The 52,342-nt window shown below is 35.6% G+C and overlaps 5 protein-coding genes and 2 pseudogenes across 10 annotated transcripts; 3 read left to right on the top strand and 4 right to left on the bottom strand.

The window, feature by feature from the left end:
• The first annotated feature begins 664 nt into the window (after nt 1-664).
• Nucleotides 665-5,399, top strand: LOC109001927 (annotated as a pseudogene).
• A 381-nt stretch (nt 5,400-5,780) lies between these two features.
• Nucleotides 5,781-10,528, bottom strand: LOC109001925 (metal tolerance protein 1-like). 4 transcript variants are annotated; one of them, XM_035694065.1, is made up of 2 exons: nt 10,091-10,528; nt 5,781-7,196 (listed from the first exon to the last, which is right to left on the bottom strand). In XM_035694065.1, exon 2 carries the CDS (start codon nt 7,194-7,196, stop codon nt 5,967-5,969), a length of 1,230 nt encoding a protein of 409 aa, XP_035549958.1. In that variant the 5' UTR covers nt 10,091-10,528; the 3' UTR covers nt 5,781-5,966. The 4 variants fall into 4 exon arrangements, with proteins under 4 accessions (XP_035549958.1, XP_035549960.1, XP_035549959.1 ...); XM_035694067.1 differs by having other exon boundaries at nt 10,312-10,395; XM_035694066.1 differs by having other exon boundaries at nt 10,074-10,392.
• A 1,345-nt stretch (nt 10,529-11,873) lies between these two features.
• Nucleotides 11,874-15,506, bottom strand: LOC109001922. The gene is made up of 4 exons (XM_018979427.2): nt 15,381-15,506; nt 15,009-15,061; nt 14,802-14,890; nt 11,874-12,598 (listed from the first exon to the last, which is right to left on the bottom strand). The coding sequence occupies exons 1-4, from the start codon at nt 15,504-15,506 to the stop codon at nt 11,874-11,876; spliced, it is 993 nt and encodes a 330-aa protein (XP_018834972.2).
• A 1,157-nt stretch (nt 15,507-16,663) lies between these two features.
• Nucleotides 16,664-20,114, bottom strand: LOC109001924 (annotated as a pseudogene).
• A 549-nt stretch (nt 20,115-20,663) lies between these two features.
• On the bottom strand, nt 20,664-24,083 carry LOC109001923 (subtilisin-like protease SBT3.5). 2 transcript variants are annotated; one of them, XM_018979429.2, is made up of 10 exons: nt 23,767-24,083; nt 23,590-23,681; nt 23,388-23,485; nt 23,145-23,300; nt 22,408-23,066; nt 22,232-22,323; nt 21,905-22,147; nt 21,709-21,823; nt 21,435-21,627; nt 20,664-21,340 (listed from the first exon to the last, which is right to left on the bottom strand). In XM_018979429.2, exons 1-10 carry the CDS (start codon nt 23,890-23,892, stop codon nt 20,772-20,774), a joined length of 2,343 nt encoding a protein of 780 aa, XP_018834974.1. In that variant the 5' UTR covers nt 23,893-24,083; the 3' UTR covers nt 20,664-20,771. The 2 variants fall into 2 exon arrangements, with proteins under 2 accessions (XP_018834974.1, XP_018834973.1); XM_018979428.2 differs by having other exon boundaries at nt 22,408-23,078; nt 23,767-24,082.
• A 7,400-nt stretch (nt 24,084-31,483) lies between these two features.
• Nucleotides 31,484-36,727, top strand: LOC108993725 (beta-1,6-galactosyltransferase GALT31A-like). 2 transcript variants are annotated; one of them, XM_018968734.2, is made up of 11 exons: nt 31,484-31,981; nt 33,859-33,961; nt 34,049-34,110; nt 34,262-34,473; nt 34,572-34,635; nt 34,736-34,808; nt 35,423-35,543; nt 35,631-35,718; nt 35,803-35,928; nt 36,007-36,116; nt 36,409-36,727. In XM_018968734.2, exons 1-11 carry the CDS (start codon nt 31,878-31,880, stop codon nt 36,555-36,557), a joined length of 1,212 nt encoding a protein of 403 aa, XP_018824279.2. In that variant the 5' UTR covers nt 31,484-31,877; the 3' UTR covers nt 36,558-36,727. The 2 variants fall into 2 exon arrangements, with proteins under 2 accessions (XP_018824279.2, XP_018824280.2); XM_018968735.2 differs by lacking the exon at nt 31,484-31,981 and adding an exon at nt 32,239-32,348.
• A 7,727-nt stretch (nt 36,728-44,454) lies between these two features.
• Nucleotides 44,455-48,608, top strand: LOC108993769. The gene is made up of 6 exons (XM_018968781.2): nt 44,455-45,485; nt 45,824-45,986; nt 46,224-46,400; nt 46,486-46,569; nt 47,390-47,471; nt 47,790-48,608. Exons 1-6 carry the CDS (start codon nt 45,142-45,144, stop codon nt 48,227-48,229), a joined length of 1,290 nt encoding a protein of 429 aa, XP_018824326.1. The 5' UTR covers nt 44,455-45,141; the 3' UTR covers nt 48,230-48,608.
• Nucleotides 48,609-52,342: the final 3,734 nt, after the last annotated feature.

Raw genomic sequence — 52,342 nt, forward strand, 5'->3', positions numbered from 1 at the left:
ATATTTAAGAATTGTAAAAATAATTACTTATGTATACTATTCTATTCCTATACGTAAGCTTGGAATGGAATACGTTATCCATTTGGAAGGTCGAAAATGTCAGACCCGTGTTTGGAAAAGAAAATCATGCTAGTTGTCAAGTGTCGGCAGTTCCTTCGAAGAAGATCCTTGAGACGAACAAGGGCTTTGAAGGCCTGAAGTCGCTTGTGGATGTGGGCGGTCATGATGGCACCATCCTTAACATTATCATATCCAAGTACCCTTCCATCAAGGGTGTTAACTTTGACATGGCTTCGGTTATAGAAAAGTCACCCCCCTATCCGGGTATGGATTTCAATATTTGGGTTTCATCAACTAGTTATAAGTCCATAGAAACTATTACTTTTCATTCGGGTAGATAACCATCCGGTTTTTAGAATCCGGATCCGATTATGGTCGGATATTCGTGTCAACGTCATGTTTCACACGCTCTTGGGTCTGGCCCTGGCAATTCAGGTCTTCCTAATTGGGTCTCGATCGGTGTTGTGGGGAGCTCCTAGCAGCGGTCTAGTATGGCAGTACGATATCGGTGCATACATCCATGGAGATGAGCAATATTTTAAATGCATAAAATAAAGTGAATGAACACACAAATTTACGTGGTTCGACACTAGCCCTATGTGCAATGGAGAGATTTCACTATAATAAGCTTGTTTACAATCTCTCAAAGCCTCTCACTCACTGTACAATAGAAGCTGCAGATCTATTTGCTGGAGAAGAAGTTCTCTCTGGAGCTCTCTTGCTGAAGAAGAAGTCTCTCCCAGTCTGAAGAAGTCGAAGTCGTCCCAAAGAAGAGTCTGCAATCTGTAGGTTCCTCTCGCCTTTTATCTCTTGTCCCGCCCACTTGCTTTAAGTCAATTCCCTATTTTTTTCTCTCCTAACACCTTGTTTTTCCTTGTTTTATGTCAAATCCCCCATTTTCCTCTCCTGATATTATTTTCTCGTGCCTCATGACACTTTCATGCCTTAGTTTCTTCTTGTCCCCTCTCGTTTCTCTCATATTTTGTCTTCTAATGAGTCCCCCCCCCCTCCCAAATTGGCTGGGCCTAAGAAATTCTATGGACTGGGAAAAAATTCCCTTACAATTCGGATCCGACTGTACACCCGTAGCTTCATCCTAGCTCGATGAAGTCCATGCCCATATATACCTACTGGAAATATCAGTCAATTATATTCATGATCACCACCATCAACGTTACAAATTTCTTGAGGACTCTACTAGTTTTATAAATTATGTATAAAAGCTCTACAAAGTTTAAAGAAAAATCAAACTCTCAAGCATTGCTCAAATTCTATCGCGATTCAAGTCTTTTTAAAGATCTTTTTACCTCATTATTAGTCTTACATGGACAAACCGGATGCTTGGTCCAAATATCACCATATATATTTTTTTTAAGAAGAGGATCATTATCTCTTTTTGTTCAAAAAGAATACACGATCCATTTTTATTGATTACCCTAATTTATAGCCGAAAAATATATTGTTCAGATAATGAAACTTAAGGGTTACCAAGAGAAAAAGTAAAAGCCCAAAACCAATTTAGTGCTAAAAAAATAAAGACTTTATATAAATTTTACAAGAAAATTAAGAAAAACCTAAAAAGTTTAGTCCCTAAAAGTAGGAAGACTTGCACGACCTAGAGAGAACAGAGTAATCATATGCTTAATGATTTGAACGAGATATGAAAAACTTACCATATGTCCCATGTCACCATAATTTGCTAAGTTGTTTGCTAGTGCATTATGACATTAGCTTCTCTAAACATAATTAATACTGAAAGAAAAATCATTTTTGAAATGTAAAATATCATCCCAAATGTCTGAATAAATTCATGGGGAGAAGAGTCATTATTAAGACAACTAACCACAATGAGGGAGTTAATCCCAACAACCATATCAGTGATGCTCAATTCATAATCTAAAGTTAAACCAAATCTTAAAGCTGACAGTTCTGTAAAAATATTAGTACCAACACCCAGAAAACAAGAGAAACTAGTAATGATAGAGCAATTATTGGAACAAGCTAAACATACATGTTATTGCTACCAAGGGTGCACAGTACTATTGTGTAAATTACAACTAATATAAGATTAAAAAAGCAACAACACTACAATTATCTACATCTAATATACAAGCAGCCAGCCCTTTCTAGGTGAGATATATAGCCTTTGATTTCCTTAAAAATAGACATATTATATATATATATATATACATATATATGTATGTATGTATGTATAAGACTGTTGTATAATGCCCCATTTTCCCTTCTTTGCAAAGAACTCAGCTATATATGCAACTAACATGTCTGAAAACCTATGTAAATCTAATGCACAAGCCAGCTGATTTGAGTACTGGAACAACATCTTCATCACATATTTTTTAAAGATCATCTTTTGATCACATAATTAATCTTAGTTATTTGGTAATTAGACCCGCCTGGTCCAAATATTCCCTCGGTCCAACTTTCCTATTTTTTTCATTCCTATTGTTTGTGTACATTTACCTTCCTCGCTCTTACCTTTTTATTTTATTTGTTCCTTAAAAACATTATGGTAAGATTTTGTAAAGATTATAGATAAAAATATTTTATAATCATGTATTGATTATATTTTATTACGTGCCTAATTAATCACTATTACAATTAAACACAAGTACTAATTAATCATCATAGTAATCTTATTAGGATCCTATTTAGTTAGAGCCAAAGCTTATTGCATCAGAAATAATTAGGGGTGTAGAATCGGATTTGGTAATCCGACCATAACCGACTCCAGATTTAGATTTTAAAAACCAGGCAGTTATTTGCTCGGATAATTCTAAAAAAATCCGGGCGATAACCGGATGTAAACCTAGATATTTGGATTTATTAATTTTTTTATTTTTATTTTTAAAAATACTTTTTAAAACTTTTATTTTTTTAAAAATGTTTTTGTAGTACTTTTTTTTTAATTTAGATATCATGTTTAATATCGAGATTTCTTTAAAAAAATATTTTAAACACTTTTTAAAAAGTTTCTTTTTAAAAAAAAAAAATCTTTTTAACAATTCAAAAGACTTTTTTTTAATAGACTTTTATATTTATTATTTTTTATACAAAATAAATAATAATACACGCGTGGATAAACTCGATCGGGGTGCGTCACATCGTGTGATCTAGGAGTTTACGGAGCAGTCCTGTGTTTAACTTGCAAGGAACAACGACACAAAATAATAATTATGACTAAAAACAGAAATTACAATTACAAACTGAAATAATTACACAAATCATATCAATGAGTAATTTTCTAAAAGTAAACTAAACCTTTTAGGTTTCTTTTGTTATATATTTATTTATTATTATATTTTTCTGTTTTTTGATGCACAATCGTGCTTCCACTAATATGAGATGGCGTGGAAGAAGGACTTATAAACGAAATTTTTAATGCACACCCCTAGAAAAAACATCAAAATCGCAGTCAAAAACTCCTTTTTAAAGGGTGACTGCCAAGTGAAGTAATTAAACACCATGGCGATGAGAAGTACAGGTAAATTGATTAGTATGATTAAAAATGATTAAGTTATTTTCTACATGGAGGACATGCGTCGCTGACTACTCCACTAATATAATATATGGAGTCAGATTGGCAAACAAGTCTTCATACGACAGTGAAAATAATATTGTATTGAAGTTTGTGAGAATGAGTATTTAAAGTTAAAATAGTTTTAATATTATTTTAATTTTAATATTTATAAAAATTGTATTGATTTTTATGCTTGAGTAATAATCAGATAAAAGTTTACCATTTCAAATAAAAAATTATTTTGTATTTGTTTAATGTTAGTGAATGAAGTTTTGAGAAGTTTTTGAGAATTTGGATGCTACCCAAACATGCCTTAGTAACTAAATAAAAAGTGCTGATCGCTCAAGTATACATACAAGTCATGCGCATACTCTTTCTAAAAATAAAAATAAACCCAACCAAAAGAAAGTGATTTTTTTTACATTTGTTCACGGTGAGATGCTCCAAATTTGTATATTTAAGAATTGTAAAAATAATTACTTATGTATACTATTCTATTCCTATACGTAAGCTTGGAATGGAATACCTTATCCATTTGGAAGGTCGAAAATGTCAGACCCGTGTTTGGAAAAGAAAATCATGCTAGTTGTCAAGTGTCGGCAGTTCCTTCGAAGAAGATCCTTGAGACGAACAAGGGCTTTGAAGGCCTGAAGTCGCTTGTGGATGTGGGCGGTCATGATGGCACCATCCTTAACATTATCATATCCAAGTACCCTTCCATCAAGGGTGTTAACTTTGACATGGCTTCGGTTATAGAAAAGTCACCCCCCTATCCGGGTATGGATTTCAATATTTGGGTTTCATCAACTAGTTATAAGTCCATAGAAACTATTACTTTTCATTTCTCATCATTGCGGTAGTCTATCTCAATGAGTGGAACACCCTAGCACAGCAATGAGTCACCTGTATATATGGCATCTGATGAATCTTGGGGTAGTCTATCTCAAATAAATCACTTATTTAGCAGGTGTTAACTTTTTGAGAAATCGGTTTAATTTGCAGGTGTTGAGCACGTTGCAGGAGACATGTTTGTAAGCATTCCAAAAGGGGATGCCATTTTCATGAAGGTTAGGTTCAATACTATCAATACCAATTGAAACATTGGCTATGTCCGTCGTAAGACAACTGAAATTCCTCTAAAACTTGCTCTTTGTATCATCCATGGAACTGCAGAAAACAACAAACATAAACTAATATATTCGTTGGTTGTGTATTTAATTGAATCGGTAATTTTTAATTGGTGGCTCATTCTGTACAGTTTCTAACTGACATAATTGCATGGGATGTGAATGAAACAGTGGATAATTCATCATTACAATGACGAAGATAGCTTGAAGGTACCAAAAAATTGTTATGAAGCACTACCAGAACGTGGGAAAGTGATACTAATTGATATGGTGGTTCCAAGAAGTCCCTGAAACTAGTGCTGCTCATAAAAGCTTGTTTCAGTTTTATTTGTTCTTGATGAATGCGAACCCGCAAGGTAAGGAGAGGACAGAAAGAGAACTCGAAACTTTGGCAAAGGCAGCTGGATTTTCTGGTATTCAAGTGGCAGGCTTTGCTTATGGCTTTTCAGTCGTGGAGTTCTACAAGACTAGGACGGGTCGCTATGAGGGTGGCTACCGGCTCTTCGATAAAAAAATAAAAAATAAAGAGTTCTACAAGACTATGTAACATGTTGGTCAGGACATGTTCTAGCTATGATCGTATCAGTAGCCCTATGTAATAACAATGACAAAATCCCCCCAAGCAATGCTATGTTGGAACTCCGGCTTATATCATATAAATTTTAGTTCGTTGACATGGCTGAGCCTCTTCACTGTGTTGTGGTGCGGTAGTCTTTTGGCTCAGTTTTGGTTGTTGCTAGGAGTGCTCCTTGTTGCTGCTGTTGCTTCTCAACTACACTAGTTATCGCCCTTTTGTTAATGCTCCTCGTTGAGCACTGCCAAGGTTTGGTAACTGCTAGTCGCTGCTCTGCACTATAAGCTGTCACTTTTGCACTAGAGTAGATTGCTCTTTGGTGTTCGAGGGTCTTTTAGACTTTTAGTGTGTATACGCTGCAATGTAATTGGTTTGCTTTGGGGTTGATTTTAGAGAGGATTTTAATTTTGTACACTCATTGTAGCAACTGGTTGCAGAGGCGAAGTTAAGAGAGGTCGGAGCTTCAAGAAAGGCTGTTGCATGAAGAACTACACTAAGAATTTTCCTGATTAAAATGCATGCATATACTAAAAAGGACCAGCCAGAGATCTAGGAGACATGATCATGCATATGGAAAATAAGTCAAAACACACAAACCCACCCAATTACCACATTCAAATCCACCCAATTGCAACACCCAACAAATCAGCAATTGCTCTCTCTGGATCTACTGCCGCTCTATCTGAATAGTCACGTGACTGATGTTGTACTCTCTTCTAATGTAGTCTATAACCTTGTTCAGTACCATGTCAGCATCAGCCTCGCGCTTGATTATAACATGGCAAGCCAATAAGACCTTCCCCACGGTTATGGCCCAAATGTGCAGCTCATGGATAGCAACTACCTCATGCATCTCACAGAGTCCTTTTTCAAGCTTTGTGGCATCAATTTCTCTCGGTGTGCTCTCCATCAAAACCTCCAAAATATTCCTTAGCATCCTAATTGTTGTCCCCAGCACGATTGCAGAAAATGCGAGGGTGCATATCAGATCAATAATCTTCCACTCCGGCTTATACCAAATAATTGCCCCACCGATCATAACCCCAACACTTTGAATGGAATCCCCAAGTACATGAAGATAAGCACCCTGTACATTTATGTTCCGTTGCTTCTTCTGTTTAGCTGCATCAATGGACTTCATTTCACCTTCACTACATGTCTTCAGCAGAGGCTCAGTGTGATCTGCTTCGTGGGCATGATAGTGCTCATCATCATGTTTGGCCTCATGATGATGATGATGAGGAAGATGATGTGTGGTAATAGTTATCCCATGGTTATGCATTTCATCATGACCCCCATGGCTATGACCATGATCACCATGGCCATGACCATGCCCACCATGTCCATGATCATGTCCCAACAAGAGAGCCATGGCTATATTAACCACTAAACCAAATGCAGCAACGACAAACATAAGAAAGCCCTGAACCTCACCAGTATCATTAATAATTCTAGCAATGGCTTCATAAACAAGGATCCCAGCAAGAAGCCATATCATCTGAATGGAAACAAGAGCACCTAATATTTCAATTCGGAAGAAACCGTACGATTGATGTGGAGTTGCCTCCCATCCTGATGCCCAAAGTGAGAATAGCGATATTGCAAATGCAGCAACATCAGACAACAGATGAGCTGCATCAGTCAAGATTGCAAGACTGTTGGCTTTGATACCTCCAACAACTTCCACACTCATGAAGATGACACAGAGTATAACAGCGATCAAAAGTTTTCGCATGGACGCTGACCGTTCATTGGCATCTTTGGAACTAGTTTTAGCATCTGAAAATCCACATGCAGCTTCCCCACAGATCCTCCTCCCACCCAGACTCGTCCCCACAGCCGGCACATCTCCACATACTTCAATTATATGACCATGTTTGGAATTTTGCACTTCCATCTGAGAATTTATGAACAATGAAGAACATGAATTCTTTCTCGGATATAGTTAAGTATATGCAAGCATATCATTCTTGTATGCAATAACAAAATGACTTCATAACATGTTGCATCGTTGTAATGCAGAATACATAATGAGCAGGAAACTATCTCAAAAGCAAGCTTATGCACATTGATAGGAATCCAAGACAGTCCAGAAACGTAAACTTCAATGAATAAAAGATAGCGACCTACAAAGAGGAATTGAAGTGCATAAATAAGAATTTGACTACCTTACAAGAGCCTAAGAATGGGCTCTTGGCAACAAACAAAAAATAATGTAAGGGAAAAAAGAAAAAGAAAGCAAGCACTGCACAAGGTCATAAAAGGACAAACTGAGAAAATATTTGTACAAACGTCACCACTACAAGCAAAATCCGATTTCAAAGCCATACAAATAGGTAGGGCCCATAATTCTTCACACACTTGAGAGTCAAAAGGGGCAATCAAGTCAGATTGGAGGCAGTTGTGGTGGCCTCCTTTTTCTCAACATCAATTCACCAAATCTAGCAAGCAGCCAAAGTAAGGTGATACTTCATGGCATTGTCATCAGGCAGCCAAAATCACTGCTAGTATGCTTCATCACATTAACAAATGTAAATCTTAACAAATAGAAAGATCTTAAAGTGATTTGTTATATGGCAATAAAATCACGCAGCCAAAATTTCACTCGGTCAAACTATCCAAATAGAAAGTAATCCACATATCAATTCTCTTCCCTTCCTTTCATAGAATTGGCTATTAAAACATTCTAGTACTAAAAACTCCTGCGCATAGAAAAAATAATCAAAATAAGAATAAGTGAGACTTCAACGTTCAACTCTATTATTGTGTCAGGCATGCTCTGCAACCTCGCAATCATGTTCCTTGACGCACATAATATTAATACAGTCAATCACATAGCTTCCAGAAAATGTATACCGTGTCAACAAACAGACAGAAGAATAGAACAAAAGTATACATGTACACTCCTTAGATTTCCACTCATACAAGTCTTCCAGGCATTTCCAGCAAGGAACAGGATTTTAACCTGCTGTTTTCTTTCTACATTTTGTCCATCATCCTTTCATTCTTTCATTGTTTCATGTCAGTCACTGATTGAACATTTCTGTCTGAACTACCATTGTAATTGAGTCCTGGGAAACATTTTTAACAGCCCTCTTTGTTTTGTTTTTTTTTTTTTTGGTGGGGTTGTTGGTGGCACTTCAAACTAACATATGAGCGAGCAGCAAAATATAAACACTCAATGATTGGAAAATACATACTCAATAAAATGCCATTAAGCCCCTAGAGGTTCGCTCAAGTGATAAGGACCTTGGTCTTGGGGGTATACACCCCCAAGTCTAAGGTTCGAACCGAGTTCAAACAATTTTTAAGGGCCACGTCCCATCAGTGAAAACCCAATGATTTACCTGATCTTTGAGTGTGTGCGCATTACATGGGTCCAGGATTTAACTAAGTAAAAGGCATGTTGCGTTTGTAAAGTCTCCAGAGTTTTTCATCACAAAAACAAATAAATAAATAAAAAACCATTTGTTAACTGTGCACCTTACTATTGGCTATTACCTTCATATTGCCAACACATGCTAAATGGCTTCAATGACAACAGTAATTCTTTTTTGAACCAACAAAGACAAAGATACCCCAATGACCAATTCATGCAACATTGGTTTAATCATACTTGTATTTGCAGAGTTTGTTGAGCCTAAATAAGAGTGTCACTGTTCCCATACATATGTACCAAACTCCACTGTCCTAAGATTGGAAACTTAATCCCAGCTAGTTATTTCTTAAGCAGAACAAACTCTAATAACCAATCCAAAACTGATGTAGCATGATAATAGTGAAGCCTTGATTAAATTGTAAGGAAATGGAATCTCAAATATTTTGCACTCTTAACTTTCACAAAATTTTATTCTTTAAACAGAAAAAAACACCAATGATAGCATACCGACGGGCAGTTTGGAGACAAGGAATAAAATTGATATGGGTCAGTGACTGGGGTATCAAAAACAGAAACAAAAGTTACCTGCAATTTAACGATTCATTTAAGATCCCTAACCATGGCATGCTAATTTCAAATACCAATCAAGCACTCAACATGCATATGCATACCTCAATCAGGGATTAGAAATAAAAAAAATATGACAAATTGAAAACCGTCCAACAAGGCTCATTGTTGCAAAACGAAACCCAGTCATCCACGAAGAACACAATAACGAACTATGTCATCAACCCACACAAGAATCCAAGAATCACGAACATGCATATGCATACCTCAATCAGGGATTAGAAATAAAAAAAAAATGACAAATTGGAAACCGTCCAACAAGACTCATTGTTGCAAAACGAAACCCAGTCATCCACGAAGAACACAATAACGAACTATGTCATCAATCCACACAAGAATCCAAGAATCCAAGAATCACGAACATGCATATGCATACCTCAATCAGGGATTAGAAAGCAAAAAATATGACAAATTGGAAACCGTCCAACAAGACTCATTGTTGCAAAACGAAACCCAGTCATCCATGAAGAACGCAATAACGAACTATGTCATCAATCCACACAAGAATCCAAGAATCACGAAACCCATAAGCAAAAATCCATTAAACGAGCTCAAAACAGGTTAAAAAACAAAAAACAAAAAAACAAAACGAAGAAACGTGTCTTTCTCTACCAATGGATTTGAGAGGGTTTTATATGAACAAAAACAACATAGAAAACATACTGCCTCATGAATCATGATCTGGGAAATCAAAGGGGCATTTGATCCCAATGGATGCTCCAAAAAACAAATGGAAAATAATGGAGAGAGAGAGAGAGAGAGAGAGACAGAGATGCTCCTTGAACCTTCAATTTGACGCGTATGGTTCGGTCGGTAAGGGAAAAGGAAAGGACTAAAGCAGCACAAAAAGGAACTTTTGGGCGTGAATGGAGGTATAGGTGGTACGTGGTCTTCAGATTCTGATAAGTTTCAGGGCTGTGATTCTAAATATTCACGGGACAAGAAATCTAGTACTTAGAACTGGTAATTATCTTGGAAGACAAAAAAATGGTAAATTTATACGTACGAAGGAGCGCAGAAAGGAAGTATTCAGAGAGATTTGGCTCTCAACGAGAAAACCTTTCGTCTCTAATCCATATGAACAAGAATCTGGCCTGTTTTCTGTTTGGTTGTCAATGATGTGCATTAATGCCTTCCCTTTTTTACCTTTCTACCCTTTTTGGGCCGCCACCATAATCATTATTGATTATTGTCACCATGAAAATTTCTTAGTCTGGAATTATATTCATTATGTTCAGGAATATTCATATATACGTTTAACATGTGCACTGTACTCAATTTTTAGATTTTTGTCCCCTTTTCTCTTTTATTTTCTTACAAAAATCTATATATTTACGTGCCACATAATTTTTTTTTTTTACATGCAAGGAGATGAACGCAATGATTTTAGAATATTAACTTTGAGAAATGTTTTAATCAAGAAAGATGAATTTGTAAATTTATTTTTATGAAATTTTTTTTGTAGTTGTAATAATTTTGACTAATTTTTGTTCATAAATAATGTATATATTTAAATACAAAAATCTTTAATCTACAAAAAACTTTTTTACAATCTTTATTTTGTGAGAGAGGGCTTTGTAAATCTAAGTTGATTTGAGGTTTCTTTGTGAAAGATATTGATCATCTATAAAGCTTTGAATTCATGTTGTGGATGTAGACTATTAAAGTCGAACCACGTATATCGATTGTGTTCTTTCTTTACTTTCTTTATTTTCTTGTTTCTTTGATCACTGCTTTATATTCTTGTTATATTTCTAGTTTTATTTTATCCTATTTTTTAATCTGGTTTATTTCTTAAACTCGTTGGTTTTCTAAGTGTATTTGGTATTAAACTTAAGTTCTTGAGTTTCTGTTTATAACAAGAGACTTGTATATGTTTGGATTCTTAATTCCTCTCAATTCATTATTATAATTTTTTAAATTTTAACATAAAATATAATAAATAATTCAATTTTTTTAAATTTTAAAATAATAATAATATTAAAAAATAATATTTTATTATCTCAATTCAAAATTCAAGTCCAAACGCAGCATTAAGATTTTATAACAGTTTGGATAAAAGAATATTTGATGATTAAGCGCTAGTGCTTTGGTCCAGTTGGAATATACCACTTTCGAATTGGCAGAAGAATACATACACTATCTTACAAAGAAATACCAGATTCCGTATTCATGATGTGACTTTCCGCCATTTAAATATATTATTCTCGTGGGAGCTGTGATCACCCAGCTCTGGCCTCTACGTGTTTGATCTTGAACCATCCTTTTCAATACAGAACCCATGTTTTACCTCTTTTGATTTTATTTTTTTTTTTTTTTCCAGGCTCTTTGTAAAAGTAAAAGAAATCGGATGACCTTAGACTGGGTACTGTTCAATGGAATCGAAAGCAAGCTGTTTGGATAAAAAGAAAAACAAAAATATTCCAAGTGAATCAATAACCTGTCCTTATTACACAAATATCATGTGTATAGTGTATATATTGAAGTTTGTGATTAAAATTTAAACTTCCTAAAATGTGTACCAAAAGGCCAAGAAAACGCATGATTAATGTAGCAGCCAGCAGCAGCTCAAATTATAGTGCAGGCCTCACTATTATCATCGCTGAAGTAGTGGAAGATCGAGTTGGAATTTGGTGGATCCCGCTGTTTGTAGTAAGGAGTATAGGCAGGCTGCATGATCAATGCTGCCCCTGCTGGTGGTGGCAGATTAATTTGCCTATAATAATCGTGATAAGCAGGCAGTAGTGGCAGCGGCGGTGGCTGTGGCGGCCCGGAGTACATCATTGTCGGATACCAATCATAGCCTTGATATACATACGACGATCTAGCTGGCGGCAACCCTGCTGGAACATGCCCGTAGCCTCGAGTTGCAGCAGCAGCAGAAGGATTAGCAAAGACCCTACCTCTTATATTAATAGTCTCCGATCCTTTTCCATGCACGTTGTAATGGTGTTGATTGTCATGCCTGTGAGATCCACGACCACGCTTCAATTTATGAATTGTATTGTTATTGGAAAATTCACAACTTTTGTCATGAATATCATTGTTCTCTTCGTTATGATCTTCAGCATCATCAACCACATGAGTATCAGAATCTTTGCAATGGGTGCTACGTATCTTGTTGAACAGGTGGTTTAGCTTTTGTGGGACGAGAGAAGGATCCTTTTCATAGAACAGAACCTCTGCATTTTTTTTCCCAATCCTTTTGATTGCATCTACGAGTTTTGTTGGGTCTATGTTGCCAGAAACTATAACCAAGTCTTTTTCTTTATCTACAAGTATGGAATTCACTCCTAGGCCAAACAAGAAAAAAAAAAACAAGAATAGAGCAGAAATCCGTGTATTAATATAATTAATTCAAAGAAAGTGGGAAATTTTTTTTTTAAAAAAAAAAAAAAAACAAATATTCTAGAAAATAAACAAATGTGTCTAGATCATCACCAGGGCTCTTTTGCAACTTCTTCCTCAGTTTCACAGGACATGCCTTGCAACACTTAATATTTATTTTAAGCACACAAGTCTGCATGAAATACATTGATCAAAGAAAAATATCTCGATAAAGATAAAAATATATGAATAAATGAGAAAGAAAGTGGATGATGGATCGATCGTAGGTAGTACCGGACCAAGAAAGCGGTTGGCTTCCATTGGCAAGAACTCAAAGATGACTCAAAGTCAACCACTCTAATGGAGATTAGATCAGTAGGAGAGATTAGTTTCTGAATGACAAGTTAAAATGCCTTTGCAGTAAATATATATATATATATATCATGGAGATCACATCGACCAGACAGTATATATGCTTACATGCATGAGGCTTGAGCTATTCTAGAAATGGAAATGGTTTTAATTTTATAAGCAAGCCAACAATTACGTGAAGATCGCAGAGCATTGGGAATCTGAGATTTTTTTTTTTTTTTGGGTAAGCGAATTTCTCTTATAAGATTCATCGGCAGATAGCAAGCAAGTTCTTCGTAATCGTGGATATGTATTTAATTTTCTCTTGAAGTATTCGAGAGAGAGTTTGTGTCATCCATGAACTATTTTTAAGGAAGTCCGAATTATAATATATGAGTATGGAAAGAATTCAAAATTCGTTGCAAAATTATGGGAGTACGGCAAGATTGATGGGAAAATAGTCAAGGAAATGTGACATTTATTGTCAGTTGTATGTAATTAGATTACCATTATTTGCGTCATCATCCAATAAGTATAAATTTTAATCGAGAAAATCTCAATGCAGTCTTCCCTGCCCTTGCTGATCTTCTTATATTTGTATCATAGCAGTAGGAAATCTCGCAAAGTTTGCTTAATTTGAGAGAGGAGTCGATAATCATTTATAATTTGAGTAATACTAGATATAATCTTGAAACGTGCAAGTCTTAGACATTTTATTTAAAAATAAATAAATAGGACACACCATTAAAAAATAAAAATATTATATCTATCATCTTCACACACTACACACTATATATAAATATATAATTTTTTTTCTTATCAAATATGTAGTATATGAATGATGAGTAGAATAAGTCGAAAGAATTAAAAAAAAAAGGTGTGGTGTCCACGCGCAGATGAATAGCAAAACTTTTAAAAATGGGTTTCTCAATACACGCCAATGATCACCAGGGATCCAGTACAAAAATGATAAGGACACGACCATGGTTTCCACGTGAGGCCAATATCGATGACTTGAAATGTTGCTATCCATTAGAGCATTGATTTTAGCTAGAAGTTCAAGTTTTGACTATAACTTTAACTTTTGGCTAGGTGAATTTACATTGGACTAGCCATCTTAAAGTTAAAATAATAATATAATATTATATATTTTAATAATATTTTATAATTTTTTTTTTTTTTATTTTACAAATATACTTCATATATTAATTAATAATTTACATTTTACTTAAAATTATTGTTTCCCAACTATTTGTTTCCTCAACCTAATATTAACATTTCATACTAATATTAACCAAGGTATTTAACCACATCCATTAGAATACTATAATGCTAATATACAAATAGATGCACGGCTAAACCACCCATATTACTATATGATATCACTTCCAATAATCAAATCTCACAATAAATCATACAGATATGGACATCAAAATTGTGTGAGAGAGATATAGAGACCTGTTATAAGGCTTTCTCGCTCAAATAAATACAACAAAATAATGAAGATACACAATTTATGGACATCAAATAAATACAAACGACACATTCCTAAAGGGCATCTGGTATTCTTCCAGATAGGAAGTTATTTTTTAATGACATGTTGAAAAAAAGAAATGGACTTTAGGTGAAGAAACAACACTCAAGAAACAAATAAGAGCTCCACTATAATACAATAAGACACTTGATTCACCACTAAACTACATCAAACAACCACCTGAATCAAACAACCACCTGCAGCCACTTTTCTAGGACTATACAATATAAATGGCAGCATATTATACATCAAACAGACACCAATCATTCACGAAAAAAACAAACCCAACAAGAACCAAATCTTGTTGAAGATTCTAGCACTGAAAAAATTGCAGGGTCCAGATTGTGAGATCATTTTGACATACTCAGATAGCCTAATGAGGATTAGATCGTAAAACACATAATATTCTCTATTGGGTTTTTTTAATCGCACAAAACAAGAGAAAAATTCACAAAGAGATCTTAAAATTATCTCCTAGAGTAATAGCATACCATTCTATGCTTGTTACCCGAACATAATCAGTAACATAAATTTGGCCAAATTCCTGCACGAATTCATGAATTTGAGAAACAGAGTGATTTTTAGGGCAAAATCCATATCAAGCCTTTTCTTTTGAGGGAACGAGTAAGACATTTATAGAATAGATTTCCAGTTTTCTAGGGCAAAATCCATATCAAGCATTCTCTCCTCAATACCTATAGATTCCCAAGAAATATCAGGGACAAATTTTGGTAATTACCATTGACACCATTAGGAATTTTTCAGAAATCATCAAATCTAAGGGTATAAAGTTGAGAGGGGATACGTACAGAGAGCATGAGAAGGGAATCGAGGATGGACGAGTGGGGACAGAGGAGGCATACGTATTTGCTGCTAAGCAGCTTCTTGTAGGAAGACGCATCATCGAGTGCTTCAAGGGCCAGATCCTCCACCCTTCGCTTCCTCTGCTGCGCCTCTCTCGCCCAGCTATCTCCTCTGAACATGCTCATCTCTCTCCCCCTCTGTTTTCCAGACGATTCGACTTTTCAATGAAACAATATATGAGTGAAATAACACGGAAAAAATAGAAGAAAAGGACGAAGAATAGAAGGAGCTTCAGGAGAAAAATGGGTTTCAGAATAAAGAAAATGAAGATAGATGAAATGTTGGTTTTGGGATGACGAAGAATAAAACCGAGGGAAAGAAGAGCGGGAGGTAGAAAAATGATAAAAATATACTTTGATCAGTGTACAGTCCCTCGCCAAAGATGGAGAGCTGCTAACATTTACTGTAGATGAAATGTTAAACTTATGAAGTTTAGCTAGTCCAATGCTGGGATTATTTCTCACGTTTCTTTCTAATTTGAACTTGCATTGGCTAATGGCTAGGCCATTGCCAATGCTCTTAGAACTTCTTGCAATACAGTACTCATTCCTTGCTGTTTTTCATCAATAGCAGGTCACGTGCGACTCCGCATGATTGGTAAAGCTGTAGTGATGAAGAAAGAATTGTCTGACAAAAAGCTATATTCGATATTTCGACACATTACTTATCGTGGGATCCCTTATAATTGTAAAATATAAACAATTTTTTATTATTGTGAAACCTAGTTTAATGGTGTTTAGGATTTGTGAAAAAGTACTTACAAATAGATTTTTTTCGTCAAAGTAATTTACGAAATTCAGTTAGTTTTTGTAAATGGAATTTAAGAGGCAAGGCCAATCAGGACTCCAGAAATACAACCTTGTTTGTCATGTCAACTTGGTTTACAGGCTCGCAATTTCATGTGGGCAAGCTCTATTTCAGGTTCTTTATCCCTGCGTGTCTCTAGCATAGAGATATTCTGTCAGTTTTGAAGCATGGCTGATTCTTATGACCAAGTCCAAATGGCATAGAGATTCCACTTAACAAAAACAGTAATGAGGAAAACCAAGTCCAAATGGTAGGTAAATGTTCCATCTAGCTGATGCCGAACCCTGCAAATGCACAAAAGGAACCAATCTCACCTTGTTGCCAAAGGAAAAAAGTAAGATCCATCATAAAGATATAATTTTTTTTTAGATAGATTCCACTTTTTGTTACGGGACTTGCACACCCTAAATACCAACATAAGAGGTAATTGAAGATTCGGTCAATGGATTCAAGAAATCATACTCGCACAAATATAAGACCAAAAATAAAATGCATCATATCAAGAATTAATCGATGCTTTTACACGAATATGATTTCTTAAAAATATTCAAGGGAACAAAGAATGAACAGGTCTAAACAAGTTCCTTCTTTTTCTGTTCAAGAACTGGAGGATCAACATCAATTCCCATATTAGCAGCAGTGCCTGCTATAATTCTCATTGCTGATTCAATACTCGTGCAATTCAAGTCTGGCAGCTTTTCAGCAGCGATTGTGTGCAACTGATTAATGGTGATCTTGCCCACTTTCTCCATCTTTGGGTCTTTAGAACCTTTCTCAACACCTATGGAATTAAAATCAGAGAAAAATAAATCTGTAACCATTTGGACCTATGATAACAAGTCACTATCGATATTTTTACAGATAACACCGTATAACAGGTTACCATAAAGCTTCAATGCATGCCATTAATGAATCACCAAAGTAACGACCTTGAAGCTGAATTATCTATAAGATGAATATTTATCACCATAATTTCTAGAAATAAGGCACATACTGCAGAGACAACCAAAACCAATACATCTTGCAAAATGGAAAACCTGCCGCCTAGCCTAAATTCTCGAGTTGAGTTTTGGTAAAACGCATATAGTCGGTTCAATGAAAAGTTCAATTTAATCAGTTCTTCCATTTACATCATAACTAAAACACACTTGGTGTTATAACTGCTCTTCTCCTTCGACTAAAACCGACTCAACTTGAGTTTCTCTTTTACTAGATCTATGAACCTAGTTTCTACTGATTCAAACCATATTCTGATAAGCAAACTTAGATGGTTATCGTTTAATTCATGGTCAAAAGCCAATAACAGCGTCAAATGTTTCGTTGAACACTTTTTACACCCTAGATTCAGCTCTCATTGCATATACCTGAAACAATTTATTGCACCCTCTCCCCTTTTGATGTTCAGATCTTGGGGATATCAGTGTTGCTCTAGGATTTAAAAATCTTGGAAGTTATGGTATGGGGCCATTGTCAGGTGCTCGTGTATGTGAGCAGGTATTCAGGTTGAGGCCTTTTAAAAGTTCAGAATAATTTCCTTTCAGGTTCCCCATTCTCAGCATTCCAATACACATTTAGCAAGATAAAACCTGTTCATTTTTTATTAAGCACTATCAAAGTCTAATGCCCAAATCGACACTGCAGACCTTCCCAAGTTCTCAAAGAACTGTTGCTAGTCCGCAAATACATTCAAAGAACATAATTTCCACTCAAATTGGTACGTTGAGTGATAGTCTATGTACATTGAGAATCTAATTCGAGACATTTAGCACTGTTTTTTACCCGCCCGCCGGGGGGGGTGTGTGAAATAAGCAGATAAAATAAATAACAATAAAGCAATAAAGAGGTAAAATATCAAACATATAATGGGCATTGTTAAGCAGTATACCTGCTGCCTTAAGGAGCAGAACCGAAACAGGCGGTGTCTTCAGTATGAAAGTAAAGCTTCTATCCTATATGGTTACACCAACCCAAATGCAAGAAAAGGGAAAGAAAACGATTTTAAAGGTATATAATGAAAGAACTGAACTACCATCGTAGACGGGAATAACGTAACCGGCTTTGTCGGCGGTCCGGGCATTGTAATCCTTACAGAAAGCCATGATGTTTACACCCTTGGAACCAAGTGCTGGCCCTACTGGCGGCGCTGGGGCCGCCTTCACTGCCTCCAGCGCCAGCTTTATCAATCCCACCAATGGTTTGTGTGAGGCACAGTGGGGGGTAGAGCTATCAAATTTGCAGTAAGAGAGGTAGGGGGTGGGCTTTGGTAGGACTGATTGAACCGATGGTAGCAAGAGAGGGCTGTATGCCCAGGCTTTTGACAAACTTGACATAATGGGCAACCATCAGATCGATTGGAGAAGTAGTTGAGGCCACGCCCACGGCCCCTACGACCACCTCTTTGCATATTAGTTCTTCCTCTGTTTGGGTAACCAGATGATGATGGTGCCCGTGTGCTGGTCGCATCAGCTGCAAAATTAGTACCTGAAAGCAGTGATTGAGCTTGGTGAGCCAAACGAGATTCATAATTAAGCAGGTAACTATAGATTTGATGAGATGATAAAGGTTCTGGGCGTGTGGTAATGGAAGTCACTATGGGTTCATAATCTGAACCAAGTCCAGCCAAGAGATAGATGGAAAATTGGGAGGTTGATAAGGGGTGGCCGGCGGCTCCAATAGAGGCAGCTAAGGATTGTGCTTTGTGATAGTACTCAGAAATTGACTCAGATCCCTTCTTGAGGGTTGCAAGTTGGTACTGATTTTGGATAAAGTGTGCTGAAGATTGAGCCGAGTGAAGATTTTGGAGAGTAGTCCACACCTCAAGGGAGGTAGTGCATTCAATGACTTGGGCCAAAACAGTGTGAGATAGGGAGGAATTAATGGTGGAGATGATGAGTTGGTCTTGTAAGACCCATCGAGTATAATCAGAATTTATATGGCCATCAGGCGTAGAAGGAGGAGGTGGAAGCACAGTCCCATCCACGAAACCGAAGAGCTGATGTCCCTTTAAGAAAGGAACGATTTGAGCCTTCCATAGAAGGTAATTGTTAATCGTAAGTTTGAGAGTAATGAGGTATGAGGCTGAGTTGAGGATTGAGGAGTTGAGAGTCGTTTCTGGAGATTTTTGAGAAGTTTCCATTTAATCTGCTGGGTAGAAAGAGCTGGCGTGGGCCACGAGTGTTTGAATAAATCCCTTAAAGAAGTTTCCGTTTCTCACAATTGGTATTAATGGTTTTTCTTCTTACATTTACAGTGGCCTTTTACACACCTATATATAAAATCTGCTCAACAGCTACGGTAAGCAATAAATTACATGCTTGGGACCACACATCACCAATTCTGTTATTTGGAATCATTCTAGACTCACTCTTCCAGACTTTGTGGAATATTACAATTCTGTTATTTGTGCTGTAGCCGATTCTTCTTGATTTTGTGCTCTCTCTGGTATGTCAGTAACCATTGCTTTAACACTGCTAAACCATCCCCATCACAGGAAATTACACTACTTTGAATTTCTCAAACTCATACCCAGTTTAGCCAGTTAGAAAAAGATATACGAGATAAACCTTTCGCCACCGGGCTTAGGTGGAGCCATTGCGATTACAGTGAGACGCCTTGGTTTAGGATTAACAAGTCGGGGCCGTTAGTGAGAAAGGAATTGGAGAGAAATATTGCCTGGGCTTTGAAGAAAAACTACTAAGGGCGACAGGTGAAGCGAAAAGAGAAGGAAATTTCAAATTGTCTTTCGAAGAAGAAGTAAGAAGGATGGGGGAGAGAGGGCAATGGTGAAAACCGGAGAGAGAAGACGCCATTGGGGAGCTTAGTTCGCGATTTGAATCTGGCCTGTTTTCTGTTTGGTTGTCAATGATGTCCATTAATGACTTCCCTTTTTGACCTTTTTACCCTTTTTGGGCAGTCACCATTATTGTCACCAAGAATTTCTAATTAGTCTGGAATTATATTCATTATGTTCAGGAATGTTCATTAATTGATATACGTTTAACATGTGCACTGTACTCAATTTTTAGATTTTTGTCCCCTTTTCTCTTTTATTTTCTTACAAAAATCTATATATTTACGCGCCACATAATTTTTTTTTTTTTTTTAACATTCAAGGAGATGAACGCAATGATTTTAGAATATTAACTCTCAGAAATGTTTTAACCACGAAACATCAATTAAAAATAAATTTATAAATTATCATGATTTGATATTATACATTAAATCGTAAAGGAAGTTCGCGATTTGAATGGATTATCAACCACAGAAACTCTAAAGTTGTTTTTGTCTCCTCATGGCACTGATGACTGAGCCGTCCTACAATTGCACAATTGTAAATGATGTTGCTATGGGGGTGCTTGTACTTCAATTTTTTATCATCTGAGATGTTTTCAATTGAAGCTAAGTTTTATGTTCTTTCTTCTAAGTATACATTCACCGACAACGTTCAAACCACACTAGCGACAAGGGAATTGAAATGTAATAACAACCATTCATCAAATGCACGAATAGTTCCCTGCTTGTCGTTTTATTTTTCCCATGTTCCTTTTTGCAATCACTGACTGAACTTTTTTTTTCCGTTCATATCATACATATGCATACGATTCAAACTCGATAACACGTACAGCTATAGGAATCCTAACAAGATGCTTACCATCAGTCCAAGTTAGACTTCCGAATTTGTAGTCTCCATGTAGTTTTTGGGTTGAGAAGAAGGTAACTTTGAAGGAAAGAATTTGGGTGGTTGAATTGAAACTCAAAGTTTGAGGCTTAACAGTCATTTTCATGCCATATGGAGCCTGCACTGCAACTTTATACACCGAAGTAAAGTATCCTACATTTGTCACTGATCTTGTTACTGTTACTGTTCTCTGCAGGTTTGGGATTGTGATAGAAGGGAGGTTGAGATTCAGTCCAAAATGGCTCTCCTCCGCACAATTGATTGTGGTCTTGATTAAACTTGTGATGGAGGCACTGCTGTATCCCATGGAGCAGAGGAACTGAACATAATCATTTGCGCTGATATTGTAAATCAGCCCTGGATCCACTGCTTTGTTGGGATTAATATGCCCACCGCCTATGTCGAAGGGATCGGTTGCCTTTCGATTAGGACCATCTTCAGATATACTTGTTCCATCTGTTCCAATCTGGGAAGCTGCGATTTGCATAAATGTTGATGGTCACTGTTAACAACAAAATGCATCATCTTAAACTTGTAATGGTAGTAACTAGCAAAACAAATGACTTGCCGGTTGTGACCAGAGCTGATCTTATAGCTGCAGGAGACCAATTCCCATGTACTGATTTAAGTAGAGCTGCTATTCCTGCCACATGGGGGCAAGCCATTGAAGTTCCTGATAGAAGTGCAAACCCATCGTTGTGATTTGTTTCAGATGGTCGAAATGCAGCTAAGATGTCAACACCAGGTGCTGCAATGTCAGGCTACATACAGATTCAAAGGTTGCTCTGGTTAAATGGAAATGGTTCAAGCTATAAAATAGGAATGCTGTTTCTTGGATTTACCTTTAGTACTGATGGGGACATGGAACTTGGTCCTCTGGATGAGAAAGATGCAACTCGTGGAGATACCCATTTCCCAATGACAGACCTTGGCATACTTAACTTTACAGTTGGAGACCTTCACTAAGAAGTGGAAAAAGTAAAATATTCATACAATTGCGTGACCATACAATTTGTTACTCATTCCATTTCTCCTTACCTTGCCTTTCTGATGTAGGAAAGTATTTGTGCCCCTACTTCATAATCGACTTTAATACATGGGATTATATTGCATGACTGAAGACCATCATTATCAAAATGTGCAAATATGATTCCAACTCCTCCTGCCTCCAGCACAGAAGTTGAAGCAGAGGCTATATCCTGTTCGTTTGATTTTGAGAAACAAAGTACAATCTTCCCTGCCGCCATCGTTGCATTGAGACTTCCACGTCGACAATCCTTGCTTGAAGTTCAAACAGCATATGAGAAGAAAAAAGAGAGAACAAAAAACAAAAAACCAACGAAGAAAAGACAGAAAAGCTCTCACGCTAAATCGTCCGTGGAATCTATAGCTATGCGTTCTGAATATGTAAGGCTGGTGAAATTGTGATGATGTTTCCCAATATCAATAGATAGACCCTGAATCAACAAAACATTTGCAAAAATCTTAGAAAATGATTACATTATTTGCCTCATAGGATTTGTTGTGGTTAACTACTTTACCCATATGGTGCGGTTATTTCCAAGTGTAATGCCTACTGGAAAGGCCCTGTCTATTGTGGTGGCTGCGGTGGTGATGAGCCAGGGTGCAGTGTTCGATACTGTTTGCGAGATAGGGCCATCATTTCCGGCAGAGCAAACTACGATGATCCCTTTTACGGTTGCATGGAAGGAACCAATTGCAATCGTATCACGTAGATCGACGTAGGAGAACAATGGAATCTCATTGCCAACAGATATGGATAGGATATCCACTCCGTCATGTATGGCTTTATCAAATGCTTTTAGAAGGTCTGCATCTGTGCAGACTTCAGTGTCAAATGACCAACAAGCTTTGTAAATAGCAAGGTGAGCAAGAGGTGCTCCACCTCTGGCTATACCAGAAGCTAGTCCTTTATAGTTTGCATTTTTAACAAAATAGCCGGCTGCTATAGAAGCTGCATGAGTTCCATGTCCAACTCCATCTCGTGGTGATAGAAACTCGATGGTGTCAGTTTCATTACTAGGAATTTTGATTTTATCCCTCACTCCTTTTATAAACCAACGAGCTCCAATAAGTTTCTTGTTGCAATTTGTGGAGTTGAAGCGCTCTCCTTGTTGGCAAATTCCTTTCCAATGTGATGGAACTGGACCCATGTCTTCATCATTGAAACTCTCAGACTCTGGCCAAACTCCTGCAGTTTTCTTTAGCACTCGATTACATTTTTCATGGTACTGTTGTATATTACACTACATATTACCTGTATCTATCACACCAATGATAGTTCCTTCACCCATGTTGCTTTTTGTTAGGAGATTTGTTGGAGAATGATGATTGATCCCAATGAAGTCCCAGCTTCTGGTTGTATGAAGCTTGTGAATGCGATTCGGTATCACTTGGACAACTCCACGAAAGTCTACAATTTTATCGGTGAAATTTACCAAATTTAGGCGCTGCAATGGACTGGCTCATGATGAATTTAGTTTTATCAAGATAAGCATACCTGCAATCGCTTCTGCCTGAGATTCTGTCAATCTTGCAGCAAACCCAGAAAAGCCATGCTTATAGCTATAAAGCATGGAACTTTTTGCAGCTTCTTTGCTTCAATAGACAGAATAAACTTTGATAAATTTTTGCATCTCTTGGTGCTAAACACTAGCCACATTTAGAGTTTTGCAGCAAAAAGTATCGATCTTTAGCCATACCTTCCTAGCAAGCTTGATAGAATTTTATGGTGATATTTTTTGGTTGTTGCTGGATCATCATCCCTATTCCATCCCATATATACAACATGTACCTAGTAATGTTCCCAGATAAGTACCTGTGCCAAAAGAAGGGGGAAAATATGGATCCAAAACTTGAAGTTGCACATATACACTTACACTACTTTTGGCCTGAGCAAATATCACTGAGGCATGGAGATGGTATTGCAGTAAAATGAGAGAGAAGATCGCTAGCAAGTGGTTTTTTCTTGCCCATTTCCAGTTCTGTGAAATGGTATACATCATCTAGACATATAGAGAGATGCAAGAACTCGAAGATTTTGCTTGTGTGTTTTCCTTTTAGACGTTCCCTATGTGTATTTAGTTCCTCTGGTTCAAATTTGCATAGGTGTTACAGTCTTAATAGACATGAGGATAGAGAAACATATTTTCTTGTTGCACTTTTGGTGTCTATTCACAACCAATAGTAAAGCAAGCACAGTACACTGTTACTAGACGGTTTTGAGAACTTTTGTGTACAAAGATTGCTTGAATTGAATTGATTGCTTCGTCTACTTGTCCAAAGACTTTTATTCCATCAACTTGAACAATTGCCAACAAAAGCTCTTTGATGTATAGCTGTCTACCATTATTGTCAAGTACCCTAAGCAGGGAGCATATTGATAATGCTTCTCGTTTATCAACAACATTGTTTTGTGATTTGTCTCAAATCTCACTTGGATTAATAGGAAAATGAGAAATACTTTAGTTACAAAGATATCTCAAGTAAATTTACAAACTGACGTAACTTGATGTTGTACATTAAATTGTAAAACTACTTCTAAGGGGTTTTTTCTCCTATGTCTTAGCAGGCTTGAGAATGGCTACTAAGGGAATGAGAAACGAATGTCTAGCCCAAAACGAATAGACCCTTATGCCCGGCTCACAGGTAGGCCCCCCTGGATGCAACTCCCATAAGGGAGCATACTACAAGGGGATGGGACTCGTCGTTCTGGATATCCCTTGAACAGCGTCTAGCCCTTGAGTACTTGTCCATGTAAACTGCCGAGAAGTAAGGGGGACCCTCGATCCTCTGACAAGCAAACATCGATGGACCATCAAGGATGCCAACAAGGTGAGGCAAATCGGAAAACCACGCCGCATTAATGGTACCACTACCTGAGCTACACGCCACATCAACGAAGTCGTCGCAGAGGCACACCGCATTAAATGACCCTGACAAAATGAACAGTAAAATGACACGGACTCTATTGAGGCAGACACGATCTTTTCCTCCCAAACTCCCGATATAAATAGCAACTTATAGATACGAGAAAAACTCTATGATCCATAGACTCTTTTATTATTTATAAACTTCCAAAAGACAATATTAACTTTGGCATCGAAGACTCTCTTGCCCCAAGGCCACCCTTTCCCAATTGTCTTCTTCTCTATATTCGCAAGCCTAACTCTAAAGACCTGAGTTATTGGAAACTGACCCAAAGACATAATGTTAACACTACTTTTATCGTAAAGTAGATACTGACATATTATATAAAATTATATCAATTGGCATAACTGTTTATACACTATATGTACTTTATTGGCCTGCCCTTGAAATTGAATTATCTATACGAGTGATGGTGATGTTGCACTGTGTTGGTGTAGACCCTTATCCCACATTCGTCAATACCTCTCTTTTTTCATGAAAGCTCAGCAACAAGAATCCCATCCCACAATTTCCGAGTGGTGCTTTTGCTTTTCTTGTTTGTCCATTGTCATCGGTGGGACTATTCTTTTTCAAGGAAAAGTAGGATTGTCTTTGTGAAAAAGTATAGCAGTAGTGGAACCCCATAATGCTTTAGAAAAAGATATCAAAGAGGGATGATGACATCATGCAGCAAATGAGATGATCTCAGGATTAAATAAATAATAATTTTTTTTAAAAGGGATAAATTAAGAGGATGATCATAATTCATTTGAAAGTTGTGGTCTCAATTACTAAGAAGTTGTTAATTATATCAACCATTGTATGCAATTCTCCGACATCCTCTAAACAGTCCATCCATATCAGGAGTGTCCCTTTAAACTTGGTTAATTCTGCATTAATCCACAAGGTTGCAAACTTGCATCTACAATGAGTTATAATATGGGATGTTAAGGACTAAACCAAAATTGTTGAAAAGTTAGCATTCATCCATTTAACTGTTTGATTAATAAGAGGAATCGGCAATGAACAAGATACCATAAATCATTACCCTGCTGCAAAATAGACAAACAATGCAAGTAAGTTTAAGGAAATGGCAAACAAGACTACAAGTAAATGATGCCAACATCCTATGCTCAAACCCTCTACCATACAAGCGCCGCGCAATCACTTTAAAAAAGAGTGAGATCTATTATTAAAATTTTTTTTTTTTTTCATGTGAGTCACGTATTTACTCACTTTTTTAAAGAGATTGCGCGGCGCTTAAGCACTGTACGATTGCAAATATCATTTCTCTTTCTCAAAACATCCATAAAGTTTTTATAGTCTGAATAATGTTAACAGAAATGTGTAACTAGTTCATAACCAATTCGCAACTAAGTCAAATAAATTTTGACAAAATTAGTATTTTATTATGTAGTTGGTAACAAATTTGTGATTTAGGCATTGTTTGGGTAACGAGGTATTTTTATATATTCTCAAAATTTTTTATAATTTTTATCTCAAATATTACTTAAATATAAAATATTTTTTAATTTTTAAGTCTTTAAATTTTAAAATTTTTTTATCTAATAAATACCTAACCATCATCCAAACACAAAATTCAATACAATTATCTCAAACTTCCTAACAAAACACACAAAAAATATATTTTTTTCAAATTTTAAAATAAAATTGATATTCAAAAATTATATTCAAACAATTTTTTAGTTTATAATATTTTATTCAATTTTTTTCTCTCTCATTTTCTAAAATTCAATAAAACATCTTAACTCAAATCGTGTCATTATTATTCACAACTTATTTTACTTTTATTTGAAGGATTTTAAAATACCAACCTTAGTCTTCTCCTTTAATCCGTGCAATGTTGACATACCTTATAGTTTTAATTATTTTGAATTAACATACTTTATAGTGCATATGAGAGTGTATGAAAGTGTTTTATCTCATCTCATCATCACAATTTTCTCAAATTTTCATACAAATTATAATAAAAAATTTAACTTTTTCAATTCTCAAAATAAAAATAATATTTTATTTAATTTTTAATTTTTATATTAACTTATTTTATTTCAATTCACTATTCAAACCGCATCAAGATGTGTTTGGAAAGTAAATTCATCTCAAACAATCTCAACTCATCATTATAATTTTTTCAAATCTCAATATAAAATATAATAAACAATTTAATTTTTTTAAATTTTAAAATAATAATAATAATAATAATAATAATATATTTTATCTCATCTCACATCAATTTCACGTCCACACGTACGTTTAATGGGGTAGTGATAGGCTTACTACCTTATTACTACCCATTTACTACCAAAAGGTATTTTAAGTTTTTTTATTTTTTTATCATTTTCTTTTAAGTATTTTTTTAACATCCTTAATCACTAAGAAAAAATTAAAAAATATATATATTTACTAATACACACTTCCTTAATTATTAAGTAAAATTAAAAAAAATTAAATATAAAAAATTAGTAAATGAATAGTAGTAGGATCATTACAAAAAATCTACTCAACCTCCTACTATTCATACAACCTCCACACTCCACATTATTTTTAATTTTTATTATTTTTTTCTTTTATTAAATATTTATTATATAAATAATGAATAAAAAATTTAAAATAATTTAAAAAGAATAAACTCAAAAAAAAATTTAAAAAAAATATTAAAAATTTAAAAAATTTAAAAAAATATGAAGTGTGGAGTATGGTGGAGGTTGTGTAGCAAAACTCGGATCATTATTCCGTTTAATGTGTTGGAAAGCTTGTCTACAGTTTATCCTATACGAGTATATGACCGGAGTCTTCAACCTTTTGTTTCATTTCTATAAATAGAATATTCTTTCCTCGAGGTCTGAACTCATGTCTTCATCCTCTCTTTTAAAATTATAAAGATTATAAAGGTCAAATCAACTACTTATAATTTTATTTTAAGATAAGACAGAAAATTAAATTAAGAGATAAAATTAATAAAAGATAAAATAAATCGACTCAGATTCTTAAAAAAAAAAACTTAAGCCTTATTTATTTTTACAATTGTTATTATCTCATCTCATCTCATATATCATCTAAGCATAATAATTTTTATAAATTTTTATACAAAATAAAATAAATAATTTAATTTTTTTAAATCTCAAAACAAAAATAATATTAAATAAATATTTTTTAAAAATAATTTATTTAACTTTCAACTTTTATTTAAATTCATATCATCTCATCTCATTTATGAAAATAAATAAGGCCGACTCCTAAAAAGAAAAAAACTTAGACTCTTAAAAAGAAAAGACTTCACAAGATAAGTTGGATTCAATCACTCCAAGAAAATAAAACTTTATATAAGGAGGAGATCTCCCACAAATAAGATGGATGAACTTTCTACAGAACTCTCCATAGACTCTCCAGAGGCTCTCCACAGTAGCTCCCCGCGTATAAAACTCCACTACACATAACACCTCTACCAGATTTCTCTCAAAGGAGACATTATCTTCAATTTCTCGAAATTCTAAATTACTTAATTGTATTGAGCAATATATGAGGTCATGAGAGATTGTAAAATACCAATCATACTAGATTTTGCCCTCAAACAACCGTAGACTTTTATACTGAATCACGCAAATTCTCGTATCTTTCTTTATTTATTCTTATTTACTTATTTATTATTTATTTTATAGATAAATATGAAAAACACCGTATCAAAACTCGAACTATCATAGTTGGTCGGGATAATTCTTTCACCTCTTTCGATTTGTTGTGCAAATTAATGCACCAACAAAAATAAAAAATACTTTTTGAACTACAAAAATCAATCAGTGTAAACTGCATTTCTGAAATAATATTATAATTATAAAGAAATTTTATATTTATAAATCGATGTGATTTTGTTAAATTATAAAAATATTTTTATAATTTAAAATATTATATTATGTTAATTTATAAATTTATTCTATGACTGAAATATTTTTTTTAAAAGAGTAACCCATTCCTATCACTATTATTACGTTAGACAGATAGACATTAGTAAAATTACGATTTAATTTTTTATATTACTCTGAAAATGAATATATATATATATATATATATATATATAAATATTTGGATAGTGCTACTATCCTCAATCAATTTGTTCATTTGGTGTGTTCTCAGTGGAAATTACATCTTTTTTTGTTGTTTTTATTTCGAATATTTTTAAAACATTTTAAAAAATTAAAAAAATACATATATCAATACATTAATATTTACTTATTTAATCAGTAAATAAAAAAATTAAATATATGAGCAGTAGACAAAATAAAGAGTATATATATAAATATCTTTAGTAGTGAAAATATTTAGGTGGGTGGGGGGGTGGGTCCAGTAGATTTTATCACGTCGGGTTGTCTCGTCTTCTGGCGCCATCGTTTCATGCGTAGATGTGCACCTTCTTGTTTCTGATTTGACACCCTGGCACCAGATGACCATACTACCCTCCCCTTCAACCCCGAGGCCGACTTCTACTATTGCCTCCCTCTGCCCCGAACCCGCTTTTCAATTTTGAAACTTGCACGGCTGCAACGCTAAAGTACAAGCCCCTTTTGCATTTGGACCAAACTGCCCCTTTTTCTTGTCTTAAAACCACTTTACCTGTTTTCTATTAAATAATTACTATTATATAAAAATAAATTTATAAACTATAGTGATTTAACTGACATTAACTTATAAATTTATTTCTGTAATAAAATAGATTTAATGAATTCCGAAAAATTATATCTCTTTTTATTATTATTAAAATTTTTTCCGAGTCATTTATAATTGTTTGGTCCAATTCAAATTTTTTTTTTTCTTTTTGTACCTTTGTTGTGTGTCATTGATCTAATTAACACACTTGTTAAATGAAACCGAGTAGCTCTAGCGACAACGACTTTCCAATAAAAGAGAGAGAAACAGCCATAGCTAGGGACAGGATGATTCGTTATTGTCCCTCATATATAATATATATATATATATTGACTTGCTTTTTTTTTTTCCTTTTTTTTTCAAAGAATGATCAATCTTATTCTTCTTTTAATTTAGTAAATGTTGGATACAATGAGAGACTCTTTCCAGAAAAATCCTCTCTTCAGAGAGTTTTAATGAATCCTTAGCTAAACAATAGACAATACAATTGAAATTTTTAGAGACATGTATGACAGACCAGGATGGCCTGTTCCTGAGTTTTGCTTTGATGTCTTGAATGATCAAACCTGCAATGTTCCAGTCCTTAATCTCTCTATTAAGATCTTGAATCACATTGAATGCATCTCCTTCAAGAATTACTCTAAGTAAACTTAAATGTTTGCAAAAAATTATAGCTTTGAATGCAGCCACATCCTCAGCCAGTCTAACATTGGGGAACAAACTTCTTTGAGATCCCAATGTTGCAATCACTTGGCCTTCCCAGTTCTTGACCACCATCCCTATTCCCACTCTACACCTTACTCTATCGACAGCAGCATCCTAATTGGCCTTGAAAACATTCACGGGTGGAGGAGTCCAGTTAATTACTTGAGGCCTCTCTGGTTCCAATCTAGTTGAATAACATTCATTAGCTACCTTGTAGTCTCTGAGCTGTTGACTATTTTGAGCCAGCTTAGAAGGATCCTCAAATTTCTCTTTAAATACAAACAAATTCCTTCTCTTCCATATGACATACTTCATGTTCATGATTGATATGTGCAGTTGAATTGTGATAGGTTTCCTGTTAACTAAATTCAAATTTTCTGGAATAAATACTTTAGTCACAAAAAAATTATATAAAAATAATCTCATAAATTGATGTAGATTCACGTGGTTCGTCAAATTGTAAAATTACTTTTATTATAAAGTAGATCTAACGGATCACATCAAACTACATCAACTTGTAAAATTATTTTTGTGTAGTCTTTTTGTGATTGTAATAATTCTATTCATCAATTGTTATAAATAAAAAAAATTATATTCATCATTCTCACACCATATACTATATTTTTTTTATTTTTTTCTCTTGCTAAATGTGTAATATATGAATGATGAGTTGAATAATTTAATAAGTTTAAGAAAAATAAAACTCAAAAATAAATTAAAAAAATATGATGTGTGAGGATGACGAGTAACAAAACTCTATAAATAATTATATAGCTCTTAACTGATCTGTACGAGAGAAAACATCACTGTACATAAAGTTAATGCGTCTCTTTCACATACAAGACATATAGGTAGATGTCTTGTTAAAGAAAATAGTTGCATCCTATAATCATGACAAGAAATAGCTCTTGGATACTCTTGCATATAGCACAACAATAAGTTTGATAAATAATTTTATATAAGTAAGAATATAAATTAATATGATATATATGATCTATTTTATAAATTTGAAAAATAGCATATCATGTCATCGTATCATGATATGATGTTTACCATCAAAAGAATTTATAAAATAACATAGATCTATTTTATAGAAAAAAAAAAAATTAGCATATCATGTCATCATATCAATTTATAAATTTTTTTATAACATACTTTTATACATCAAAGATTTCTCATTTTTTATGACGGGAAAAAAAAAAGTTTGATAATTAAGTTTAATCTTTATATGTAAAGAAACATTTAGCAAATTCGCTAATTTTTTATTTTCCCCCCTCAAACGAAAGTTATTACGAAAGCACAGAACAGCAAATGGCCATAAAAATTCAAAGCAAAAAAGAAACAATTCCATAATGTCCCAAAGAAACAGAAAAAGCTGTCAGCTCCGGACAGAAGAAAAAAAAGGAAAGAGCACAGAACTGCGCACAGGTGCAGACATGAGTCCGTGCTCTAGTTGAGCACAGCATTATTGGCAAGCGAGGCTGTCGAGACTTAAAATTTCATGTTTTTTTAACGTCACCGCGTGAGAAAACAATGAACCTGAACGTAATTTACAAGTGAAGCCCATTCCCAAGTGATTTCGAACGTTGTCGCTTTTTCTTCTTGTTCTCTATGTAGTTCGGTGCTTCACAATTCTCTAATGGGGTCCCTTGCTTTATCTAATTTGTAACGAGGAGGCCTCCTTATAAGCTGAAGCTTTTTTGAAGATTGTGATATGGGTCTGAGCAGACCTCACAAAGCTGGCAATGGGGTCTCCACCAGATGGGTTTCTATCCTCTGCATCGCCAGCTTCTTCTTGGGTGTTCTTGTTGTCAACAGGTACTCTCTCTCTCTATCTCTCTCGGGACATGACTAAGATCTTGTGTTGAAGTGGTCACCTTTCAGATTTTCCGCTCTTTCTAATGGAATGAGAAGCTTTCATTGGAATGATCTTTTATGCAACTGGGTAGCGTCCCTTCTGCTTCATTTTTCTTTTTCTTTTAGATTTGACCCTTTTAGTTTCTGGATTTGAGTATTTGAATTCCGGGGTCAAGATTGACACTTTTACAGTTACTACTACTACTCTCTCTCTCTCTCTCTCTCTTTCTCTCTCTCTTTTTGTCCTGATGCTGTCTCTACTTGTTGAGGTGATGGGGATTGTAAATACTGAGACGCATGAATTCGTAAACGCAATCAGTTGTTGGGGGTAAGACCTCTGGTGCTGATTTTTTTTTTTCCTTGTGTTTTGGGATCTCTTGGCACTTTAGTGAAGGGAGGTGTAAATTTGATGACGCTTAGCTTTGGGACAATGGCAAACTTAGATTAATTTCCCTTATGTTTCCTAATGCAGGGAACTTGTTACTGCAGTAGTTTAGACGTCATTTTTTTGGTAGTAAAGTTCGATTTCAGGATATTGTTCTCAACTCCGAGATCAGCGATGGGCAGAAATGGCACAATTAGTCGAATTACTGATATTGTGCTTGATTGCAATGCACTTGAAAATGGGTTCAAAAACTGATAATTTGGACATCTTTCAATAAAAATATAAAAACATATAGGTCTACTCTAAATGAGAAGTGTTCTCTCTAGTGAACCAAAGAGGCTGTGCAATCACAATGTAATAATAGTAATTCATCAACCTCCACAAATTGTGCGTGGAATTAAGTATCATTTAACCCCACACCTATAGCCAACACTAAAGCACTAATATCCGATTATGTGGCATCTTGTGGTTCAGATTCTTGCATCATATTGATTGCTTTGTAGGCTTACAGATTTTTCGACACTTTGTGTGCCAAAATGCTAATAGATTGTACATATCAGTTAATGAACTGTATTGTATTACCCGTCAGGATGCAGCCTAGTGGTGAAAGAATGGACTTTGTTGAGTTGTAGACTCAAATGTCTTGGATTTGATTCCACGCTAGGAGTTTCGATGGATTACTTGATATATGGTTCTGATGTGCGGGGTCATAGATAATGGTCTACTCCCCTATGGTGGGTTCGAACCCTTTGTTACAAGTTGATGAACTCCTTCCCAAACTCCAAAATGCTTGCTTCACAAATGATTGGCAGCGCTAGTTTATTATTTTATTGAATCATATTGAGTTTGTAAGGGGATGCTTGGTAAATAAGATGAGACGAGAAATCTGTGAATAGTAGTAAAATGGTTTGAGTTATGATGTTTTATAGGATTTTGGAAAAAGAGAGAAAATGTTAAATAAAAATATTATAAAGTTAAAATATTGTTAGAATATAATTTTTTAATATTATATTTGTTTTGGGATTTGAAAATTTTGAATTGTTTTTTATATTTTGTTTGAAAGTTTGGAAAAATTGTAATGATTAGTTTAAAAGTGTTTGTGTTTGAGTTTGAGTGATGTTTGAGATGGAAATGAGATGAGATTAAATGAGATGAGACGAGATGAAAAACATTACCAAACATCCCCTAAGGGTACCATGTCCCACTAGACAAGAAGTCAGGTGCATTTCCTTTATTTGTCAGTCTACCTATAAAAAAATTCCTTTATCTGCCAGTTTATATGCGTTCGTCATCAATATGATTAAACTTGTTAGAGTTTCTGTTGAAGGTTGGCTTTTTCTAATGTCAGTTGAAGGTTGGCCTTTTCTAATGTCAGTTGAAGGTTGATTCCTTTCCAAGATTTTATTATCCTTTTTTCACATTCACCGATGAGTTGCTTTTGTCAATTACGTAGGCTTTGGGCTATTCCCACTTCAGTTACAATGGATGAGGAGGCTTTGTCAGTGGAGAAACATCAATCAAGCGCTCTCCATCCCATAGAGAACTGTGAGAGGAAGGCAAGTCTCGACTCTCAACAATATTTTCATAATAAGCTCCAGTTCCATTATTAACGCATCCTGATAAAAATTTTCATGTCGTTACAGGATTCTTCTGTTCAGGCAGGGGACATCCTTTCTCAAGTTTCACAAACACATGATGTAATAATGTAACTTTCTATATCCTGCTGAGTAATGCTTTATAGAATTCTGGCTATAATACTTATAAAAAATAATTCTGGCTATACCTTACATGTTCCAACTTTGTTACTTTCGATATCATGTAAGTGATGTGTATGCCACTTTCATTTCTTGATACAGGGCCTTAGACAAAACAATCTCCTCGTTGGAGATGCAGCTGGCTGCAGCTAGAGCTTCCAAAGCTCACGATGCGGATGGATCTCCAGCAGTTACACAATCAGGAAGTGAGCAATTGAAGGAGCGTCAGAAAGTTTTCTTTGTTATGGGAATCATTACTGCATTTAGCAGCAGAAAACGAAGAGAGTCAATCAGAGAGACATGGATGCCCCAAGGTTCATTCAAAACTTAATCGCCATTCTTTCTGATTTTATGCTTAATAGATTTTGGAATAAACTTATTACTGATACTCTTTGGTTATTTTTCATTTTAGGAGAGGGATTGAGGAAGTTGGAAATGGAGAAAGGAATTATAATACGGTTTGTCATAGGACACAGGTATTTTTCTTGAACTTTCGAGATTGTTGCATGCTACATTTGCTTCCTTCATAATGATAATCTTGACAAAATATATTGGTTTATATTTGGTGGTCACTAGTGCTACCTCAGGTGGTGTATTGGATCGTGCTATTGATGCAGAAGATGAGCAACATAAGGATTTCTTACGATTGGTATGGTAAACTGCTTGGGACCAAGCTGACCTGTTATCTCTAGTCATGATATTATCAAACCAAGAGCAGACAATGATCTGGTCAGTGGTCACCTAGTTGACTCACTGGTTCAACTAGCGGGTCGGTGATTGAACAGGTGGCTTATTTAAAACAGGAAAATTAGAAATTTTGATGAAATTTGGGAATTCAATTTCAAAAATGTGGTAAGAAAGTTATAATGCATACAAGAAGAAATGTACGTATAAAAAAGTGTGTATTTATGTAAGTACAATAAAAGTACTGAGGCACTATGATCAAATCTCATTTCAGTCATTCTTATTTGTCCCAAACTAGGAAGACTTGAAAAATTGTTTTATGACATTGAAACTCAATCTTAGTTTGCTATAGGGCTTCAATGAATATATTTGAATTCAATGTTAGGTTTCTATTTGTATGTGATGTTGGGTTCCTTGCCATTGAGGATGCAATATTTTAACATAATAGAAGAAAATAAGGACCGGTAGATTTTCAATAAGCTGTTATAATCTGCTTTCCATGGTGGTTAGAATTACCACGTTAGCCTTTGATTAAAATATCTGCTCTAAGTTTATGCAGAGTTACCTCTTTACTTGCAGAATCATGTAGAAGGATATCATGAATTGTCATCAAAAACTCAAATATACTTTTCAGCAGCTGTTGCTAAGTGGGATGCTGACTTCTATATAAAAGTTGATGATGATGTGCACATAAATCTTGGTTGGTGTACACTGTCCTAAACTGTCTCTATCTTGAAAAAATAGCTGCTGTATCGGGGTATGTGATTGATATTAAAATATTTGATAGGTATGGTTGGTTCTACCCTTGCCCGCCATAGATCCAAACCACGGGTTTATATTGGTTGTATGAAGTCTGGGCCTGTCCTGTCACAGAAGTAAGCTGTCATTTTATTTTTGTTGAGTTTGTTGAGTTCTTAGTAATCATCATTATCAGATGTACCTTTGGCTTCTAAATGCAGAGGGATCAAATACCATGAACCAGAGTACTGGAAATTTGGTGAGGAGGGAAATAAGTACTTTAGGCATGCTACGGGGCAAATATACGCAATCTCAAAAGATTTGGCAACATATGTTTCTGTTAATCGGTAAGTTCTTGCAGTAAATCATTCTATTCCCTTTTGTGCAACTTAAAACTATCAATCATAAATGTTTTTCCCCTCCAGGCACATACTTCATAAATTTGCAAATGAAGACGTCTCTTTGGGTTCTTGGTTTATTGGTCTTGACATTGAGCACATTGATGATAGGAGCCTCTGTTGTGGGACACCCCCTGGTAAGATGCTTGCAGATCTGCCCGTGAGTTTGCAAATAATGAAGTTCCTTTCTTTGTTTCCCTCCAATTATTACTTGTTTTTATAGTTACAACTTTTGTATCACTGGATGGAGTCAAAAAGCCTTAGCCAATATCAAAGTTTAAGCTCATAAACGCCACAATATCACAAGCTCATTGATTTGGTTGAAACATCACATGCCGTTTGCAAAGTTCTGAACGAGCTCTATAAGCCTGGCTCCAAAGAACCACAGGTTGAATTCTTTCATGCTAAAAGTTTGATTTCTGCCGACAGATTGTGAGTGGAAGGCTCAAGCAGGAAATCCTTGCGCCGCATCCTTTGACTGGAGTTGCAGTGGCATTTGCAAATCAGTGGAAAGAATGGAAGAGGTGCACCAGCGCTGTGGCGAGGGTGATGAAGCTATCTGGCACACCAGTTTCTGAAACAGCTCTCCATTGGTTCTAACGTGTTTGAAACAACTCAATCTGCCCCATTTTTGTTTATTGATGCCTTGGGACAGTTGGTATATGATTGATTGAATTAATCACTGCACATAGAGATTCTCCAAGTCAGGAAATATAATGCTAATTCTATTGTTCCAGGTTCAAGTTCTCGACTGTTTGTCCAAATACCAAACAAAGTTGCTGTTGTTTGGATGTACAAGAATCACCTCTAATTATATCAACTCAAACAAACACAATTAAAGGTCGTTTTGCACTATGAGAGAAAACCTTTTGTGCATTGCAGACAAGGAATAAAGGGAATTGGCCAAAAAATCCCCGGTAGCAATCCAGTGGACTGTCCCAAGGGCTGGTTTAGTTACAAACTATCTCATCTCATCTCATATAATTATTACAATTTTTTCAAATTTTTACATAAAATATAATAAACATTTTAATTTTTTCAAATATCAAAACAAAAATAATATCAAAAAGTTATTGTAATATTATTTTATTCAACTTTTAATAAACATCTCATCTCATCTGAATTGCATAATTAAACGAGATCTTAATGCTTTGACTTCAAAAGAAAGAAGTTATAGGTGAGAACACCAAATGGTGGCATTTTCCTACCAAGTGTGAACCCGAACTCTGATGGCTTTGTTTTCTGATCTGACCAGGCAAGAGTCAAAACAAGAGAAATTCTTCGACCCCATTCAAGTTTTAATGCAGGTTTCGACGTAATGTTCGAAATTTTTAGTTTTAACGATTCTTGATATTAGGAGGGAGTCTTAACAATTTATAATAACAGTCAATAGTCTAAAATAAAATTTTTAAGTTGAATCTGACCAAATTAGAGTCAAATGAAGGACCCGGTTGGTCAGTGTAGTGCGTGAGAAGAATATCGGCTGTCTAGTTCTCACTTGCATCTACACCATGAATTGTATGGTGTAATTGTATGAGTTTGCATAATCAGTCAATAAAATGGAGATTATATGTCGACTAATTCATTTTTGAAGGATAAGGAAAATGATATTTGTAGTTTTATTCTGTATTTTTATTAAAGTGAATAAATTTATAATTTATATAAAAAATTATTTTTTTAATAATAAATCTCACTTATTTTAAAAAAATAATATACAAAATTTACATATTCTAAAATTGTATCTAATATTACTCTACAATTAAGTATGAAATATCTATGATTACAAACCACATTTTTTAAATGTACGAACTTTAAGATCTCATTTAGATGCAGAAATGGATTCATCTCAAATAATCATTATAATTTTTTTAAATTTTCACAAAAAATATAATAAACAATTTAATTTTTTTAAATTCTAAAATAATAATAATATTTAAAAAAATATTATAAAAATATTTTATTTAAAATTATCTCATCTCATCCCACTATCTTAAATTTATAGGAGAGATGTTTTAATAACCGGAAGCCCATCAATTAAATACACGCGAATTAATGCTAAGGGAATAAAGTAAAAATGATTTTTTTTTTATGATTTTTTTCCTTATTTATCAATGTGGTGCGTGGATAAGATTCGGACGTGGCAATATGAGAACAGTACAAAATTGACCGAAGAAGACTTTTGGATTGAAAAGTAATTTCAACTCATCTTATTATTATAATTTTTTTAAATTTTTATACAAAATATAATAAATAATTCAACTTTTTTAAATTTCAAAATAATAATAATATTATAATAATATTTTATTTAACTTTTAACTTTTATCTCAACTCATATCATCTTTGAATCCAAACGAAACCTTACAATCACATTGAATTTCCAACTTCTAACTTGATGATCGTCAAAAGACTCAAAACACAAAATCCTCATAGACAACTCTTGCGGAAGACTTGGAAGAGATTTTATTCTTAAGTCGGTGTAAACATTATACAATTTATACTATAAGATTTAATTTGTATTAAATTTCAAAATTTTTCCTCAAAATCAAATTATAAGATATAAGTATTTTATTATGTATATTGTACACAGCAATTTGTAAATAAAATTTTACTCTACATAAAGTAGTTTTTCTTTATTACAAAGGGTGATCGTAACAAAAAGGTGTGTTAGAGGATTTTTACCCGGCCCGTAGAATGTCTTGGACAGCCACTGGAGGGGACTCAATAGAAGACAAGAGATGAGGGGATAATGGGGGAATAAGGAGTGAGGGTGTCATGAGAGGAAAAGATGGGATTTGACATAAAATAATCTATAAGGTGTCAGGAAAGAAAAAGTAGAGAAGTGACTTAAAACAAGTGGGGGGCAAGCGAGAAAAGGTAATGGAAACCTACAGATTCGGGACAGTTGATCCGATCTCCTTTACACACTTGGGTTTGACACACTCTTTTTGGGGGAAACGACTTTTACTTCTTCGAACTTTGAGATTTCTTCTTGATCTAGAGAGCTTAAGAGAAAACTTCTTCTCCATAAAATAGCTTTACAGCTTCCATTGTACAGTGAAAAATGAGAGATTATGAGATATTGTAAATAAGCTTATTATAGTGAAATCTCTCATCCCCAAACCCTCGTAAATAGGCCTAATGCTGAACCATGTAAAATTTGTGCGTTCATCTCCTTGTTTTCTGCATTTAAATATTGTTCATCTCCATGAATGTACGAACAGATACAGTATAGCTGTACCAGACCACATTTGAGGGCTCTATACATCATCAATTGAGGCCCAACTCTGAAGACCCGAGTTGCCAGGGCCAGGGCCAGGCCCAAGGGTGTGCGAACTACGACATCAACAATGGCACCGTCTGTGAAATCGTAATAGATCTTGCATATCTTTTGTATGCCTGTGACAATCCATTCTAAGCAACTCGGAAGAGACACATAGGAAGTCATGGAGGCAAGACTGAAAATCATGGAGGAATGAGTGACAAAGTTGACCGATGAAGTGCAAAAGTTTCACAAAGAAAACAAAGAACTCATATCGAAGGAGCAGATAAAATTCTTCCAGATAAGTATCTTCAATCTTTCCACTTTTATTTTTATAAAAAAATACTGTTGCAAAGAAAGGACAAGTGAACTTCTCCTTGGCCAAGCACTTTTTCCATGCACACAATGTATAAGGCTGGGAACCCAAACTCCCTAGCCCCTCAGACTGCAAATACTTACCCATGACATTACAGTTTTGTAAGGAAAGAAAGGTTGGGATATACAGAATAATCACATGAACTGCAGGAAGGGACCCAGAGTGCACTATACAAGTGAGCAGTGCATTGTGCACGTGAAAAGTGCTCTGGAACGAGTGGTCGTGCATGGCATGAACAGTGCCATGCACGTACCACTCGGGTGCACTTTGTCGTGCACCCAAGAGCTCGCGGCACCTAGCCACGAGCCTGGACCACCGACCGGTGGCCTTTAGTCGGACCATCGGCAGTTTCTGACCACAGACACGCCAGCCTCCATCGGCAGGAAGCCGTGGACAAAGCACTCCTGTGTGCACCTTAGCTCGCACATGGGGAAGTAATCCAGTTTGACAATGGTGCAACTAAGGGACCTCGTCTGCTTGTGGCCACTGGCATCGTCTGTCCCCGATGGGCTAATCTCTAGCCACCGTAGCAAAGAATGCCGTCTGCGGCCGCACACGTAGTGGATTCACAGTGGCAGCGCCGGAGTGGAAGCCAACCATCCTAAACCGACGGCACCCTCTTGCACCTGGTATACGACGTTAATAGACTCGGTCACAGACTCTTCGCGGACAAAACTGCTCCACAACCCTTTTTCGTGGTGCTTCTCCATGGCCCCTCTCCACGGCCAATGGATGCACTCCTTGGCCACGCCATAAGCATGAACTCCACGGCCTTGGGCCGGTTAACCATGGCCTCCTCGGGCATAACTCTACGCGGCCTCCTCACAACTCATCAACGACCACTCTATGCGGACCCCTCTCCACGGGCAATTTGCTTTACAACCTCCTCTCCATGGCCTTGTGGCAGCAGGCAGAACCACCCCTCAACGACCCTTCTTCACGGCCTTAATAGACTCCCCACGAGCATGGATTCGTCGGTAGCAACTCTGCACAACCACTCTATGTGGCCTCCTCTAGTCTTACAACTCACTCATTGGCCTTGCACGTTGAGTGGAACTCCTCAGCCAGTGCACTTGGCCAGCTCCTCGGCCCTACGCTTGCTGACCTACCTGCAGCATGGTAATGCACATCGGGCAAAGCCTTTCAACTAAGGACAACACGGTCATGCATGGTCGCGCATGGCGAGCATATGACCCACCACCTTACTCAACGGATAGCATCACTACAATACACGATCAGGAAAAATGAACAAATTTGATGACAAGTGACTTACCAAAAAAAAAAAAGGGAAATGGAAATAAAAATGAAGACCATAGACGTATGAACTGATACCGTACATTGTTTTATGCATTTAGTGACTTACCACGAAAATCCATGCGTTCATCTCCCTATTTTCTACATTTAAATACTGTTTATCATTATAGATGTATGAACTAATACTGTACAACCACACCAAACCATGTATGGGAGCTCCATATAATATCGATCCAGATCCAGTTTTAAAGACCCGAATTATCAATACCTGATTTAAGGATGTGCAAAATACGACGTAAGTAAGGTTGACCAAGTTCATTGTCAAATGACGTATTTATGTACCTTCTTATTGTCTCTACTTCATGAGATGTCCATATCGATTGCCGAATCTTTTAAACTTTTTATACGTTCCAAAAGAGCTAGCCTATATGTGTGTATGTGGCAGTCTGTGGAGGCTTTCTACCAAACTAGCTAGACATTGTTGTTACTTGTTGGAATGCTTTTCTGCCTCCAATTCTTTATCATAGGCCCAACTCCCATTAATAACTCATGAAACTCACCGGCATGCACTTTGAAAATCCTGAAAAATGCCCTTTTTTTTTTTTTCTTTTTTAGGTCTCAAACATTATCCTAATTCAGTCGTGTATCTCGTGTCATGCAGAAACACTAAAAAATGTCAAAAAAAGCGTGCATATTTTTTTCGTTCTTTAAAGAACATTAAAAATGTGTACCACAAGAAAAGAAAAGAGAGAAAAACAACGAACGTGAGGAAAACATGTAGAGATGTGATTTAGTACTTTGATAGTGGTCGGTGGTTCAGTATGAGATGTTTGTGTGTGTTATAAACCAATTCTCGAAGCTGCTACACATTGATAGTGGTCGGTTCAGATAGTGATTAATGAGTATATGCTTGCCTCTCAAATGGTTTGGTAAGTATTAGGTGTTGCATTCGAATTCGAATATAGATTCACTTTATTCTATTGGTATTTAACTGTGCGCCTAAAAAATTATTGAATTTTCTAGTGAGGGTTGGAGTTTGTTGCATTTGGGTAATAAAGTATTCTCAAATATTTTGTGAATAATAATAATAAAATATTAAATAATAATAAATAGTAATAAAAAATAGATAAAAAATAATTATAAAATAATAAATAGTAATTAAATATTTTGAGAATATTTTATTCTTAGTACCTAAACTAGGCCAAGTCATGGCTCAATCAAAACGAAAAAGCACCTGCAACTTTTTTTCTTTTTTTAAACACATATATTAATGTATAAATATATGTGATTAAATAAAAAAATAAAATTTACAAATTACATCTTGATATATGGTGCGGAGATGATAAATAATATTTCTCCATTTCTCTAATGAATTTATGTCCTTCATTCAAGTGGTTTCGTTTGTTTTCGCATATAAGATGAGATGAAATAAGATTAGTTGAGATAAAAATTAAAAATTTAATAAAATATTATTAAAATATATTTTTTTAATATTATTTTTATTTTGAGATTTGAAAAAATTGAATTATTTATTTTATTTTATTTATAAATTTAAAAAATTATAATGATTAAATAAAATGAGATGAAAATATTTGTGAAGACAAACGTGATGAGCTCTCCTAGCAAAAAGAGGAGAAAATGGAAGACCTGTTCACGCTACATGTGGATTATGAATTAGTTTCTCAATCGTTCTCTGTATACAGATTGGTTGGTCCAAATTTAATGCTTGTAATTTAAATCTTACTGGTTTTGCCTCTGACTTGAATAAATCAGACTTGATAATATATCAACTTAATGGTTCAGCAGCGACTTTTGCAATTCATTAAGGTCCAGCTTGTTTCGTGAAAGCTTCAACAAATTGACTGTGAAGAGCGGGTGAGGGACCTTTGATCTGCTTTTCAATGGAATTAAATTATTAATTAATTAGCTGACTCTCGTGCAAATTGCTTTTAAATTTTAATGCAAATTATGGATGAGTGCCTCATCGTATATACATAAAGAGTAATGATTTGTATGTCTCAAATAGACAAATTTATTGTATTTATTTATTTTTTATTTTTGTAAAATAGTGAACTCTATCATAAAAAGTATAAAAAAAATCTATTCTTTTTTAATCATATTTATTTTTTTTGCAAAGAATTTTCGTAAAATTTATCTATTTGAGAGGTGTAGCTAGCTTTATGTAATATATATATTGCATATTTGATATTGCGGTGGGAATTATAACGTATAATTTTAAGGCTTATATCTTATAATTTAAGTAATAATTATACTATTAGAAAGTTATTTACTGTTTGGTAACTATATGTTTAAAATACTTTCAAACATATTATATTTATTTGGAAACAAGTTAAAAAATTATTTTTTGATGTAGAAATGAAGATTATTCGAATATTTAAAAATTATGACCATATTTTTAAAAATTTAAAAATTATAATTATCTAAAAATTTTATGTGTATTTGTATCCATTGACCGTTCGAATTAAGTTCGACATTATTCAAAAAAACACATTTGAGAAAAAAAACATCATTAAACATACTTTTTAATTTATTTGAAATTAAAAGTATTTTAATAGATAATATCCAAAAAGAAATCTAATATGTCCATTAAAAAAATTTTAAGATTATTTAATTACTTTTTAAATACTTACAACAACTCCAAACAGGACCATAGACTCAGCAAGAAGGTAAGGCTAGTGTTTTACAGCTGTGCACATGAATTAATGTTGGCATAGAAATAAACAGGTCAAAGCGTTGAATTCCACTTCTTTGTGGGAAATGAGGAATATAAATTCTTCATTTCCATGGTCTAAGTGCAAATAGACTACTCAACTCGTTTTGGGTAAAGTTGAAGAGTATGGCGGTCGGAACCTGCAACGAATTTCATCATCCACCAATAATCTCGGTCGGTTCCCTAATTTGATGTCAACCAAAGTGCACGAAATATTGTTTTATTGTTATTAAATCAGCGAAGTGCCCCTTTCCTATACATTTAACACGTGCGTTTTAACTGTTTTTTTACCATCTCGAAATGACCAATGTTGGGAGCATTTTTTTTTTTTTTTTGTCTTTAAAAAACTTGGGACTTATAGAAAAATAAGAATTTTAATGCCTCGATGAGATGATATGATACGTAAAATAATATTAATTATTTAATAAATATTTTAAAGTCTATTTTATATGTTTGTCTCGAATAGAAAATCAAAGAAGATTACATTGATTGCAAATAGGGTAGCATTATAGCCACAGATGATGGCTCTTGAGAGATTCTTCTGATTAGTGCATTTTTTGTTTTTATATATTTCCTTTAACAATAATTTTTAAGATCATAATATTATTAAAAAATATTTATTTAATTATTAAATAATAAAAATAAAAATACAAAATTTTATCGAACCCAAATGTTTTATAGGGAGCTAAAGCATTTTTCCTATCAATATACACCACAAAAAAAGCAAGCACAAAATGAAACGCGTGGAATATGCTGAAAAATTCAAAAAAGTAAGGCGTGTGAACGCGGTGACCAGAGAGGCATGAGAGCCGCAGATTATAGAGTAGAGATGTGATGCACACTGTGGAGTGGGTAATGAGCAGTCAGCCGAGGGAGAGAGAGAGAGAGATTAGGTCCAATAGACCGTCCGTTTTCCTTTAAATTGTTTGGGGGTAATTTGCGCACCCGTCGCGTTCTCTGCTTGTGATATAAAACCTTATCCGTGTTACCTTTCCCTTCTAAATTCATTTCCTCGAACATTTGTCGCGCATCAAAGATAACTCTTACCTCTCTAAACATAGAGCGCGCGCACAAACAGCAGCAATTTACCCAAAAGCCAAAAACATCTCTAAAGAGCCTGAAAATACAAAAATTCCGGGCCTACGGTAATCCCAACACCACGTCTCTCTACCGCTTATCTCGAAATCCTTATCCGTAAGCTTCTGAAAATACTGTCTTCTTCTGTGTCTGCTGCAAGAACTCATATCTAATCTCATTCACTCTTCACCAATCTTCTCTCTCTGTTTATTTATTTTTCTTTTCTTTAAATTTATATTTCGACTGAATTTATTGAGGCTGGTTCTGGGAGTTTATCTTTTTTCTTATTCCCTCTCCCTCTCCCTCCCTTGAAACCGCTCGAATGATCGCTGTGCTTTCACGCTCACCAATCCGATTGAATCGAGGGTTCTTCTTTCAAATCTTGTTTCTTTTCTTTTTTATTTGATTTTTCTGGGTCTTCGTTGAGTATTTGATTTGGGCGTCCCTTCGTCTCATTGTCGGGTTATGGCCTTGCTTTCGGCTTTATTGGAGATTTTGCGGAGACCCACAATGGTGGGTATGCTAAGCGAGCTCATGATGTTCACAACACCTCTGTGGATGGTGTTTATTGTTGGGGTTTTGGTTGGATGGGCATGGAAGCCCAGATGGGCCAAGAATTTGGGCAATTGCTACGTGTCCAAGGACGCTTTGCCAGCGTCACCGTCCTCATCGATGTCCACGTGTTTCGCTTCCATTCCGAGCTTGAAGTTGAACGCCTTGAAGTTTCAGCTGCCCAGCTGCGTTTCTTGGACTGCCGATGATAAGGAGAGTCTCTCTTTGCCACCCGCTGCCACCAAATCTGATTCCAGGTTTGTTTGCTTTGTTTATGTAATTTAGCGATCTGGTGACTTGGGCTTTGCTAATAATTCATTTCTTAATACTTTGGTTAAGGAGGTGGAAATAAGTCCAACTGTTGAATTAAGATTTGGGTCATGTCATTGTCTAGAAGCTAGGTTTGTTTTTTCTTTGGTTTCGATACGGAGCTACGAGCAAGGCAGCTCTGCTCCGGAAAGAAAGAAGCCATCAGGTCCTTTTTAAGCATATGTGAATTTGAAAATTTTCAATCATGCAGTTTGAATCAGAGCATGGAAATGGCAAATTGAGAATGAAACTGTGATCTTCTAACAACTTTATTTTACTTGGGCAGTTTGTCACAGCACGATGCTGAAAAATCGGCTCTGGTGACGGGAGAGGATTTAGAGCACATATGCCGGCTAGTTGAGGAAAGTGATGGTGGCCCTGCTTGGATTCAGATGATGGACCGTTCTACCCCTAGTATGAGCTATCAAGCTTGGCGTAGAGACCCTGAGGTGCCTTTCTTTCATTTCTTGAGCTTCCCACCATGAATATGTAGTTTATGAACAATTAATTATGTCCCCACCATTATTTATCAAAAGAGGATATGTATTTTGATAACGAACACAAAAAAATGTAGTTTGATGGCGACATGATGGGCTTGTGGAAGTGACTCTAGCATCATATTAGTTTGGAATGTAATGTTTGTGCACTCTTTGATTTATTGGATTACGTTTTGTTGTCTTTGCTAGACTGGCCCTCCACAATATCGGAGTAGGACCTTGTTTGAGGATGCCACTCCTGAGTTGGTGAGGGAATTCTTTTGGGATGATGAGTTTCGAGTAAAGTGGGATGACATGCTTATACATGCTGCAACCTTGGAAGAGTGTCCCACCACAGGAACCATGCTGGTGCAGTGGGTGCGAAAGGTAAGGAGAGCATTTCTTAATCTTTAGATGCTTGTATTGCCCTTGTTTCATTCGCTTGTGTTTTACAATGTTTTCTATGTTGCAGTTCCCCTTCTTTTGTAGTGATAGAGAGTATATAATAGGCCGTCGAATCTGGCAATCGGGACGATCTTACTACTGTGTAACAAAGGTATGGGATGATTTCAGTTTATTTGGTATTATCTAAAACTGGCAAAGTTTTAGTTTTTTTAAAGTGTGTTCTCTAGTTAAGGAATTAGGCATTTCTGTTTGTTTCTTTTTCTTGTATTTGCAGAGAGGGAAAATGCTTAGTTTGAGATCTGTAGTACCTAGAAGTGTCTTCACATTTTATCTACTTCTGTAGGTTCGTATTGTCTTCGTAGTTTCAAGAATGTTTAGTCAATTGGACAAACAGATGTAGTATCCTTCAGATTCTTTTTTGCGTTCTAATCACTTGTGCTAATGCAATTTAATGCTGTAGTTTGAGGACATGATATATGATGATAGTTGTTAGTGTTCTAAGTATGATGGTTTATGTAGCTTTATAACTACTCCATCTTTTCAGAAGAGAGAGAGAGAAGATGAAGAAGAGAGTCACTCTGTAGCATTTGAAATTTAGGCAAATGATTGTCCTGTAGCATCAAAACTTGGGCAATGTGAGGCTTGTCACTAGTTATGTATCATAAGCTTTATTTGCACATGGCACTTTGATCATTATCAATGGCATCTTTTTTTTTTCTTAAATTGTTAGTAACAATAAAAAGTTGCACAAAAACCATCCAAGAGGAATTGATTTCTAACAAAAACCACACAAGGATGAGTGGATGACATATGGATGTCATAAGCAGCATGCAGCTAACTCACGATTCTCAATGGCATCCTTTGACTTCATTTCTCTATTTGTTTACCACTGTTTATAATTTTTGCTAAATTTGATTTCTTGAAGTTTCTGAATAAGGAATAACTTGTTTGCATGTTTTCTCTCATCTTAGGGAGTGCCCAGCTCCTTGGTGCCAAGGCGCAACAAACCCAGACGTGTTGATTTGTACTATTCAAGTTGGTGCATTCGTGCAGGTAATATTAGTTTTACCATGCATCTTTTTATCATGAAAAGTGCCTATATGTAGTCCTCTCATTTTTGTGGTGTTGTAAAAGTGGAACACCTTCATTCTTAGGTTTGAATCTTGCTTCTACAAAATTGGTATATTTTTGGTTTCCACTAGTGAAGAGGATTTAAAAGAAAAACTGTGAATTTTCCTAAGAGGGGTATCTTTCTTGAGACATAATGGGCAGCGCCGCAGCAGCTTAGATTTTTAGTATTCCTCTATGCTATTTCTCATGGTCTTGGACCAAATCAATGACTGAGACGTGTTTCTGTTGTATATTTACCAGTTGAATCGAAGAGAGATGGCCAGTTGACTGCATGTGAGGTGTTGCTATTTCATCATGAAGATATGGGTATACCATGGGAGATTGCAAAGCTTGGGGTTCGTCAAGGCATGTGGGGTGCTGTAAAGAAGATTGACCCCGGTTTACGCGCATATCAAAAGCAGAGAGCATCTGGAGCCCCACTATCACGTTGTGCTTTCATGGCCCAGATCAACACCAAGGTCAGTGCAGACTACGTGAGATCATTGGAAAACAACAGCAGCAATTCGTCTGAGGTTGAAAAGGTAGACTCATCTGGGAAGCAAAAGGATCAAAACATACCCAAGCTTCTAGTTGTTGGTGGAGCAATCCTCCTTGCCTGTAGCCTTGACCGGGGGCTCTTGACTAAGGCAGTTATATTTGGAGTAGCCAGACGGTTTGGGAGAATTGGAAGGAGGTTGTGATTGAGAATGCTTTTTGCATCATTCGAGAGATGCCGGCCACTTTGTTGCAGTGAAGTGAGAAACTGCTCAATGAATGATCTCCTACTTTCCCCCTTTTTAGAGGATAGAAAACATAATTCTTTTCCTATTGTTTGAGCTATAGAGCAGCTTTAGATTGGAGAAGAGAAGACCGCTCATAGTTGTAGTCGTCATAGTTGGAGATGCCATTAAGAATCTCATGCTCCAGAAATAATAAGAATATTCAAGTTCTTTCATATTCATGTCCTCAGTCTTTTCATATTCCTACGTGGCTTCATCCTTGTGCATTATGACTAGAAGAAACAAACAACAGAATATGAATACATTGATGCTTCTCAGAGCATGATGCATTTCCTTAAAAGAGTTGATTGTGCAATTTTTTATTTTTATTTTTTTTGTAAGAGTTTATTATGCAATTACTGGTGCCTCTTTACAAGCAAACTCGTATTTTTTTGTACCTTGGAGCTTCTTCATGCATGGCCAGTTTCCACTCGCGGAGAGGATATCGACCGAGACTCTGAAACTGGTTGAATGCGTATGGTGTATGGTTTACAAATTTGTTCATGGCCCCCATCTGTGGGTCATGGAGGACTACTAATTGATATCAAAAGGCGAGCCTGGTGCTCTCTGGTTCGCTGGGCCCATGCATCCCTGAGGTAAGCTCTGTTTCTTTTGTTGCATGTGGCTTAGCAAATCCCCTGGTTTCTCACAATTCATGTATGCACAGAATCATATGTTTATTGCACAGACACCTGGGAGCTCCCTATTTAAAGTTCCTTTTTAGGCATGGTATTCAAAGTCTTCGGGTCTCAAAATTAGAATTCCTTGAGCACGTATCCCGGTTCTGTTTATGCTTACAATTTGTCACTATTACCCTACTGTGAGGGACTTGAATCTAAAGATTGTATAACTCTTGAAAAACTTCGACTTCTGTTCACACCCGAAGCTAAGAAGTCTTTTTTTTTTTTTTTTTTTAAAGCTTAGGCTAACTTAATTGAGAAATGTTATTTTTCATCTCTACATCACACACCAATATATGATTTGTCATTTTTATTTTATTTAAACACACATATCTATATATCAATATGTGTATGTTTAAATAGAATGATAAAAATGATAAATCACATATATGTGATGTAGGAGATAAGTAGAATTTTTCAACTTAATTAGATCCAAATGAACTAAAATATTTTAATTGAATAAATCAGATGTTATTTGAAGAGCACATAACGGTGAATGGTAATGCAGTATTGTTGAGTCACTATTGTAACCCCCCCTACCAACAATACCCAAAACCTCTTCCCCATCTTTTAATTTTTTCTCTCTGATTTCTCTCTAGAAAGAACCTACCTAGTGGACAGTTCCCCTCAGCTCAGTCTCTTCTCCTGTCTAGAAGAGTGTTTTCCTGAATCATTTGACCTTTGAGTAATGCTATACACAGTCATGAGTTGTGTAAGCAACACACTAACCTTTTGAAAAAAAGGAGTTCACCGTTAAAAAATTATTTTTTTCATGTGGATTCGATATTTACTTATTTTTTTCAAAAAGAGTACATGGTACTTACGCACTCTAAGATCGCAAATATCATTTATCTATCTTTGGTCTTTTATTGTCTTTCTTTTTTTCTAAAACTAAATTGAAAAATAATTGAGATATATCGCTTCTAGTGAGTGGATTGTTGCACTCACCAGACCACCATGCTCACTAGTTGGCAGTTACCAATCTTTAAAATCTTGCTAAAAGCAACACCAAACAAATTGTGCATGGATCGGTGCCCAACCTTGCATGGGTAGGTGCCCCCAACCAGATGCCAAGAGCGGATTGGCCCCATGACCGTTCACCCCACCGCACCCCGCCCATAGCCCACCCACGTTGAAACACAATTGGAAAAGAACAATAAAATCTAAAACCAACCTAGATTTTTCACCAAAGCTGTTGACCTATCCCTAAAATTCACAAACCCATCATCCAACAACAACAAAGTTACAAACATGGATAATAATAAATCAATAAAAATCATTTGAGAAAAAATCGCAACCTTCTTCTCCGGTGAGACCCCGACATGGTCGTGGGTTTGAGCAGAGAACCACGACCATTCATGGCCGTAGACTCATGGCCATGCCGTGGCCAATGGTTGTCTCACAGTCACAAGCTTCAGAGAAATTTGACGGCACTAATTTTTTTGGGTACTAAAAGATGCAAATCGAGGACTCTTTCTATGGGAAGAAGTTTCATCTTCCACTGTTGGGAAAGAAGTCGAAGAGTATGGATGATGTTGAGTGGATCCTGTTAGATCGACAGGTTCTGGGGATTGTTCAACTGATCTTGTCTAGAACAGTGGCACACATGTCAGTAAGGAGAGAACCACGATGGATCTCATAATGGCTTTGTCAGTTCATATGAAAAGCCGTCGACAAATAATAAAGTACACCTGATGAAGAAATTGTTCAATCTGAGAATGTTAGAAAGTATGTCTGTGGCCCAACACTTAAATGAATTTAATACGATCACAAATCAATCATTTTCTGTAGAGATTGAGTTTGATGATGAGATTAGAGCGTTGATTCTGTTGGCATTACTGCCAAATAGTTGGGAGGCCATGAAAATGGTTGTGAGTAGTTCAGCCAGTAAGATGAAACTAAACTACAATGACGTACGTCCTTGCTAATGAGGTACGTAGAAGAGACTCATGTGAGTTCTTGGGTTCGGGATTGACCCCGAATGTTCGGAATCGGACAGAGGACATGACAGAAGCTCCAAGAGCAAATGGAAGAGCAAGATGAGATTTGGGCAGGAGATCATGTGCTGGAGTAGTGGCAAGTTGGGGCATATCAAGAGAAACTACAGGAATAAAAAAAGTGATGAGGATGCTGTTGTGAATATAGTGGCAGAAGAAATTCATTATGCCCTAATTCTTGCAGTGCACAGTCCGATTGATAATTGGGTGTTGGATTTAGGGTCTTCATTTCATAACACCTCACATCGAGAGATTATACAGAATTATGTTACTGGTGATTTTAGGAAGATGTATGTGACTGATGGAAATGCACAAAATGTAGTGGGAGTGGGTGATGTGCGCATCACACTTCCAAACAGGGGCATCTGAGCTTTACAGCAAGTCATACACGTTCCAGATCTGAAGACAAACTTGATCACTGTGGGACAACTTGATGGTAGCGGTTATGCATTAGTGTTCTCTAGAGGAGCTTGAAAAATCACTAAGGGTGCGCTGATTTTGGCGCATGATAAGAGATCTAACTCATATGAGGAAGCCAAATGGGAGTCATCTTTGTTGTTCCTTGTGTAAGCTTGGGAAAGTTGGCTGAGGTTGACAAGATCGGTTCGAAACTGGATAGTCCTAGTGCAGTGGGAGTTGTGAGTCGCTCAGTGGATGTACTGACTAAGGGCGATGTACATGGAATACTAAAGTCGAGCTTGACTTTATTGCGTCTTCTAACTTGAAGACAAGAACTGTGAGCTGCAGAGATGATAGGACTTGGTTGAAAACAATGGCTGATATGTAGAGATCTAGTCTCAAAGTGGAAGATTGTTGGGTTGCATGTGAAGACTGGTATGTGAGCAGAAAATCGAGAACAAAGAGTTCCCTTGATGTCGCACGACTTGGTGCTCCAGCAAGACACAAATCCTAGTATTTGCTCGAGTCACACTCGACATCTCACTCGAGCCAATATTCATTAGTTGTTCGTTCGAGACATGATCGACACGCCACTCGAGCGAAGATCGTATTTTTTGTTAAATTAGAAAAAAAAATGTAATAAATACCGCTTATATATTTAATTTTTTAAAAAAATTTAAATTTAAATTTAAATTTTTATTTAATTATTAAGAAAGTAATTTTTATAATATATTGATATATTAACGAGATCAATACATTAAACGAAGCACTACTCATCGGGTAAAACGTAGGAACTTCTGTACAGTGTACAGTGCCAAATTGCCAATTCCTCGTTTAAACGAAGAAGAGATGAAAAGTTGATCAATTAGCACAAAGTTAAGATGAATGAATAAGAATCAAGAAACGAATCTTGAAAAAAGAAGAGAAACAAATAATAAAGAGGAACCACAGCTGATCAA

The sequence above is a fragment of the Juglans regia genome, chromosome 9 (genome assembly GCF_001411555.2).
Source record: "Juglans regia cultivar Chandler chromosome 9, Walnut 2.0, whole genome shotgun sequence".
Classification (NCBI taxonomy): domain Eukaryota; kingdom Viridiplantae; phylum Streptophyta; class Magnoliopsida; order Fagales; family Juglandaceae; genus Juglans; species Juglans regia.

Bases quoted from the DNA above. Each gene is read 5' to 3' on its own strand.
- LOC109001922 (XM_018979427.2), bottom strand. From the start codon at position 15,506: ATGAGCATGTTCAGAGGAGATAGCTGGGCGAGAGAGGCGCAGCAGAGG. The intron at 15,062-15,380 runs GTATGCCTCCTC...GAATTCGTGCAG, and splicing joins AGCTGCTTAGCAGCAAATAC to GAATTTGGCCAAATTTATGT. The intron at 12,599-14,801 runs GTTTGTTTTTTT...TGTTTGGCCTAG, and splicing joins CAAGATTTGGTTCTTGTTGG to GAGTGAATTCCATACTTGTA.
- LOC109001923 (XM_018979428.2), bottom strand. From the start codon at position 23,892: ATGATGTATACCATTTCACAGAACTGGAAATGGGCAAGAAAAAACCAC. The intron at 23,079-23,144 runs GTAATATGTAGT...AGAAAACTGCAG, and splicing joins CATTGGTGTGATAGATACAG to GAGTTTGGCCAGAGTCTGAG. The intron at 21,628-21,708 runs GTAAATCCAAGA...ATCTGTATGTAG, and splicing joins TGTCCCCATCAGTACTAAAG to CCTGACATTGCAGCACCTGG.
- LOC108993769 (XM_018968781.2), top strand. From the start codon at position 45,142: ATGGCCTTGCTTTCGGCTTTATTGGAGATTTTGCGGAGACCCACAATG. The intron at 45,486-45,823 runs GTTTGTTTGCTT...TTACTTGGGCAG, and splicing joins GCCACCAAATCTGATTCCAG to TTTGTCACAGCACGATGCTG. The intron at 47,472-47,789 runs GTAATATTAGTT...TATATTTACCAG, and splicing joins AAGTTGGTGCATTCGTGCAG to TTGAATCGAAGAGAGATGGC.
- LOC108993725 (XM_018968734.2), top strand. From the start codon at position 31,878: ATGGGTCTGAGCAGACCTCACAAAGCTGGCAATGGGGTCTCCACCAGA. The intron at 31,982-33,858 runs GTACTCTCTCTC...TCAATTACGTAG, and splicing joins GGTGTTCTTGTTGTCAACAG to GCTTTGGGCTATTCCCACTT. The intron at 34,474-34,571 runs GTTCATTCAAAA...TTTTCATTTTAG, and splicing joins AGAGACATGGATGCCCCAAG to GAGAGGGATTGAGGAAGTTG.